This window comes from Haliotis cracherodii, unplaced genomic scaffold (genome assembly GCF_022045235.1).
Source record: "Haliotis cracherodii isolate W230 unplaced genomic scaffold, xgHalCrac1.p SCAF_8, whole genome shotgun sequence".
NCBI lineage: Eukaryota > Metazoa > Mollusca > Gastropoda > Lepetellida > Haliotidae > Haliotis > Haliotis cracherodii.
The window spans coordinates 12296998-12368085 of record NW_027266341.1 but is presented as its reverse complement, the minus strand read 5'-3'; the positions used below and the strand labels follow the sequence as shown (position 1 = coordinate 12368085).

Genomic DNA, 71088 nt, shown 5'->3' with positions numbered 1-71088 from the left:
AGAAGATATTCAATATTCAGCCATGAGAACTGGAGGCATCTGAAGTAAGGTAATGGCTTCATCACAAAGAATTGAAGAGATGGCAAATCAAACTTGATTACAAGATAGTATGGAACGTACTCGTCTGGATTTCTTTTTCAAACAAACTGTAATGCATTTCTCCGGATAAGACAATCACATTCCATGCTGGAGAAAGAAAAAACTTCATAAATATTTCTTTGTATGAATTTCAAATTTAATTCGTCAATTAAGAAAATACAGCCAACACCAATTTAGTTATTTGCTAGGCCTTCAGAAAAACACATATTGCAATACAAACTTTGCGTAGTGATATTTTTCAATAGTCACAGAAGAATTAGCATATAATTATGTAAATATTATCTACTTTCTTGAGGCATTTGGATGGACTGGGTTCCTATCTAAACCATGTAAACAGCACATGCTCCACGATGTTTACATGAACATTCGATATTCATGACATAATAGGTAGTCTCGTTTATCAATACTACCCATCCCGCAATCTGAAGTCTGGATTATTGAATGAAAGTACAATAAGAACAGCAAAAATGTATAATTATTATTTGGGCCACATTAGGTATCGCAACACGGCTCTCCCTATTGCGATATATTGCAATACAATTTATGTGACAATACTATTATTTGCTTTCTGAATTGCCTTCTGTCCCATTTTGGTAGGAAACTTCAAGCGTCTAAAACAAAGCTTGCCTTATAAATGGCTGGCACAACAGGGATGGGATTAAAATGAATTAAGATAAGGCTTTGCAGAAAAAAAGGACTAAAATAAAACGAAATAAAATAATATATTTTTCATCAGAGGAAGACGTTCTGACGCCAACTAAGATAAATAATATGAATATCTTTTAGTCTTCAAAAATAGCATTAAAAAAAATACACATAAATTTGTCGTTCTCCATATACGCTTTTGAGGAATGCGAACACGCCATGAACAAAGCACATTTTTTTCCATTTTAACCATAAAAGTACAGACTGCTGTTACATTTCGTTCTTCACTCCCGTCGGTCAGTGTGTCAGTGTAACTAAAGTATGCGCCTTGTCATTCAGTTAAAGCATGCATACACAACAACGTTGATTGGTTTTTCTTAAGGCTGATTTGAACAGTATATCAGTTACTTCATGCGTGTCAGCATGGTGTTGGAGCTCAATCTGAGACGTTTTTCACCTTGCGGCAACCCTCGGGCACGGATATGGTGCTGTCGACAAAGCTTGCTTTTTAGTAGTATAATTAACCCAAGTGGAATAATCGACAAAGTTTGACAACCCACACATACATATCCTTCGACAAAATATTTGTTTGTTTCCATTCATCAGTGTTTACGGACAAATAATTATCACGTAAGGCGAAAGTCGTTTGCCGATAGTATTTGAAATCCATGTACCCGCAGAAGGCACTGCGTCAGGCACTTCATAATGATTGTTTCTGACTTCTTGTTTGTTTAATGCTGATTTAGCAAATATAGTGTATTCAATGCAAACACAGTTTTCACACTTTCCAATTACTCGAGGCTGGGGACGGTGTTTCCACAAATGACGTCACATCCGTTTTGCTTGTTTCGAAATCATCTCCCTGTTCCACACCGGAATCTTCTAGCCCCGATATACCACTGATACCCTGCCTCCTCCGTTGTAACTTCTGTTTCATTTTGCCGGCTTTGACCGCTCTTTCCCTGGACTTCTCGCGGTAGAACAGGTATGTCAGTCCCCCAAGGAACGTCGCCGTGACGGCCACACTGACGAATATTAGGATGTAGTTGGCTGTGCCATATACAGGGGGGCGTGTTCATGATGGGGCCTGTGGATAGAGTGAAAAGAAAGCCTTTATCAAACACTGGGCGTGATAACGTGAATGGATTTAAAGCCTCTTTGATGTTTGTTTGTTTGTTGGTTGGTTGGTTGTTTAACGCCACACTCAGCAATATTCCAGCTATTTGACATCAATCTGGAAATAATCGAGTCTGGACCAAACAATCCAGTGATTGACATCATGAGCATCGATCTACGCAATTGGGATACGATGACATGCATCAACCCAGTCAGCGAGCCTGACCAACCGATCCCGTTAGTCGCCATTTACGACAAGCATTGTCGCCTCTTACGACAAGCATGGGTTGCTGAAGATCTGTTCGTTATCCGGATCTTCACGGGTCAAAGCGTCTTTGAATACTATTTCAGTTTTATCGCGATATGTCTGCTTGCTGTGAGAAAAAGCCCGATAATACAGAGATCTTAAACGTTCATCACTTTGGTGAACCCACGAGACCAGACCGTGTGCGATGTCGACAAACCATAAATCATAAGGACGAAACACTGAGTCGGAACCACGATCATAAGATCCTGGCACAACTAAGGGACATAACAATGTGAGTTGAATGAGGAAGTATAGGTTCTACATTGTATTTCAGGGTTAGTCCACGTTGTCATGGTATGACGTTATCATTCCTTCCCCCTGCCCCCCCCCCCCCCCCCCCCCCCCCCCCCCGACTTACAGTTGCAAGATTAGATATTTGTAAAAGACAATTCTATTTCAGTTGTTAAAAACACCCACAGATATCTTTAACGCTTCAGGATATTAGCGCATATCTCGACAAGTATGGATATTATAAAACACTAAAGTCAGCAACGAAAGCGTATTGAAGCGAAGAGCTTCACAGCAGCGCTTGACACATTCGTTATGTTTTAAATAGGTAACGACACACCGCTGTGCGGAGCTTGGTGGAAATCTGCGTATCAACCACAAGGATGTCACGATTGATGGTCCATGTCAACGAATGAGGCAATTTGGCCATTTTAACTCCTACACAGTTGGAACAATTGGTCAATAATACGTGACGTTATCTAGCTTGGGCTATAGCGTGCTCTTGCTAATCTGATATTTGAGATTTTTCTGGAACAGTTTATGTCCTTTCTACAAAACGATCCTAGTACGTATTTGTTAAATTATATGAACTACGACAATCGTGCTGTCATGTTAATGTAGGGGCGGTCGGGTAGCCTAGTGGTTAAAGCGTTCGCTCGTCACGCCGAAGACCCGGGTTCGATTCCCGACATGGGTACGTGTGAAGCCCATTTCTGGTAGACACCACAAAGGATGTCACGATTGCTGGAATATTGCTAAATGGCGTAAAACCATATTCACTCACTCACTCACTCATGTTGATATAAAACGTCAACGCGAGTGAAAAATCTCGATTATCCAGACACAGATTCCATTGAGCGTAAAAGGCAAAATAGCGGTGAAAATTATATGAATGGATCACTGAAATTCAGTGACGAAAGGTTTACTGTGAGAACTACGACAATCGTACGTATAGTTTCAGCTGTGAGAGAGCTCTAAGTCCATCGTACGCCCATGTTAAACTATGGGAGCTACGACAATGGTACACTGTATGTCTATGTCAAACTATAGGATCTACAACCATCGTACGCCCACGTTTAACTATGGGATCTAAGACAATCGTACGTCTATGTTACATAATGGGAACTACGGCAATCATACGTCTATGTTACACTATGGGAGCTGTGGCAATTACACGTCTAAGTTACATAATGGGAGCTACAACAAGCATACGTCTATGTTAAAAATATCCGATGTCAGAAAATTGTAGCGCCCATTTTCATCCGTAGAGCCGGGTAGGGAATAAAAATAAGTCAATTTCACAATCATGTATCCGGTTTTTTTTATATTAGATCTGACGTTCAACCATAGCAAGAGTTTTAGCGCATTATACAAAATGAAAATTTAATTACATTATTTGAATGAATACTACTATGACACAATGTGGTAATAACACATAATAGAAAAAAATATAGACATAAAAATGATAACATGTGTAGATGTTTGGCGATAAAAAAAGCCAGAATGCTGAAAATAATATGCTCAAGAAACATGACAGACTCTTGGACAATAACAAACAGTAACTAATATTTCTGTGAATGGATTTTTTTGTGTGAATCAACTAGGGATGGATGAAGAAAGACGTAGTTAAAAAACATAATTACTCAGTGTGATAAAAGGATTTGGGAGAAAAAAAATGAAATCTAACTGTTACACGGAATGTTGGAGCTATGATTCAAAATTGAAAGTAAAATGTAAATTATGAAACATAACCTCTTTATTTATCGCCACTTATATATTGCTAAATAATACCGCTCCAACGTACGCTTATCCCCTTGATGTTATCTGTTGTTTATCATAATTCGTATTTCAAGTGCAAATGAAAAATCTATTGACAGAGAAAGCCCAAAACATTATTAGCCGCAATAAGCATGAATTAATTATATATCAGTCATTTTTCACTACAGTGTTTTCGTTCGTGAAATATCAATACATTGTAATATCCGCTGTCTGACTAGCGCACAAAGAGGCAGTGGGCCGTAGTGTGACTCCACTATTATTCACAGTGATTGACGTGAACATTTCCCCAAACAGTCAGCGGCGGATACTGTACAAACCGCGGGAAAGTCTGGATAAGCGGATTATGTCGGTCACTTGTAATCAACATGCCGCCTGCAGCTACACTCCTTAATATACTGAGGGAAACAAATAAGGGAACACCATTTCATTGCAGTGTCCCTTTACTTATTCCCAGATTTTTACCCACAGTGACATCCATAGCTTGGGAACAAAACCTGGAAAACAATAAATGTGCACTTTTATTTTCATGTGTTTCCTTATTTGTTTCCCTCAGTATATAAGCACTCAAGCACATAACGCTGATTGACTTTCTATCTTCATAATACATGTTCATGAATTCGTGCAACCCATATCGCTTCTGTAACTGACACCTATGCGCAATGGTAGCTACTTATTTATTTATTCACATGATCTCATATTCCAAGATTGTTTAAACTATTTTAATATTCTTTTGGCTCTATATTGCCATTCGAACTGGCTGATAGTCAACCCAGTAGAGGCAATTAAGTCAAGGCCTTTCTTAATAGCTTGACAACCCGCTAACTGACAGCGGTCGGACTGAAAGTGTGGACCGCAATATCGGTTCCTATCGCTTCTCTGGCCCCAACACCCCCTCCCCTACCCACGCACCCCGAACACGCCCCCCTCCGGGAATTCGGGGTCTTGGGTGAAGGGTGTAGCTATAGGGTGTAGGGTCCTGAGGGTAGTGTCCTGGGTGAAGGGTGCATGCCATGGGTTTTAGTTGACGACTCTCATGGTTATGAAACATTCGGAATCGTACAGCGGAGTCCGCTTTCCTGAGATTTCTGGTAAAAATGGAAATGGTTTTGTTTCTTTTATTTACAAAGGGACAGAGGAAGGCCCCGCCATTCGTGTCGTGGATTGACTCCATGGCAGCCGTGGACCGCGTGATGTAGGGTCCATTGCTGGTCTGGATGCGGCTAACTGACGATCCACAGGGGGGAACCCCAATGAAAACCAAACGACGCCCCCCCCCCCCCCCCCCCCCAGAAAAACAAAAACAAAACAAAACAAAACAACAACAAAAAAAACAAAAAAAACAAACCAAAACAAAACAAACAAACAAAACGACAAAAACAAAACACACACACACACACACACAAACTGAGAGAGGTTTGATATTTTGGTATTTTGGACCCCTCCCTTTTTAAAATGCTGGATCCGCCCTTATTACAGGTGTGTAAATCTACTGCACTGGGCCCCGCTCATGCAGGGGTGATTAGCCGAAAGGAGACGTGTGTGGTTTATATATTCCCTCACTGCTTTAAAGCAACGTTTTACCGACACGACATATAATAATTACACTCTCTGCAATGTGACGACGAAGAACAAGCCCAATGTTACCTACTGTTGTCGACACTCCAGTACTCCAGAGCAAATCCTCTGCTGGCATCGTCCACCTGCACGTGGAACTGGATATAGATGGCCCCGGAGGTCGAGGTGACGTTTCCCTTGAAATGTGTGTCCCCGCACACCACCCTCAGACTGGGGCTCAGGGGGCTCGGACCTGTGGGGACAGATGGGATCATAACATTGTTTTGTTAACTTCAGTTTTCTCATTTTGTTTCCAACAATCAAGTTTAAGAATTAACAATACAAACAATAATTTTTCTATACGTTTATCAATGGCAAAAAAATAAAAATGAATCAAGAAACAAATATAAAATACTATGTTATATATCATTTGGACTTAAATTATTTTACATATTACTATATCCTGGCTGATTTCATTGCAATCTGTGGGTCATAGTATCTACAGATTGTTTTTCAGGCTCTCGATTTTAGAAACGATCTTAGGGCTAAGATTATCGTAAAGCTATTGTAAATCGTACACTGTCGTAGCGTGTTTTCAAGACCTCGTAACGATATCGTACGAATGGCATACATTTTAAGAAAGCTCCATACCTGTCGTAAGTTTTATTTTCTATTTTCATCCCAAATGGCGGAATGCTTTGCCATAGATATATTAATGCTGACGATGACAGATTGATATGAAAACCACGAATATTGCGATTGATAAACCGTCGATACGCTGGTCTGTCTATGGACCAATCTCTTTGATTAACTTCGTAATCCCTTGATTCAGCTGATCGTTCAAGTCCCCTCTTACCCTCTTACCCGAAACTCCAAGTAAACAACCAACGCCAGGTTTGTGCAAACAATACTTACGAGCGGATTCCTTGGCAAATTCTATGATTTGATCCTTGATCCTATGCTTTATACAACTATGTTAAAAAATCGCTTCCATATTCACATATGCTTCTCCAGCTATCACAACAAGCACCTATTGTCTGTCTCGGGTTAGCTCAGCATGTTGTAGATCTACGCAATTTACACAAACTGTGAATTTCCCTCTTCGTGTAACGTCCTTCTTTCTTGACAACTCTTACGTTTAATGAAGTGCAACCTTTAGTGTGAGGTAAGGTATCCACAACGCACACATACACTGCTCCGAGGCATGACCAGAAGCAGGCTGTCACCATGTTTGTCAACACAATTACTTTGTGCAAGTGTAATATAAGGTCCACAATGGGCTGGCCAACAATTCTATAACTTGGATCATTGGTCAAACAAATGGAGATGCTGTAATCATTTAACAGCACTCTTATGCTAGACATTTATTGATCATAATAATCGTTGGCCAGTGTGTGCTGTTCAGTTTGCAGTTCTACCCAAATATCTCCTGACATAATCTGTTGACATATTGCGGGTGGCAAGGCGTGGGCTGTGAACATTACCGAGGGTGGGAGAATTATATATACGAAAAGGTCGTTCTGCGTTCGCGTCTGTCCACAAGCCTTGTGTGGCATGTTTATATCTTCAACATGGGCAGTGGTTAAAGCGTTCGCTCGTCACGCCGAAGACCCAGGTTCGATTCCCGACATGGGTACAATGTGAGAAGCCCATTTCTGGTGTCCCCCGGCGTGATATTCCTGGAATATTGCTAACAGCAGCGTAAACCCATACTCACTCACGCACTCAACATAGACATAAACATACCAGACAGTATGTTTTATTCAATACGTCCGGAAACTAAACTCTTTGTCTTGACGTTCTAAAGGGGTCTGTATACCGTTCAAGTGAACTCTCTACTCCCCATTCATAGAACACAGATTGTACCACATTGTACTGGTACTGCATCGCAGGGGCTAAACATTATATAGAAAGGAAGAAAACATGTTCTTAAAATTGCTAGAAAAGGTTTGCTTGTTTGTTGTCCATTTCTTGTCTAACGCCACAAAGCCCCGTTCCTCAAAGTGTTTGGCTCATACCATCAGAGAAAGATAACGTATGTGTTGAAGTGCTGACAGAACTTTTTTTCTGCCCCCCCCCCCCCCCCCCCCCACACACACACACTTATTTGGTGGATAGTTAGACCACTTTCAATCATTCAATTATTCTGATATGTCTAATGTCGTGAAAAACGATGACACAAATAGTTCTCCGTACCATCTTTCACAACCATGTAATCCTTAGTACAACTGTGGGAGACGGGGCCAAACCAATCAGTGATGTGGAACCGGATGACGTCATGGGCTCTCTGCGACGATATCACCCAGGAACACCTCTGTGGAGCACTGAAGGATGATTTCAGTTGAAACGCATATATCTAGTACATAATCAATTTACATATGTATACTTCAACTACCCCAAATGTAATTATAGCAATGCTGTTGACAAATGATTTCTTTTGTCAATTATTATGGACACAATACTATTTATAAAATAAGGACGGGTTATATAGTTCTGAACAGGGCCTAATGATGTTCATTCTGCTGGTTGACCCGTGATGTCTAGACTGAAGGTGGCCGGTGATGTCTAGACTGCAGGTGGCCGGTGATGTCTAGATTGCTTGTGGCCGGTGATGTCTACATTGCTGGTGTCCTAGTGATGTCTAGACTGAAGGTGGCCGGTGATGTCTAGACTGCAGGTGGCCGGTGATGTCTAGATTGCTTGTGGCCGGTGATGTCTACATTGCTGGTGTCCTAGAGATGTCTAGACTGCAGGTGGCCGGTGATGTCTAGACTGCTGGTGGCCGGTGATGTCTAGACTGCTGGTGGCCGGTGATGTCTAGACTGCTGGTGGCCGGTGATGTCTAGATTGCTGGTGGCCGGTGATGTCTAGATTGCAGGTGGTAGGTGATGTCTAGATTGCAGTTGTCTTAGTGATGTCTAGACTACATGTAGCCTGGTGTTGTCTAGACTACAGTTGGCATATGAAGCCTGCACCGCAGGTGACCCGGTGATCCCTAGACTGCTGGTGCCCTGGTAATATCTAGACTGTAAGTGACCTAGGAATATCTACACTGCTGGTACTAAGTGTTCACTATTGTTTTTGAATGGATGTAGCAATTCTGTTTTATATTAACATGTATTCATCATCTGCGATATATTTTCTTTCAATATTACACGTTCACATTTCTTTCAGTTGGGGTTTCAGAAACTATGTAGTTCATTGTGTCAGCCAGAGAGTGTTATTACCTACCCGTTACTTAGAGAATCCATATCGGGGTACACAATGCCTTGTTTGTAGGGCTGTGCTGTGAGACTTTCCGCTTCGTTTAGACAACACTTCACTGAAAGTAGGACAAGTACATTACACAGGATCTAAACGTACTGCGGCTTCACGTAGGACATGTACATTAAACAGCATCTAAACGTACTACGGCTTCACGGAGCACACGTACATTACATAGGATCTAAACGTACTACGGCTTCACGAAGGAAACGTAGTATAGCTTCTTCCAGGACACTCACATTACACAGGAACTAAACTCACTACAGCTTCACGTAGGACACGTACATTACACAGCATCTAACCTTACAGCGGCTTCACATAGCGCACGTACATTAAACAGGATCTAAACTTACAACGGCTTCACTTAGGGCACGTACATTACACGGGATCTAAACTTACTACGGCTTCACGTAGGGCACGTACATTACACAGCATCTAAACTTACAACGGCTTCACGAATGACACGTACATTACACAGCATCTAAACTTACCACGGCTTCACGTAGGGCACGTACATTACACAGCATCTAAACTTACAACGGCCTCACGAATGACACGTACATTACACAGCATCTAAACTTACTACGGCTTCACGTAGCACACGTACATTACACAGCATCTAAACTTACAACGGCCTCACGTAGCACACGTACATTACACAGCATCTAAACTTACTACGGCTTCACGTAGGGCACGTACATTACACAGCATCTAAACTTACTACGGCTTCACGTAGGGCACGTACATTACACAGGATCTAAACTTACAACGGCCTCACGTAGGGCACGTACATTACACAGGATCTAAACTTACAACGGCCTCACGTAGGGCACGTACATTACACAGCATCTAAACTTACAACGGCTTCACGTAGGGCACATACATTACACAGGATCTAAACTTACAACGGCCTCACGTAGGGCACGTACATTACACAGGATCTAAACTTACAACGGCCTCACGTAGGGCACGTACATTACACAGCATCTAAACTTACAACGGCTTCACGTAGCACACGTACATTACACAGGATCTAAACTTACAACGGCCTCACGTAGGGCACGTACATTACACAGGATCTAAACTTACAACGGCTTCACGTAGGGCACGTACATTACACAGGATCTAAACTTACAACGGCTTCACGTAGGGCACGTACATTACACGGCATCTAAACTTACAACGGCCTCACGCAGGGCACGTACATTACACAGGATCTAAACTTACAACGGCCTCACGTAGGGCACGTACATTACACAGGATCTAAACTTACAACGGCCTCACGTAGGGCACGTACATTACACAGCATCTAAACTTACAACGGCTTCACGTAGGGCACGTACATTACACAGGATCTAAACTTACAACGGCCTCACGTAGGGCACGTACATTACACGGGATCTAAACTTATAACGGCTTCACGTAGGGCACGTACATTAAACAGGATCTAAACTTACAACGGCTTCACGAATGACACGTACATTACACAGGATCTAAACTTACAACGGCTTCACGTAGGGCACGTACATTACACAGCATCTAAACTTACAACGGCTTCACATAGGGCACGTACATTACACAGGAACTAAACTTACAACGGCTTCACGTAGGGCACGTACACTACACGGGATCTAAACTTACAACGGCCTCACGTAGGGCACGTACATTACACAGGATCTAAACTTACAACGGCTTCACGAATACACGATGCGTAGGACACGTACATTACACAGCATCTAAACTTACAACGGCCTCACGTAGGGCACGTACATTACACAGCATCTAAACTTACAACGGCCTCACGTAGGGCACGTACATTACACAGGAACTAAACTTACAACGGCCTCACGTAGGGCACGTACACTACACGGGATCTAAACTTACAACGGCCTCATGTGGGGCACGTACATTACACAGCATCTAAACTTACAACGGCCTCACGTAGGGCACGTACATTACACAGGAACTAAACTTACAACGGCTTCACGTAGGGCACGTACACTACACGGGATCTAAACTTACAACGGCTTCACGTAGGGCACGTACATTTCACGGGATCTAAACTTACTACGGCTTCACATGGGACACGTACATTACACGGGATCTAAACTTACTTACTCACACTTGGATACTCAGATGAAGCAATATCGTCCCTTTTCTCTCCTTATATGCATAATATATTTAATCGTGTCAGAACTCCAAAACTTGTAAGTGCAAGAAAGGAAAAGTGCTAGTTGTCAGCAATTTCAACATGATTGATTCAAATATTTCAACTTTAAAATCTGGCATTTCCATTGGACATAAAAGGCTCTCATACCACCTCATCCTTTCCAGCACCCGCTTGACACTTGCCTTTGTTAATATGGTACGTCAGTGTGGCAAGGGAGACAGTGAGGAAAACCCATAGCTGCAATGTCATCTCTTCATGTTGACCCTGAGGAGACAATCACTGTTGGTAACAGTCGGCTGAGGATTATGTCTGTGTGTAAACAATATCGTCAAAGCTGTAGGGGCGTTTCTTCTTGTTTGCAAGCCACTGAAATAAAGTAATAAACACATTAGAATATTTCAACGGCTGCTCTGTGTCTACGGGCAGGACCCATCGCTCTTTTCGTGTCACTGGATGACAGGAATAGTGTAGACTGTGACTGTTAGGCAACAAACGAACACTTACTTTTTGCTGAAAATTGGGTGAGTGACAGGTACTACTGACACATTGTAGGGGTGGAATAGGTCTTCAGCAACCAATGCTTGCCGTAAAATGTGACTATGCTCGTCGTAAGAGGCGACTAACTGGACCAGATGGTCAGACTCGCTGACTTGGTTGATGCGTAGGTCGATGCTCATGATGTCAATCACTGGATTGTGTGGCCCAGGCTCGATTTTTTACAGACCGCCCCAATATAGCTAGAATATTGCTGAGTGTGGCGTTAAACAACAAACAAACAAACCTTTTAACGCATTGGGTTGTCTGAAGTATTTGCTACTGGCATATATAAAAGAACTCCGTTGTGACTCTTACATCTTGTGACATGCATTCATTTGTAAATGATTATTTCTATGATCTGTATGACAGGTAGTCAACACCGCCAGTGTATTCAACATGTACACATGTTGGTGACTGTCACAAAAGAAAGAAAGAAACCTTCTTCCTCTAATTATTCCATGTTGTTTAATCTATTATGACTTTCCTATGGAGGTAAAATCAATAATTCTGTTATGAAATATTACACAGCATAGGAACAAAATCAGACACTACAGATGATGAAGGACACCATACCCAATTACATCGAACTATCAAATCATTACAATAATGTGTGAATTGAAAACGATATATGATATCCGTGGCTCACCAAACTCGATCTGGTCCTATATGTTTTGATTAACGGCCCAAGTCAAGCGTTTTATCATTAAATCTGAACATATGAAACGGAGCTAACCGTCAGAAATAAAATGGTTCCGCATTCCATGTTAATGATCAAGTATTGATCTGTATCGATCTGTAATCCCCGTTTTGTCCCCGGCCCCGATCTGTCGCAGGCATTGATCATAGCTGACCGACGGCAACGCTCTCTGAGTAGCTAAATGTCAGATCAACGTTTAAGGACCCTACAATATCATATGACAACGGTAATAAGTTGTTTGATTTCTTCTTGGTAATTTATATGAATGTACCCCGTCTGGACCTTAACCAGAAATTGAAAACCTATAGTTATATTTCCCCATTTAGTTGAAGAGGATGCCCACACTAAATAATCCAAGCATGTCACCAAAACAACCCGTTCACAACACCTTTGCAATTTGTATTTGTTTTGTTTGTGACAATTTAAAAGAACGAAATTACCTTATGGTGGAGTATTGTTTTCTCGCCATCCAAAGTAGCACCGTGTCATCCAGATGAAGGGAGAGCCTGTTGGATGTGACAAAAGACACATTATAGTTAATATACTAAAAAAGTAAATGCCACTTTTTGACATATTTAGTGCACAAACGACATTTATGCACATGCATATGGAACAATATAATAATATATTATTTGTACAAATGCTTTACTACCAATCACAGAGACCTAATATATCATCTTGTCTCTCACAAACATTTGAGACCCTCTCCGCACCCCCCGCACCCCTTATAATTTTAAATGTTCGGTCCTTGTCATTATTCTTTCTGTACATTACCTTATCTCTACATTACTCTTTCTGTACATTACTCCTATACATTACTCCTGTACATTACTCTTTCTGTACATTACTCTATCTGTGCATATTCTTTCTGTACATCATTATGTCTGTACATCACTCTTTCTATACATTACTCTATCTGTACATTGCTCTATCTATACATTACTCTATCTGTACATTACTCTATCTGTACATTACTTTATCTGTACATTACTCTCTCTGTACATTACTCTATCTATACATTACTCTATCTGTACATTACTCTATCTATAGATTACTCTATCTGTACATTACTCTATCTGTACATTACTTCTTCTGTACATCACTCTTCCTGTACTTTACTCTATCTGTACATTACTCTATCTGTACATTACCCTATCTATACATTACTCTTTCTGTACACTGCCCTTTTTGAACATTGCCCTTTCTGTACATTAGTCTTTCTGTGCATTACTCCTTCTGTACATTAGTCTTTCTGTACATTACTCCTTCTGTACATTACTCCTTCTGTACATTACTCTATCTATCTATCCATCTATCTATCTATCTGTACTTTTCTCTATCTGTACATTTCTTTCTGTACATTGTCCTATCTCTGCATTACTATGTCTGCTCTGCGTGTCAACTCTCATGAGTCTATGCCATGTCCTGTAATCCACAAGGCTATTATGGATAAACAGTATACTTGGAAAGATACACCATTACAGTTGCCCACATAAGACATCCAGGCAATAGACCCCCAACTTCGCACAAGCTCTATTTCACGCGGAACAATCAAAACATGAATATACAATCTAATTAATCCCACTAAAAGCTCCCATATACGTTCTAATGCGTACTTACGCCACAGAATAGCAAGAAAGTTGGCTAAACGATCTGTTTGGTATAATTACTTCTGTCAAAGAACTATTGAGCTATTGATCGCACACGGAGCCGGTGCTGTGTTACTTTTAATGGCTGTTCACTAATAGACATCTGCATGCACATTGCCTGCACCTAGTCGTGCGTGCCTGTCAAGCTCTCTTGTTATTAACTGGTAACACAATGCTATTTTTATTACGCAAAGTGGTGGCAAACTTGCTTTATAGGAATAGTTTGTGTGATTGTATGGAGGAAAAGGGGGAAAATCACCAAATTACAGTTTTGACCGAGTTTGTGGACATGAATCTTGGTGATTAGTCTGCCACGAGATGTAATCTCACGGACTGTAATGCCATCTTTAGATATATGATGATTTATATAGCACTAGACACAACAGCATCAAATTAACATTTACAGTTTCATTTCGAAAGAGGACAGGGCCCTCTTTCACAAAGCGATCTTAGCGCTACGACTGTCGTGAGCCTCATAGTTTACGATATGATAGACTTAAGGAAGTCGGAGAGCTAAAACTCCTTCCTGAAACGGGTCCCGGACATTTAATTCTGATATTGACTTTCATGGACTGAGTTCGTGACTAATCAAACCCGCTGTTTCCCCCGATAAGCAGATATCGAAACGAATATCTGAACATTCACAACGGTCATAGGTTTTCCCATTCGTGCCTTATATATGACATAAACTGCTGGGGAAGAGACTAATATACCCATGGTTGATGGTGGCTATGACACAAACAAGAAATTGTTATTCGATTGTGGTATATTTCACTCGGTGTCATAGCTGTGTTTTGTACCTTAACCTTGCAGCGTTTCGGCGACTGTTTTCAGCCTTGTAACTTTTTGCTAACGTATCCAGTTTTTATACCAAATTCTTTTTTTTAAGTGTATACTTTCTTTTGCCCGGCAGTTTAGTTGTTTTTTCACACAGATGGTTAATGAATAGAATAATAGATATCCACGTGTTTGTTGCTATAGTTAAAATAATACAGCTAGAGATGAAATAGAAAAAAAGCATATGTTTATAGGAATAGGAGCTCCACACCACGTTGAACATTTCCATTATAGATTTAGACGTTGTAATTGGACAGTTTGTCTCTGTGTAATGTAGTGTGAACTAGGGCATTAACTGCTGGAAATACATACTTCAAACTTGACAGCAATGTCAATTAGCCCGATCGAAGTCCCCTCTTTAACATCCTCAGATATGTATGGATCTTTACATGTGTTTCTTTGTTTGTTTTTTTGCCTTTTTGTTTAACATCGCCAGTGATCCAATAATTGGTTTCATGAACATCGTTGATCCACGACGACATTCAATCATCGAAGTCACCGCGTCTGACCACCCGATCCAGTAAGCCGGCTAATTAAGACAATTAACAATGCCTATTTGGTCTGTAGTGGAAAATACCGATAAAATTCATATTTTGTAATAAATGTCAACATTTGATTATGCGGTTTAGACGTCCACAGAAATACAAAATTTTGCTGCTTTGACACCCCTCACACCCCACTCCCCTATTGTATGAAATCTAAAGATTTTTAAGATAAAGATACTGCTGAAACGTTTCTTGATCGCGTCAGTTGTGAGTATAACATTCTTTACAAGAGTTTCAACAGTAAACATTGCGGCAAACTTGTGCGAATATTGCTAGAGAATATAAAACGTCAACGCCAGAGAAAAACCTGTCTCGATTATCACCCGAAACATATTCCACTGGGCACAAAAGAAGAAATAGGGGTTAAAATTAAATAAATGGATCACTGAAAATCAGTTATGACACCAGGTGTTGGCATAAAGGGTAAGCATGTCATGTCCTACCGATGACCTTCCACTCACACAATTTGGATGAGAAAGTAACTGTTTTGTTGTTTTGCCTAACGCACTCCTGTCATGCGACGGTGGCCTGTAGAAAAACCAGATAATCAAGTGATGGACTAGAAATCCAGCGACACAATGGCGCACTTATACTTTGTTGAAACTAAAAACGATATGTTAATTTTGAATAACGTCTGCAGAGTGCAGAGGTTCTGTTACTTATAAGAAAAGACAAAAACGTTTAGGAAATATATCCGTTTACCAACAAAACCGGGGCTGTTTTAAATGTCGCGGCCCAAACAGCCCTTTTATAGTTGACTCAGAATACCTTCTTTTCTGTGAAAGTAAGATCCAGGCTATATTTTTCTCCAGCTAACAAACGAGACCCGAGTTAGATTTATGAACGAATTACTTTTGTTTTACATATGCAACATCCCTTCTGCCCTTACCCCCAATCACAGCCATACACACTTAAACAATCAAATATAATACAACACAAATCAACTCGACGACAGATGGCATGTCCCCCAAACCACAACAGATGAATCAACATCGCAAGTTACTATAAAGCAATATAACAGCACGTAACTTTAGCTACTATATAACAGTCATTAACAACAGACGGAGCACAATGACGCTTAAAGCCACGAAGCTAAATGACAACATTTATATTACCAACCGAGATGTAGACTGTCTTATTCCAGTGTACGGTATGCTATGGATGCAGTCCCCAACTGGCTGGTGGGGCTGCACACCCACATGACATAACGTCCCAAACTAACCACTGTCCGGAGCAAAAAGCCAGTCAGTCTCATGTTTTCTGTCAATAAAAGCTATTAACGATGGCGTGACCGTGTCAAAGAATCGATATTCGAGATCCAACATGTGTTATTGGGTCCTTGGCAACAGTTGAGTGAAAGCGTTACTTCTGTGGACTCCTGACAACGGAAGCGAGACTATGCGAGTATTAACGCTAAACAAGGAGGCAGGTTTTACTGTTAATTTCCCATATCGACGCGCACGGGAACCAGCAATAGTAGCCCACCGTAGCAATGGAATTATGGCGAGAACAAACTCTAGTTATTGCCATGTTAGTACCCCTCTGGTCCTACAGATTGTTAGTTTGGTGATGTGATTATATTCATTATATCATATGGTTCGGGAGAGATTTTTGTAGCGAAAACTTTTCTACGTCGTCAGTCGGTTACTTATAATTATAAAAAAAATGAAATCATCATCATCGTCGTCGTCTTTATCGTCATCATCAACAATATAATAATTTTATAATATTAAATTTCTAAATATAATTCACGATCCAGTAGTCAAGAACATTTCTCTAAGAATATTGTCATGGATAAGTAAAGAATTATTACCTTAGTCGCGGCACTATAAGTTGAATATGACACAGAAAATCACAAAAATACATCCATCTTGCATATTAACGTTTTTACCGACAAGTGTAGTCTAGTTACAAGATTATGCGGCCCATGAAGATTTGTTTCATGCTGAATGGCTAGTTCCACAGTTAGGCCCATAACGTCATGTGGACGAGTTGTTCGAAATAATTGAAGATTGCGCCATTCATTTTTCTTTATATTAAAAACAATTAAATTAGACGTCGTTCCAGCAATCGACTAGCTTCGCTGATGTCTTCTCAACGTGAGATCAGGAAACCACGTTATATTGAAATAAAAGCGACAAAACCCTTTCCACATTCATAAGAAATATCTTCTAAAAGCAGGGTTCATTGTACGATTCCGACTATATCATGAACATGTGCTTATGAATCACTCTGATTTACTGGAGAAGGCTGTAGATGTAGCATTTGTTAATGTTGAAGAAAGTATTGGGTATATCACTGAAGCTGTTATTATTGCTGCATCAGATACGAAGAAAATGAATAAGGACTGTAAATATGATCAACAATGGTTTGATAGCGAATGCCAGCTACTTAAAAAGGAACGATGTAGACGTTTAAATAATTTTAGAAAGAAAAAGGATAGAGAATCACTAACCGACTATAATAAAGTAAGAAATCAGTACAACGATGTTTGTAGGAAAAAAAAGACAGAATATTTCGAACAAAAACAGAAACTGTTGGAATCAAGCATAGATAATTCTAAAACATTTTGGTCATCGCTAAAAGCCACTAAACCAAATAGATATTGCAAAAATGACATTGATATTCAAGCCTGGTTTGAGCATTTCCAGGAACTGTTTTCAGTTCCATTTAGCCATGACAATAACAATTTATTTGACATGGAATTCATGGAAGATAAAGTTGACAGTGTAACAGATGATATTCTTGAATGTCCAATATCTAGAGAGGAAATTATTGACAGCATATCCAACCTTAAAGATAATAAAGCATCTGGAAATGATAATGTGATAGCAGAGTTTTTTAAATATTCCTCAGACATTTTAATACCATATTTAGAACTAATTTTTAATATCCTTTTAGAGAGATCATATTTTCCAGATAATTGGATAGTTGGCATTATTGTCCCTCTTCACAAACAGGGCGCAACCAGCGATGTTAATAATTACAGAGGCATAACTCTCCTAAGTACATTCAGTAAAATATTTACTTCAATTATTAATAAGAGACTTGTTTTCTGGGCGATTCTTTGGATAAGATAAGTGAGTCACAAGCAGGTTTTAGAAAAGGATACTCCACCACTGACAATGCTTTTATCCTATATTCTATAATTCAGAGATATCTATCAGTGAAACGAGGGAAGCTATATGCTGTATTCGTAGATTTTGCAAAAGCTTTTGACTCTGTGAAAAGGGATAACTTGTGGTCACTCTTTCAAAGACATGGGCTAAGTAGCAAAATTGGAAAGTTATTATGCTCTCTATATAAAAATGTGAAGGTGTGTGTCCGGAACAATGGCGCTATATTGGATACTATTGTAAGTAGCAGGGGTGTCCGACAAGGGTGTATATTAAGTCCCTTCTTATTTTCCTTTTTCATAAATGATTTGGCATATCAAATCCAAAAAAATTGCACTGATGGAATACAACTGCACCCCGAAACTATTAAATTATTTCTGCTTCTTTTCGCTGACGATATAGTCATGTTCTCGAGCACAATACCTGGCCTGCAAAAGCAAATACATGTATTAGAGAGTTATTGTGACGAGTCAAAACTTAGTGTAAATATGGATAAAACCAAAGTTGTAGTTTTTAAAAATGGTGGTAACATATCCAGAAAAGAAAAATGGTTTTACAGAAGGAAGCCTGTAGAAGTTGTTCCATTTTATAAATACTTAGGCTTGTGTTTTACAAGTAGATTAACTTGGTCAAGGAATGCACATAACATTTCATTACAAGCCAAGAAATTTTTTGTAGGCATATTAAAAAGTCTTAGAGTTCTGGACAATGTAACATATGATGTTTATTTTAAAATATTTGATACAAAAATAAGCCCGATGCTATTGTATGGATCAGAAATTTGGGGCCTAGAACATTTGGATGTTATTGAGAAAATACATTTATATGCATGTAAACGGTTCTTCGGGGTAAAATCTAGCACAGAAAACGCAAGGGTATATGGTGAATGCGGACGGTTTCCCATGTATATCAATAGTTATTTAAAGGTTATTAAATACTGGGTCAAGCTATTAAATATGCCATCTTCAAGATACCCGAAAAAATGTTATAATATGATGCTTCTCTACGAAAGCCATGGGAAACAAAATTGGGCATCAAAAGTTAAAAACATGTTATACGAATGTGGATATGGTTATATTTGGTTACAGCAACATGTAGATATGCCACAACATTTCTTCTCCCGTTTGACACAGACTTTAAAAGATATGTACATTCAAAAATGGCATTGTTCTTTGTCCAGTTCTAGAAAAGCAAACTACTACATTACATTTAAGACTACTATTATACTAGAACCTTATCTATTAAGTGTAAATTTACATAAGTTTAGAACAGCTCTTTCTCGATTCCGTTGTGGCTCACATGATCTATTTATTGAAACAGGCAGATATGAAGGTATTGCAAGAGAACACAGACTTTGTAGGATTTGTAAAACTGATTGTACTGAAGATGAATATCACTTTTTATGTGTATGTCCAGTGTATGAAGATTTAAGAGCAAAATATCTAAATAACTATTTCTACCGCAACCCAAACGGTAACAAATTTTGTAAATTAATGACTTGTGATTGTACAGAAACTATTAGAAATCTATCAATGTTCATTTATCATGCCATGAAACTAAGAAAATGTATGAATTTGTAACACGCCCCACAGATTGTACTATAGGCCTTTGGCCTCATAAGTACCATGAATAAAGATTGATTGAATCACTCTCAGTTAGTGATGATACCAGGTGCTCGCCAAAAGGTGAGCGTATCATGTACCACCTGTGGCACCCGTCACAAACACGTGCACAGACAGGTGAATTGTTCACCTGAAAAAAACAACAACAACAAAAACACGGGAACAAGTCAAAATTGGGAATTGCATCTAACATCATTTTTGTGACTGATGTGTCAAATTTGGAAATGTCCTTTACAGGTCTAATAATAAAACTTTTTGAAAGCTTGACTGAGGCCTTGAATGTTGTAACCTTGATCAAACCTTCTGAGCCAGATTTGTGTGACGCTCTTTGAAATCTTGAAAGAAAGGGCATGCTTAATCGTACCTCAAAGGTTGTGAAATGTAGACACCAAGGGCTGGAGCTGCATGAATATTTCTCGACATAAAGAGAAGTTGACTACTGGAAAGTTGAAGTCACCCCTCTTGTCATACAGCCTTGTAGAGAGTGTTTTTGTCACTCGGAATCTTCATTCATCTAAATATGAAAAAGATGAAGCAGTCTCACTGGTCTCCTTTAATTTGTAGTTAGGTGGGTAAATCAGTGGAAGGTAATTCCACCTCTTGGACAAATTATTTTCTTTTGATTTTGCCAATCCGAGTAGAAATTCTGCATAAAGGAAAACGACTTTCGGTAATACATAGAATAACCTACTCGTCATAACGGATTTAGTTGTCCCTCTTGAATAAGGATTAAACAAGACACTGACTCTCCTCGACGCTCTGAGTGTGACAACAGTTTGTGTGCACATGGTGTTAAAAGGCATCATCCATTGGGATGCTCCCATCTCTTGCTTCCTATTGACTGTATCACTTCTCGTTTATAATGAACCTGAAACAGAAACGCAATATATTAATTCCCAGCCAATATATCTTTTAACTTCTTTGATAGGCATTTAGAAGTTGGAGTACTAAGTAAGGATAAGAATTTATGGATGAACAACTTCTTTATTACAATTAAGAGCGACGTTTCGGTGTAGGTTCTAACATACATTCTTACTGCACTCTGTAAATCACTTGCTTGATAACGGTGTTAGAACCTACACCGAAACGTCGCTCTTAATTGTTGATTTTTTTCTACTTCACATAATTAAGTACAGATATCTGGTAAACGACAGCAACTGGTGTATGTTATCAGAGACATACCGGCGTTGTCAGACGGACGTTGGAACAGCGGCTGTTTGCACAATCAATTCCTGTAATGATCGGCCATATGGCATGGCTATCAACACCTGTGCGGCGGCGGCAATAACACTCTCTCACGCGCCTTGGTATCAAACGTATTCTTCATTGTAAAAAATCATTGTGCCCTTTTTACAACTGAAGTAGACTACCATTCGCTCCAAACTTAAACTGATGTTTATCATACAACATAGCTTGGTGTTTTATTTTATATTTTGACGCGTGAATGTTTTGGGATGGTAATATCCTGTTTTCACCGTAAACATTGTATTTTAGCGAGCTTAATACATAGTGGCATTCTTAAATTTCGTCGTGGAAAAAAAAGGATTCTCATCTCTCACAAACGGTACCTGAACAGTACAAGTTTTCCTGGAATGTGCGCATTAATACTACGTCACAGGGCCAGTGATTAGTCAGACAATGACAACGGGCAATGTAGTTACAACTGAAACTTTTTTGTAGACATTGATTTTCAGCATTTCAGACTGCTATTTCGATAACGACTGCACATGGTAATATGGTAATGACGTAACACTATGCTTTAATGAGCGTTTGAAAAACATGTTTTGCTGAAATGTCTGCACGTTAGGAGTCTAACTGGTCATTAGTTCGGCGTCGACACAACAACATCAGTCACGTGTTTCCCGGTTCTTGCCTGACGCTAGTATTTGCGCGGCGATGAAGGTTTCTGCTAAGGAATGATTCACAATGGTGTTTGTTTGTAAACACTGAATGTCACTCCCTGACCGCCCTGTCTACATGAATATGCGTCAGCTGGCTGTATCCTGGTGAGGGAGCACGGGTGGTCCAGTCGTCTAAGGCGCCGCGATTCCCTGTGAAGAGTTGCGTCCCTTGGGCTCGCCAGAAACCTATGATTGTGGGTTCGTATTCCGCTTCGCCCCGATTATGTTTCTAGGTTTGTCAGCACCATACCCGTGCTCGTGGTTTACACGGAAGTGGTAAACGTTTAAGACCTGCATCACTTCAGGCTTTCCTCCCACACTAAGCTGACAGGCCGTGATATAACTGGAATACTGTTAAAAGCGGCGTTAAACACAACTCACTCACCCCAATTATCCTTGCGAGAAACCTACCATTTGTGATTACCCGATGTTAAATATAAATATAAATCAAGGTATTGAATTCTATCACCAAATGATGAACAACATGTGTACGAATGCACATGAGTCAGAACTTGCATACCCGTACGTGTAGACATGTAGAGGACATTTCTGAATTTGATCGGGACAGACATCATGGCCAATGTAATTCTGCGTTTTGATTTGTACTATATAGTCCCAATTGATTTGCCTTTGCCTGTGTTTGTGGTTTTGTCGCTTTTATGTTCACGGAAGTCCTAAACTCTTCGACCTGAATGGGTCTTTCCTCCCACGTCGAGATGACACGCTGCCATGTAACTAAAATACCCTTTAGTAGCGTTGAACCCGATCCACTCACTCACTCACAACTTGCAGCTCACCTGGATCGATCCGACATAAACACTTAACCCAAACATTATAAATTATACGGATTCGGTATTTATTTTGTCTTTCAATATTGGATAAAGTTGCGGGACGTATTTATTATGTCAATGACAAGTTCAGAAATATAAGGTTATCCGCTGTGGGTGAGTGAAATTTGTTTAACGTTTTCAGCAATATTTCAGCAACATTCCATCCAGGCGCACCAGAAACAGGCTTTGATAGCGATTCATAATCACTTGCTTATGATATTTCACAATCGTACTATCGACTCTTTTATGTATAATTATCTAAGATTATTGGACAAGAACCAATGTGTGGATTCATTTTGTTTCATATCTCGGTCTGTATTCAGCAAGTCATGAAAGTGGATATTTCCACACAACGATTAATGACTCAAAAGATGCCTTGAATTTTGCAATCTTTATTCCACTTGAGGGCAAGTTCCTTTTATGGTCACTTCTATCAATAGCGACCAAGATCAGCAAATCATTTGATCAAAGTGCCAATTTTGTCGGAGTGGTAAAGCTGCTAGAATACTCTGCGCATATGATATGTCTGTGGAAGGAAAGAGGTCAGGTGCTTCTCTACGTCTTTGCAGGCTGAGTGGTGAAAGGACGAGGTGGGATGTTAACACCCTCGAATTCTGAACGGGTATTGCTAATCGTCATAATTATCTAACCAATCCATACGTTGTATAAGAGATACGTGACGGACCAATACATTCACCTGACATTTCAGTACATGTTGCACGTTGTTGTGTCACCATCTGATGTTTCTGATATTGTTAATAGCACTGACAAGTTGCTAATATTTCTAATGACATGTCTAATTAGCAATTATACCATGTGTAACCGCTAGCAAAACGTAAATCGACAATGAGTATAGAATGTAATCATGTATATTTGTTTTCGTTTTAATACCAGTTACTACGCTGTTAATGCCGTTATGGATCATGTAAACTGTTTCTCAGTAAACCTTGCTGTAAACATATGATACATAGAGGGTCTTTGTATTTTCTTGTTGAGTAACATGTTTGTATATTCAACTGCCCTGACTATTTTTGATAGTCCCTCAATTTTATAACAGAACACAAACTACTTCATGAATATACCAGCATTGATACGTATTGTTTAATGAGATATGGGACGATGGACGATACAGTTCTGTTGTTGTATTAACGTACAACACTGATAGAAAGATATGTAGACCGAGCCCCAAACAGTTGTACAACTGGGACACTTTATAAGTGCACGTGTTTCTATGAAATGTATGGTGCTCATGTTTGAAACGTTCGTAAAATGTTTTCGGTTCGTTCACTTTTATAGGAAAGTACACAAAACCTATTTGAGTACATTCAATCTGAGAAGGTGTGTAGGACACATATTACCCAATGGTTAAACAATAGCTTGACAACATTGGCACGTAACATGTAAGTAATGTAGGATCTGTGTTGTTTATACATTTAACCTTAATACGTACACTGTCACCAGTGGTTAGAACTTTCGTCCGTCAGTCCGAAGTCTTGAGTTCGATTCCCACATGTGTACAGTGTGCGAAGCCCATTTCCGGTGTACCGGACCTTGATGTGGAATATTGCTAAATCCTGTGTAAAACCAAACTCACACGGTCAATCAAGTTATTACCATATGCGCCTTATACAATCTTAGGCTCGTATCGCTCGGAGTCCTTAGTGTTGTATTAACAGGTTCTTCTCTTGATAGAAATCGACGGAATGATGCGTCTGACTCTTGTGGATACCTCGTATTGCCATAGTGTATTCTCATCCCAAGTGTACTTTATATTCCTGTTATGTTACATTTCCCAGGTGTCGGTCAAAGCTTAACTATCAGGATCATATACATTCAGTGAAAAGATTTCTGTGACAAAGCGTGTTTACATGTCAATAATCCCCTCCACGAAGAATCTCAGGAGCAGCACTGTGTACCGCGGTAACATGAAATGGCAGTTATACGCTTCTTTTATGACTTGGACAATATATTCTGGCCCACATGCACACCGTCCACATGGTTCTTTCTAAACGTCCACGACATGCTTAATCAACCATAGCAAGTAAATATGTTGATGATCATTATCAGGTGATTTCATATGACTGTTTTCCAAACAGACCTTCAAGGCTACACACCAACATACGAGGTCCTGATCGGCTCACAATTGTACGCGTGATATGACGCGGGTAGAAGATTAAGGGCAGAGAAACGTTAATGTTGTTTCGTGTAGGAGGTATCAAGTTTTCAGATAAAATGCATACCAAGGTTGTCAATAAACGCAGGTGGCAATAACATGGCGATGTGGCCTTAGCATGGCCACTGGGGTTATACGAGTGCTGGTCAAGAAGTTCTAAACCTAACAAACAAAAACAAAAGTCGAGAGAGTGTTTTTAATTTTATTTTTTAACATATTCTCCCTCCTTTTCAATACACTACTCGTATCGATAGTTAAGTTTTTAAATTCCAGTCAGAAGAAGTTTTCTGCAGCCACCCTGAAAAACCAATTCGGCAGCTTTGATGTCATCGTTGTCGTCATAGCGCTTTCCACGAATGTGTTCTTTCAGTTAAGGAAACAGGCGGAAATCACTTGGTGCCAGGTCTGGCGAGTATGGAGAATGAAAAAGCTGTTCGAACCCACATTGTCGCACAGCAGCCTTTGCAAGTCGAGAGGTGTGAGAAGAGGCATTGTCATGAAGTACATGTAGTAGAACTCCAACAGTCAGCATTCCTCGCCCGCTTTTCCTAGATAGAATCTCTTAGGCGATCAAGCAAATCAGCATAGTAGGCACCGGTAATCGTCTTTTGACTTTCTAAGTAATCAACAAGGATCACACCCTTTGCATTCAAGAATTCAGTGGCCATAACATTCTTCACTGAACGTGAAGACTTGAATTTCTTTGGTGCCGGAGAAGTGGAATGACGCCATTCCATGGATTGACGTTTTGACTCTAGATCATAGTGGTAGATCCATGTTTCATTATCCGTGACAAATCTCTTTTTGAATTTGACGAAATTTTCATAAATGTTCTCTGGCAGTATCAGTTCTTTCTTCCTTAAAATCTGAATTTAGAAACTTAGGCACGCAAAAATATCTTATTCATCTGTAAATGTTCATGAATTATAGTTTCAAAGGATCCATGGCTTAGATTTGTGTCTTCCTCAAGTTAAGCAATGATAATACATCTACCTGACAGTATAAGTTTTTCTATCTCCTTAATTGAATCTTTATTGATGGAAGTTGAGGGACGTCCAGACCTAGGGTCAACACGAAGGCTTTTTCACCCAGCTGCCAACCGTTTAACAGTGGAATAGCTAGGGTCCTTATTCCCATACACTTGTGACATGCGATCATGAATTTCTTGGGAAGTAAATTTCTCCAAAGTGAAAAAACTTGATGACTGCTCGGTTCTCGTTCTTTTCCATTTCTGTGTCCATTTGGAACCCAATCACGTTCAAGTGGCTGTCACTAATGTACAAACGGCCCCAACAGGCCAAACACACTTACAATGAACTTCTGAAACAATATACTACATTGACTAGTTCACTTTGTTATGGCCCATAGTTAAAAAACGTTTTGACCAGCCCTACGTTATCAATCGTACTGTATCTTGAATTATCTCATTGATTGAATCTGCTGGTTAAATTGTTTTTTAAACACGGACATATTTTCAAAAGGTCGTGAAGTTTGAATATTTTTCAGTCCACAAACATAATATCATGAATATTGTATTCGTCAGGCCATGATAACTAATTAAAAACATACATTAAACAGACACTGGACTCAGTTTAATGGGTTCCGTTGGTAGAAACGTTCACCCGAAATAAAGGGATGATTATATGAAAAGCATGAAAATAAATCATTTTGATTTTGTAAAGTTCGTCATATCAGATGATTCCAATTGAATATAGCATATTTTTCAAGTGACCTGTTCCTAAATCAACTTGAAAAGAGCTTTTCAATATACAAGTAGCTATGATCCCTCTCGGTATAAATGATCCTAAATAACTCATACAGGAAGTACATAAATGTGATCTAATAAAGGCTTCCCAATCCATGGCTTGACACTGCCCGCTATACAGGTGATGGTTTAAAGGCTAAAGGTTTGAACCGAAGCAGCCCTGTGACTGGTATTGTTCACAGTGAAGTTATACACACGGTGTTAGTTGTATGAAGGTGTCACAGTGTTTGGAAGAATAGTCCTGTGAAGCTATTGATGTAATGTCATGCATAAAACATTGATTCCAATGTAGATAGCAGCATAGTCTGTATTGCTCTGTGCCCTTAGACCTGTTCTAGTGACAAGAATACTGTATATCCAACTCTGTTTTGAAAGCGGATTTTCATTACTTTTATAACAAGACGCAAACAGTAAGGAATCATTGAGGTGTCTTTGTGGATATACGCAGTAGTATTGATTATGTCAATGACAAGTTCAGAAATGTAAGCTAATCCGCTGTGAGTGATGTATGTTTTACGCCGTTTTCAGCAACATTCCAACAACATCCCATAAGGGAACACAAGAAATGGTCTTTTCATCACAGATTTGCAGTGGTCAATTCATATAACTTTCACAGCTATTTTGTCCTTTACGCCAAATGGAATCTGTTTCGCTGGATAATCTAGACTGGTTATTTATTCTCTTGCTTTTAATTTTGTTTATTTGATAGTGATTTATCAACACAAGTTTATCATGCTTTTAATAGAGATTTCTTATGACTTTGGAAATATATTTTCTGTCGCTATTATGTACACATTGTAACCATTAGGGGAATCGAACCCAGGCCTTTATCGTGACGAGCGCACGCATGAACAATCAAGCTATGCCACTGCCCGCTACCATGAGTGAGTGAGTATGTTTTTTATGACGCTTTTAGCAATATTCCAGCAATATCACGACGGGGGACACCACAAATGGGCTTCACACATTGTACCCATGTCGGGAATCGAACCCGGGTCTTCGGTGTGACGAGCAAATGCTTTAACCACTAGGCTACGTGACCGCCCCCTGTCCCCTACCAAATGACCTTGATACTATTTTAAGTTATAGTAACTTTTGAACGTTTTTCTGTGTACAATTCACTTGGAAAATGAAACTTAAATGAATGTACTGAAAGAAATCTCGGACCTAGCTCATGCTCGACTCATGGCATACGTTGAAAATATGTACCATGTTAGGTTCTCTAGGAAACATGACATTCTGCAATATCTCTTCATGCTTCAGGCCAATCTGCTAAATTTTAAATAACCACAAAAACAGGCATCAGTGGAAACACGCATATAATGGACCTTCACTCATTCATTCACCTGACATTTCAGTACATGTTGCACGTTGTTGTGTCACCATCTGATGTTTTCGATATTGGTAATAGCACTGACAAGTTGAAAATATTTCTAATTACATGTCTAATTAGCGATTATGTCGTGTGTAACCGCTAGCAAAACGTAAATCGACAATGAGTATAGAATGTAATCATGTATATGTTTTTCGTTTTAATACCAGTTATTGCGCTGTTAATGCCGTTATGGATCATGTAAACTGTTTCTCAGTAAACCTTGCTGTAAACATATGATACATAGAGGGTCTTTGTATTTTCTTGTTGAGTAACATGTTTGTATATTCAACTGCCCTGACAAAATTAATAATTTCAAGATGGCATTGTCAGGTCACAAAATGATATAAACATGTTATTTTAGAAAAAAAGGAATGTGCTATTCATTATGTATTTTCTTGCTGATTCTTAAGTCTTTCCCTGTAAACCACAGTGAAGAAGTTCCGCATTAACTGCTATTTCATTCGAGTGATATTTCGATTATATATTTTCAGATAAATACAATATTTCACCACGTCATACTAAAAGAAGGAATAAAATACTTTAATGATCCGACTATGGGCTGCAAAACATTCTGTTGACAGGTAATTGACTGTTCTTATAATGTTTTTGTAGGGTTAAAATAATATTATGTAAAGTACATTTAAATAAGATGAAATAACAATGTGTAGGCTCACCATGAAGGCAGCATACTAAAATCTGAAAATATACTATTATAATACTCCACAAGCAAGAATCCAAAACAAATACTTTACAGTTATGTTACTGTTATGTTATGTTAGGTCAGACAAAAATCATAGAGAATGGAACATCATAGAAATGCTCTCTAAACAGACCGATATTATATCAATGTTTGTGTATGCAAATATCACCATGCAACTGTTTACAAATCAATCACTATGTCAGATCTTTCTTTCAATGACGCCTGGAGATTTATGAGCTAGCCAATATACGTAAAGACATTCCTCGGCTCACGTCCTCGCGACTACAGTGTTGATCTGCGACACACCATAGCTTTTCCGAGTTCTTCTAACCGACAAATGTCCGTTGTGGTGACAAGTACTTTTAATCTTGGTCTACAACGTTTCTAAACTGCCGGGCAAAAGAAAGTATACACCCATATAAAACATCCAGATATATAGATGACCTCTCTTCGTTCAACAATACCAAGTTAAATGGGTATCTTCACCTCATTTACCTTCCAGAGTTGGAATAAACCCGATAAACCAGATTCAATGTCCCATCTGAACCTTTGTGTAGAGATTAAAGTTTCAACCTCTGTACTAAGCTGGATGCTCTGTACCTCTGTACTCAGCTGTACCAAGATGGATGGTTTAGACTTTCCAGCCGCTAATTTCCCCTAAAACGCGAGCAACATACCATCAATTCTAGCTTATGGCGTCTACACTTCTCAACTGCTTAGCATCTTTATATAATCAAGGAATCTGTTTTGGCAGATAAACCAAACATGTTATTCACTTGATAGTAGACGTTTTGTTGATATAGACAATATATTTGAGACAGAATTTCTTCTTTCATTTCCACCCATGAATATCTTGATTAAATAGGATAAAACATATTACATCCAACGATTTTCATGAACAATGATTGATACAGTAATTACAAAAAGTACGACTGCTGTCACCTCAATGATAGTACAGTCAATAACGAAAAGTAATGTTATTCACATCGCCAAGCAAATAGTCTCTGTCAGGAACAAATATATTTTCACCTTCCCAACTATTGTACACGAATCTTTCAATCTAAACATCGTGAATCACGAAGCTTATAGATAATTCAAGTACATGTATAAGAGTTTCTGTCCAGACTGACAAATGCCATTGGTGAAAGAAATCCCTACCCTTCCATTGAGTCAGCGTGGCAAAGGCGATAAAGCCACAGTCAGGAACTGTCGCCAGGCCTACGTCGTTGATATGCATGGACGCACACAGTGACTGGAATACAGCCTTGGGGATAACCTGTGTCGAACTGCTGTACAACTCTTCATGATTTTGTGACTTCAATCATGGATATTCCTCCCCTGGCTCTATGGATAATTATCGTGGTCTTGTCCATTCAAGGCTGTGGTGTGTATTTAACTTGGTACTTTATTCGTTTTCGAGCTTTTCATTATTTTTTCTATTTAATACAAGCTTTTCCTCTGTTCATGCCGTTATGGATAAGTAAACGTTGCTGTGAAAGGCAATATACAGAGGATATTTGTATTTTCTTGTTGATTAACCTGCTTGTCTCTCCAACTGACCTGACAAAGTTCATATTTTAATGATACACATTGTTGGATGAAATGAAATAAATCTGTCATCTTAGAAAAATGAATGTTTTTAATATGCTTTTGATGATGCTCACGGACTTTTCCCGAAAACTGCAGTCTGATTCCGGCAAACTGGAAGTAGTTATACGCAACATGTTGTCTCACTCGAGGGAGATGGATTTTTTATTCCTACATAAAATCTTATAAAAAACTTTAATGACATTTTAAGCGCATTGCAGTACATAGTCTGTACTAGAAATATGTGTATTCCTTATTTTAGTATTAAATAAATATTGTACTTATCTGACATTCACATTAATATAATCAAAATGTGTTCTTTGTGACGGGTGGCACGGTCGGGGCAGGATACTCTCAACTATTCGCGAACACCCAGTTTCATTTGACAGTGATGTATAAACGCATGCTCATGATATGTTCGGAATCGTATAATCGACAAAAGGTTTTGTCGCTCTGATTATGGAAATGTTTTGTCTTTTGGTTATTATTATTATTATTGTTTACTGATATAAATACGTAAATGCAACAAAGAGGGTTGGGGTGATCCTGGCACAGTCAGGCTGCTTTGGGTCATCATCAGCTCGGGGCCCTTGGCCCCTCTTACACACAGCCCACATACATACATACATACATACATACATACATACATACATACATACATACATACATACATACATACATACATACATACATACATACATACATACATACATACATACACACATACGACCACTGTCTGTTTACTAGATTGGGTACACAGAAACCCAGATACATTGGCTCCAGCTGTGATGTTGAGACTTGTAACACCCACAGATATAATATAAGTTAAGAACATTGTCCAATACTCCTTAACACTTTGTTTCCTTAACCAATAATAAACATTCGATGGAAACACTGGTAAACAAATGCTGTCTTTTTAAAGGATTTCAGTTTATCACAAGAACAAAATCGGATGGAGCCTTTTCGACACTGACAAAAGATACCATGTGTTAATTAGTTTTATTCCCACTTTTCAGATAGCCAGTGCAATTTCCCCAGTTCCATCTGGGGCACCTGGATACGAGAAAGGGATGGCAAATCGTTTACAATTTCTTCCAGTTCGTTTCAAGGGTTCAACTATTACAGCGGCACACAATTTTACAACGATTTCAGATGTCAGGAGATAAATGGAGCCACGTATGTTATTGTGTAAGTACTGACAATATCACCTACTTATTCAGACATAACAAGTATTACTACGTGCATCATAGATACCCACGTAACGTCTCTGTATTGCACGCATTTCAGTTTATTATTTACTTCAATGAGTCGCCCCAGTGTGACTTGGGTAGACTACACATCTCCCCATCTTTGGGAGCTATCTTGTCCCGACAGTTTGGTATGACCACTGAATGTTACCTCAGTATGTCTGTATAGCAATAACATACTTTTCCAATGTTGCATCTCCATGTTGCCTTCATAGACACGTGTAATTTAGCCCTCAATGTCGCCTTCATAGACAAGTGTGATTTACACATCTCCATTTTACCTTCATAGACACGTGTGATTTACATCTCCATTTTACCTTCATAGACACGTGTGATTTACATCTCCATTTTACCTTCATAGACACGTGTGATTGACATCTCCATTTTGCCTTCATAGACACGTGTGATTTACATCTCCATTTTACCTTCATAGACACGTGTGATTTACACATCTCCATGTTACCTTCATAGACACGTGTGATTTACATCTTCAAGTTGCCTTCACAGACGCGTGTGATTTACATCTCAATGTTGCCTTCATAGACTTTGTGTGATTTAACTCTCAATGTTGCCCGATTCGAGGGACGTACATATCTATCTATCTATCTATCTATCTATCTATCTATCTATCTATCTACCTATCTATCTATCTATCTATCTATCGATCTAATACATGAGATTAAGAAATTGATATGTAACATTAGTGAAACCTATTGGTATGTTTGCTAGTTCTCAACAAACCTCTGTGTGTCGCAGTGGTCTTAATTACTACATACTACACGTTCATCTACTGTGTTGGTTATTTATGATGCATGTATGCTCCCTGTCTAGCCAGGATCTCCCGAGAGCCTACACCGTGGATAACCAGTTCGTCTATCTATGCCTCACTATTGAAGTCTTCGGCGCCAATAGTTTCTTAATGACAGACCTGGCAAGTAAGTATATGCTTTTTCATAGGGAAGCAGACAATGTAATCACCTTTTTTGACTATTTTTCAAATTAAAAAGTGACTGACATTTGCATGTATTCGTGTTTTCCAAGTAAAGTGACACCTGTGTAAAACATGTTTTTAAAAGCCTCCGATGGAGCAGGATCTCCTTTTGGCGAACACCTGGTATCATCAATAGTTTATGGTGATCCATAATGTATTCATGCTTATGGTACAGTGGTATGGACTCTGCTTTTTACCGAGATTTCTTACGATTATGGAAATGACTTTGTCGCTTTGTTAAATAACAAGTGGAGTTTCGTACCTGTGGTTCTTTAGCGCAGAAATTGTGATGATGTTTCACACACGTGTTATTTTCCTTGGATGTACTTCTCATTTCCACCACACATTAACCTGTTCGTTGACATTAGATATTTCCTTTGCAGATGTCAGCTCAAAGATCTCGGTAAGCGATGTTGATCTGACACTTGTAAATGGCTTCGTGGATATCAACCCGACGCTTACATCACTTGACGTGTGTGCCTTTCAACCGTCGGAGATCAGATCGAATATCATGTACAGAAGCGGTGGGTAGACACAATTAAGATCGCTAGTTAACTGGTTTTGTTCTGTACAGACGTTTTGCTGTGTCAGCATCACCTTTACCTCCTTTGAAGGACAGCATCCCATCATGGCATCATGACCTATAACACACTCACCCTTACAGGCGTATTGACTTGTAAACATGCTGATATAATGCAAGAGATAGCTCTGTATATGTTAAGGCTGAGGTCAGGTCATGTAAACCGCCGGACAAAAGAAAGTGTACACTTGAAAATTGAATTTGACCAAAATTACAAACATTATCAAAACGTTACTTGGCTGAAAAAAGTAACCGAAAAAATGCAATCGTAAGATCCAAAACAACACTGTGATACCCGCATCCAACACATCACCATCGAATAACCAATCATTTTAACCACCATGCAATATGTATGTTACCATCTTAGGTAAGTCTGACAGATGGACACCAACGAATAACCAATCATTTTAACCACCATGCAATATGTATGTTACCATCTTAGGTAAGTCTGACAGATGGACACCATCGAATAACCAATCATTTTAACCACCATGCAATATGTATGTTACCTTCTTAGGTAAGTCTGACAGATATACACCATCGAATAACCAATCATTTTAACCACCATGCAATATGTATGTTACCATCTTAGGTAAGTCTGAATGATAGACACCATCGAATAACCAATCATTTTAACCACCATGCAATATGTATGTTACCATCTTAGGTAAGTCTGACAGATGGACACCATCGAATAACCAATCATTTTAACCACCATGCAATATGTATGTTACCATCTTAGGTAAGTCTGACAGATGGACACCATCGAATAACCAATCATTTTAACCACCATGCAATATGTATGTTACCTTCTTAGGTAAGTCTGACAGATATACACCATCGAATAACCAATCATTTTAACCACCATGCAATATGTATGTTACCATCTTAGGTAAGTCTGAATGATAGACACCATCGAATAACCAATCATTTTAACCACCATGCAATATGTATGTTACCATCTTAGGTAAGTCTGACAGATGGATACCATCGAATAACCAATCATTTTAACCACCATGCAATATGTATGTTACCATCTTAGGTAAGTCTGACAGATGGACACCATCGAATAACCAATCATTTTAACCACCATGCAATATGGGTGTATACTTTCTTGTGCCTGTCAGTTTATAATGAAGAAGTCGCTGACCATTTGGTATTTTGAAGAAAAATATATTTTTTCCCCAATATAAACTGAGGAGAGAAAGAAATGCAACCTCTATGGTGATTTTATCTTAAATTGTTTGATTTAATATCAATTGAAACATTTTAAATTAGAGATACTAAATCTATAAAAATTAACTATGCGGGCGCTTAGTCAGCACTCAAGGAATATGGCGTTTTTAAATAATATAATTTGACTTAAAACGTTTAAAACTTTAAAAGATTCATCACACAATGGGTGATGGGTATCTTACTAAACATCTTATCGTTGACAAAGAAAATTGCCTTTTTCGGAAAACTTTTACAACATTATAAAGAGGCTGGAAGCGAAAACAAAATAGTGATCAAAATAATATCAATGGATCACAGAAAATCAATTATGACACCAGGTGTAGGTGGCGAAGTAAAACGATCTCTTAGTTCTGAAAAAATTATGACAAGTGAGCCCAAAACATGTTTAACTCATCCTTTCAGAGAAAAGAAAACTATCGTTAGCTTCGCTGTCTACAATCAGTTGAATGACTTACTAGTATACATCTGTACTTGATTACATTATTAAGCATCATGACTAGATTTTTATACTCAACATGTCATTATCAAAGTTCTTATCTGACATCCTTGGACAGGCAAAGGCGACACCGCGGGGGAGATGACCGTGGCGTGCCCAAGTATCATCCACGGCAACTACAACTACACCTTCGATGGGACGAAGTGTACGGGCAACTCTAGTTTCGCTGTCTGTCCGGGGCGAACCAACATCGCCATTGACTACGTCCAATGTGCGGATCAGGTGGCATATTCGAGTAAGTGTGACGGATGCACAAACTAAGTGTTAGGTAAATCTGACAGATGGACAAACTAAGTGTTAGGTAAGTCTGACAGATGAACAAACTAAATGTTTCGTAAGTCTGACAGATAGGCCAACTGTGTGTCAAGTAAGTCTGACAGATGGACAAACTAAATGTTTGGTAAGTCTGACAGATAGGCCAACTGTGTGTCAAGTAAGTCTGAGTGAGTGAGTGAGTGAGTATGGTTTTACGCCGCTTTTAGCAATATTCCAGCAATATCACGGCGGGGGACACCAGACATGGGCTTCACACATTGTACCCATGTCGGGAATCGAACCCGGGTCTTCGGCGTGACGAGCGAACGCTTTAACCACTAGGCTATCCGACCGCCCAAAGTAAGTCTGACAGATGGACAAACTAAATGTTAGGTAAGTCTGACAGATAGGCCAACTGTGTGTCAAGTAAGTCTGACAGATGGACAAACTAAATGTTTGGTAAGTCTGACAGATGGACAAACTAAATGTTAGGTAAGTCTGACAGAAAGGGCCAACTGTGTGTCAAGTAAGTCTGACAGATGGACAAACTAAATGTTAGGTAAGTCTGACAGAAAGGGCCAACTGTGTGTCAAGTAAGTCTGACAGATGGACAATCTAAATGTTAGGTAAGTCTGACAGATGGACAAACTAAATATTAGGTAAGTCTGACAGATGGACAAACTTAATGTTTGGTAAGTCTGACAGATGGGCGAACAATATGTCAAGTAAGTGTATGAAATGGACAAACGAAGTGCCAAGAGAGTCTGGCAGATGGACCAACAATGTATCAAGTAAGGCCGACACATGGACAATCGAAATGTCAAGCAAGTCTGACATATGGATAACGCAAACCATGTTGTGCAAACTACATGCAGAGTATAACCTACGTGGAATTACACATTAAATATTCGTCGATACATGAACGAAAGCGTACATGTACGTGTCCAAGACCCTGGTCCATATTATGTAAGGCAGCTAAATGTCCCTTCTGTAACCGCATGCAACATGCCGAGACTGAACGTTCCCTTTCGGATTTCATGTTTGGGTGACACAATCATTTAGAATAGTGCTTTTCATTTTGACGAGTGACATATCCGCACAGTGCTAACGATGTAATATTTCGGATTTGGACTCAAAGAAAAAGTGTGAAACCCTGGACCCCCCATAAAACAAACTGAAGCATGCTACATTGTTCTACTTCAGCCAGCGGAAACCTGGAGTGTATGGGCGCTGTGACACGAGGAGCAAATACCTACCTGTGGACCTGGATCGGAACAGGAACCTTCTCCTCCACCACCATCAGGACAGTGTGTTTTGTATGTAGAACTTCGTGTGACAAACCCATTCTTCCACAGTCAATGTTGTATTTGTGGGATCTGACAAAAACTGAGGTGTAAAAGAAGGAATTTTGTGTAATTGAATATTGAAAGAACTATTGTTAAATTCTATTGTGCCTATTTATCCAACATTCATTCCTGCAACCATTTGTGGCTGGGGTTTAATGAAGACTGGGGTAAGAAATGAATTTGCAACCACATGATCCCCTTCCCACACTTGAAAACTCATGTTGTAAATTTGTGCCGAATTTAAAGAAAAATATATTTTCAAAGATAAGATGACCAAGATAATTACAACTGGTGTTCTGTATGGGATGAAACACACCATATTGCTGACACAAATGTTATACCTCATGAAATGTAAGTGATCGTTGTGTGAATGACAACTCATTGAAGGTCTTCTGGTGTGATCTGTTGTGCCAGTTGGCCGTTGTAGCTGGTGAGTTCATTGTGATGTCATTTCAACAGTATTTCCATCATATGTCGGCTTGGCAGCCTGATGAGGGAGGAAGTCCACAGTTAAACAGGTCGTTAACGTTTACCAATTTAGTGAAATCCATAAACTAGATATGGTCCCGACAGACCAAGACTCACCATATGAAGAAGCAATAACTATTTTCTGTATGTAGGCACTTGAAGACAACGGGGGTACGGTGTCAGCCTCGTACACTCCTCAGGACTGTTTCGCTAATCAAGTCGCATCAAGTGTCTCTCCGGGCGGTTTGCTTTCAATGGTACCTTTAGGTATGTTATACGTTTCTTTAGTTTGATTTATAATGAATATTTAACATTAAAATACCAGCTTCTGATTTGGTAAGGAACGGGCATATATCTATGCAAATCAAGTCATTGTATTCATGCCAGTTCACACAATAATTGTCGTGTACGATGTGTATATTTACAATGTATCTGTGGGGATGCCGAATAAAGATCCCCAGCAACCTATGCTTGCCGTGGAAGACGACGACGTAGATCGGGTGGTCAGTCTTGGTGTCTTGGTTGATTGCGTGTCATCGTACATAGACGTCGTGGGTTATGCTCATAATACAAATCATCTTTGTGACTGGTAAAGACTCTCATATTTACAGTTCGTTCGATAGTGATGGAATTACTCTTGTGATTACACTATATGGTCCGAAGGCCGCCGTGACATAACTGGAATATTGCTGACTCCGGTGTTAAACAACAAACGACATTGTCATCGCGATCGTATCTTTTCTCATGTTTTCAATCACATTATTTGCAGACCGTCGTCATATATAGATGAGTGCGGATGATAAATTGTAATATTAATTACACATTGATAACAATTTAGAGATTAAAGAATATTGTCATGTATGTGCCCCCCACCCTCACCTATCCCTGAGTGTGACTTGAGTATAAGGTTACAAAAGATGATACTAGAACACAACATTACACATATTATCGTGCAGATATAATTTTTCCACAGTGAAAGTATCCATGTATCTGCATTGTTTTACAACGCTTTGTGATTTGTAAATAGAAAACAATCTGTTGTGTATAAACATGTTTCAGAAATCGATCGTGGAATCCATATTAACAAATTTTTCCTTATCTATTTCAGAACTGTGTCGTAAGTACTACTTAATAAATCTAAGTTAACTCAGGCATGCATGGACATAAAACAGCATGTAACCTAAAATGCGTTCGTTATCATAACATTAACATTTATTGCTTTGTGCTAATATTGTTGAATTATATAATTATTTAACTTTAATATGTACGACATTTGTTGTTAAGATTACTTTCAAAGATGATGTTATTCTATTCCTTGTGAGCTTGTTTACTTATGTCTTCTTCACAATCGATTGTTGCCAGCGATAACTTCAGATGCAGAGGATGATGGCATCGGGGCCATCGCAGGTGGAGCGGCTGTTGGTATCCTCATCCTGATAGCCATTGCCGTTGTTGTCATTGTTTTTTTAATGAAGAAGCGCAACAAGAAATTGAATACAGTTCAAGACGGTATGTCTTTTCAAATGCTAAACTGCATGCTGGCCGTTATGTTCGCTGCTTGATAAATATCGTATTGATAGTGTAATATACATATAGTATAAAAACAATTGGTTTGAGTGATAAGTGCGTGAATTTGGTTTAATGCCATTTGTGACAGTACTTCAGTTACATCACGGCGTAAACGTCTGAGACCTGCATCACTTCGGGCTTTCCTCCCACATTAATCTTACACGCCGTGATATAACTGGAAAACTATTAAAAGCGGTGTTAAACCCGACTCACTCACTACATCACGACGTGTCAGCCGAAATGATGAAGAATTTATAAGTTTTGTATCTTTGGTGAAACCCTCGAGCACGGATACCATACTGACAAACCTAGAAACACTCATCATGGTGAATCTGGGATTTGAACCAACCGTCATAGGTTTCTGCCACGCGCAATAGACTCTGCACTGCGAATAGCTAGGCCTTAGACACCCGCGCAACCCATGTCCCTTCCAGTTGCCTCTGATCGTGGGCATCGGACTAATACTCTATCATATTCACCTTCACCTCTCAGGTGCGCTGATTTCGGGGCTCTCTGTGAGTGAGTGAGTGAGTGAATGTCAGTGTGGGGATTTACGCCCTCCTGAACAGTATCAGTATCATTTTCGTGAAACACAATGCGTCTAGGTTCAGGGAACGTGTAAGAGAGTTAAAGAAGGTAGCTTTGTATGCAGCTGCCATTTTGTTTTGAATAGATATCAATATGTATCTTAATAAGAATTGCATACAACGTTGGTTATAAGTAATTTTAGGATTTATTTTGATAAAAATAACGAAACCGTGATCGTCGACGACGGTCCCCATGATTTATCTGCATCACGTAATAGGACCATGGAGAATCTCACTGCGTCGTTGTTGAAATTTGAGCTTTCGTTACACCCCTACTGTCAGTTTTAGGAGCGAGAAGTGTGTAACGCTTGCATATTTTAAGTTCTAAATGAAATTTACATTACTTGTGTACATAGACAATCAAAAGTTTACATTCATTTTTCAGATGGGAAGAAATCCACACATCCTTCCAAAACCTCAACTGCCAACGGTAAAACACCGACGAATGGCCATGTTAAAAATGTCACGATTGTAGCACCAGCAGTGGTTACAACTGTCAACGAATCATCCACGGCGGCAAAGAAGGGACAGAAAAGTTCCGACAAGTCACCAGAAAAGCCAAAGGAGTCACCCAGTAAAGTCCAGGATAACCCTAAACCTGAGAGTAAACCAAGTGAACCCACATCACGCCCACCGCCTGATGCAATCCCAGCAGCCGCAGCTGCAACTTCCACAACCACAGTTGCAGCGACAGCTAAACCTGCTTCTACGACACCAGTGACTGCCTCAAGCACCCCGATAGCTGCTTCTTCAAGTACACCATCGGCTTCCGCTACTACTACAACTGCTGCAGCTGCTCCTCCTACCGCTCCCCCGACTGCTGCTACTACTCCTGCTCCTACTACACCTGCGTCTACACCTGCTACTACTGCTACCCCTACACCTGCATCTACAGTTGCTACCCCTACACCTGCGCCCACAGCTGCTACTACTCCTGCTCCCCCTACACCTGCACCAACAGCTGCTACCACCGCCGCTCCAAAAGCTGAACCTACAGCTGTAACTACTGCTGCTGTTACTACCAATGCAGGGGCATCATCAGGAAGTCTCGTTAAAGCTGAACAGGCTGGTGCAATGAAACAAGGAACCACGGAGAGCTCAGTCAAACCAAGCCCGGAAGACACTTCTAAAGCACCACAAGAGGAAAACGTAGAGAAATCGAAGAAGAAGAAAAAGAAGAAGAAGAAAGACAAGAAGAAGTCAGAGTAGAAGGACTAGGACATTAACATGCTTAACATTGGACAGGACGAAATTAGTGGATTAACAATGTGTTACTCCATCAGATTCAGGTCACTCTGTATTGTGTCACCATGTATTTGGGGGCGGTCGGGTAGCCTAGTGGTTAAAGCGTTCGCTCGTCACGCCGAAGACCCGGGTTCGATTCCCGACATGGGTACAATGTGTGAAGCCCATTTGTGGTGTCCCCCGCCGTGATATTGCTGGAATATTGCTAAAAGCGGCGTAAAACCATACCCACTCACTCACTCACCATGTATTAGAGCATATCAACATGTGTGGGATAACTCATATGAAATGGATTGTTATGGGGATAACACTACTTCAAATTGTATTTGATGGCTTAGATACAATCTTGATTATTATTGAACGTTAGGATATTATGTAAATATATATGAAACAATAATGGTTGTAAAGATCACACAAATAGCATATTAATTCCTTCAAAATATATTTGATGGCGTAGATACAACGTTGTTTATTATTAAATGTGATGAATTATTGTACAAAGTCATATGTATCAAACAACGATCGTTTATGATTCGTAATTATACCTTGTGTGTGTTGTACATTGTTCGAAAAATGTAATGGTTTATGTGGAAAGAGTAGACTTTCGTTAACTTAGCTGTTTATTGACTGCGATATGCAATACGCTACCACTGATGTATTTGTTTATTTATGTGTGTGTGTGTGTTTGTTTTGAAAATTAAAATAAGTGTCTGAAGTTAATTTTGATTTGTCCGGAAAACAGAAACGTCAAAATCAGTTTTTAGTTCAAATGATAAATGATACCCAATGGAAAAAACGTCAATATTCATATTTCAGTCAAATAAAGAACAGTCAAGCAGGAAGCAAAATTAAATTCACGAATATAATTTCAATGGTGGCATCAGATGTTTCTGGAACGGGCGAGCATGTTGTACCCTACCGATAGCACCCACTGGGAGCGGAGGTCAAGGTCACAATACAGGTGCCCCAAACGTACGACTTCCAAGAAAAGCCAGAGTTCTCTGTCAAGAAAAAAAACGATGCCGACATTGTAAAAGTTCGGCAGATCATAATGGTTAATTGTATACGTGTACATGATATGATAAAAAGTAGGAACCAAAAATGTTCCCATGCTGGTTAATAGTGAGTGAGTGAGTGAGTGAGTTGGGTTTAACGCCGCTTTTAACAATATTCCCACGAGCATGGGTATGGTGCTGACAAACTTAAAAACATAATCGGGGCGAACCTGGATTCGAAACCACAATCATAGGTTTCTGGCGTGCCTAAGGGACGCAACTCTGCTCAGCGAATCGCGGCGCCTTAGATGACTGGGCCACCCGTGCCCCCTTCTCGTTATTAAATCATGGAAATACAATGCGAACACGTGATGTCATGACCGAGTTTCAGCGATCCATTCACGTGATGTCATCACTGTTTTTCCTTTTTTTATGCCCATCGGAGTCCATTTTGGGGGATAATCGAAAGTGATAATTGTCTTGCGGCGACATTTTGAATTTAACAATCAGTGGATTAATCCAATCATATGCCATGCAGTCAAATGAATGGGAATACAATAACGAGCTGAATGAAGCGTATGGTGGTTCACAGTGTTAAATACCGAATCTGGTTACCCCTAGTCCCCATATAACTAAAACATTGTATATTTGCAATGTAAACTGCCTGGCAAAAGAACGTACACATCAAGGTTTGATGGTGGTTTAAATTGAAAAACAAAAGAAAGGGTTATTCGATGGTGATGCATTTGATGCAGGTGTAATAACTGTGTTTTGTATCTAAACGTTGCTGTGTTTCGGCGACTGTTTTCAGACGGTAACGGTTTAAGTAAGGATAACATATATCATAGAACAACTCCTTTATTACAATTAGGAACGACGTTTCTGTGTAGATTCTAACACCTTAATCAAACAAGTGATGTCTTGATCACTTGCTTTATAGCGGTGTTGCAACCTACACCGAAACGTCGCTCCAAATTGTAACAAAGTTGTTCATCCATATATCTTATCCTCACTTTGTACTCCCAACTTCTAAATGCCTCTCAAAGTAGTTCGTAACGGTTTGATAACGTTTGTACTGTATACTTTCTATTGCCAGCAGTCTACATTTTAGTGAAAATATCTCCCACTGTCATGGAAAAGCATTGCAGAACCTTTTCAAGTGAATTTTCCATTATTTATTTCTCATTTTAAACGATAAACCAAACAGATTCGCCTTCAGCACCTTCCATCTTACAAAGAAACTGAACAGGATCATTCATTCATCACTTTGTGAACATGCAGAATATTATATCTCCATTCTATTTACATAACACCTTGGGCCCACATGCTACTATAACTTTCTATTGACCCTAAACTAGCCGTCTCATCCAACAACACTAACGTGCGGGACACATCCTGTGAGAAGTCACTGTTAAGGGAGATGGAGAAGGTCATTACCCAAACCTAACAATGGTTAACCAATGGGTAGAGGGTATTTTTAAAAATAATTGTTCGTGAGGTGTATAAATGTTGAAACACGATGACAGCATCAGGAAGTTTACATCTAACACAGGCAATTCATACTACACCTGACAAACTTTACTCAGGAGAACCTAGAAGAGAATATAAATGCTTCACACTCACACACTGACCTCTTCAAACGAGACTTTCATTATCAATCAATACTCATCCCTCCCCACAGCAAGGGATATGGGTGAGTGAGTATGGATTAATGATGCTCTAAAAATAATCAAGCAATGTCATAGCACCGGACGTCAGAACTGGATCAATTAATCCATTTAAGAAATCGAACGTGGTCTTCGGCGTAACGAGATAACGCTTTAACCACTAAGCTACACTGTCGCTACTGAAGATGTATGATGACGTTGATGAAATACGAAACACTGAAAAGTTTCAAGACAATGTTTAATGCTCCAAAGAAGTTAAAGAACACCCGATTCTTTCATTTTACTATAGTTAATCTGTCATTCCATGACATATGAACTCTGGTAAAGTGAAAGAATCGTTAAGTTCTTTTGATTAGTATTTCTTTGTCCTCCTTGATCCTACTAACGCTTTTTGAAAGGACAGATAGAATGACGGACGGACCGTACGTTATTATGTTTTCCTAATACTAAATGTAACCCGCAGCCGAGGATAGTTTCTATGTTAATCATTCAATCCTCCTTTCAGTGGTGCACGTTGCGCACATCAATGGCGCCCAAGAGTGACAATAATACTGTAGGTACTCCACGTCAACACAGTGATCCATAGCGTCTCCAACTATAATCCCTATATAAAAATATAGTTATGTCGTCAGGTTTCTCATGAAGGCAAGTATAATGGAATGTTCATAACATGTGATCCTGGTGCACGAACTCAAAGGAGGAAGTGATGAGGTCGACCTGCCGTCGAGCGATGTATATAGTGCCTTCTCACATTGTACAAGTGAATGATCGTCTTTTTCTATAGAATCGCACATTCACAGTTCGTTTTCATGCTTCATGAGCATGCATTGTATAAACTGCCCAGCAAAAGACATATATACCCATGTTTGATGGTGGCTGAAGTTGAAACAAATATGAAATGGTTATTCTATGGTCATGTATTTGATACGTGTATGCTAGTTGTGTTTGGGGCCGTTTGCAATGTTCTGGTCAAATCCAATTTTCAAGTGTATACTTTATTATATACCTATGTTGTTTAGCACTATCCATCACTTGCTTGATAAAGGTGTTAGGATCTACACCGAAACGTCGCACTAATTGTAATAAAGTTGTTCATCCATAGAACTCGTCTTACTTCATCACACCAACTTCTAAATGCCACTCAAAGAAGTTATACTTTATTTTGTCTGACAGTTTACATTTTGCAATGGTATAATCTCCGCACCCACGCTACCGTGTATTCTTTTCCAATGGTTACAGTTGTTAGGACCGACCGTGTTTATTATGTTTTCAGTCAGCGCTACCAAACATACAATTCTGTGAGGAGCCCACAATGCAAACCCACACACCTGATTCAAAACAGTCGGTATGTCCATTGATCTATTTATATATCTGCTTCAGAACCGGAGGACATATTATATATCCGTCGTTGTCGGAAACAGAGTATTATTTTCAGAAAGAAATCCCAGATTCATGTTTAGTAATATGTCCTAATATACTTCTTTGTTATATCTGGACTTCTTGCCTGCTTGCCTGCTTGGTTGCGTGCTTGATTCGTCGATTGCAACATAGTGATCTTAAAGGCGGAGTTTACTCGGGCAAATTGATTGTCCTTGCAAGTTTTATTCAGAGTTCTCTTATGCCATTATTTGCATCCGCTAAGTCACATTCTGTTATCCTAACCAATATAACAGTTACTTACTTGCCTGGTTGCACATACACAGTGTCTTAGTTCACACTATATAGGGCGATTCACACCTGGACTGGAAATGTGAGTAGACAGTGGAGCATACTTCTTTAAGGTAACAAATGAACGCTCCAATGCTATTTTTAAGTCTCACGAACTTTTCCATACACAAGTGCCAACTAGTAGTTACAACACTGGTGTCGTGTGCAGAAAAAGGATTCCGTTGTGACGTTTATAGGTCACATGTTAGTTTTGGTCCTCCAGCCTTTGGGTATCGCTCGACAACGTCCTTCAACGTTACGATTAATCTGATAGTTGTGAAAGAATGGGAGTTATTATTATGACAGTCGTTGCTCTACGACCACCTTATTGAACGCCACCCTGTGTCACACATTGTTACATCACGCCCCGAACTCCGGGGATTGAGTTCTTACCTCTAGGATCGTGTGCTTACCCTTGGGATAGAGTGCCTATCCCGGGGACTGACGTTTTACCCGGGATCGAGTTCTAAATTGGTCTGTTACACTTAGAGTAGGTACAATGGCTACATAAGTCCACAGTAACTAGGCTTCAACACATGATAAAATAATCTTTAAACAATTAGAAACAAACCTTAACTTGTATTTGGTTATCAAAGCTACATGTACATTTGTGATTCAATTACATTAAATAACAAGTTTGGTTCAATAATAACTGTCACACACTCATAAACCAATACTGGAGGGGTTTAGATCGTCCATTTTGGAATACGACACAAGTGTTACTAATTTAGTTCAAAGACAAAATGAACAACCGAGAAAAGATGCAGGAATGCATGTTTGTATATGTCTCCATCCAATGTGGAGGTTAATCACAGCACATACGTATAGTCCCTTGTACATATGTACATATATAATACACACAATCTTGCGAACATTCCGGCTCATGCAGCATGCTGATCCACCAACACTTAATCAATCAGAGACAACTGTCACGGGTACATCCAAGTGGAAGTTTCAATATCAGCATACTGTTTTATGCCTTGCAATTGTAGGTCTCTGTGTCTCCGTGTCGTCCTTAATGAAAGCCGATTTGGATCGTTCGAGTTTAAACCCTAGAGAAGTGACGGATGGGCGAGGAGGGAGTGGACCTTTTTCCTCCCAGTACAGCGCCATCTGCAGCAAGTAGTCCCGCCCTTGTGCGGCCAGATGCTTCACTTTCTCTTCATCGTTAGATTCTGAAAATGAATGTTGATATATTTCATTTTAGATCAACAGCAATGTTGTTTGCTGTTTTATGCCGAAGTTAGCAATATTCCAGTTATATCGCGGCGGCCTGTAAATCTTGGATTCAGACTTAAATGGAACGAGCGTATATACTGCCAAAGGTGGCTTCACAAAGGCAGTTTGATCAATCTCATAGTCGTATTTAATTCTTCGTTTTGGCCAGTCCAATCAATTGTGCATATTGTGACAATCATGCGACACCGTCTGTGTTCGAGGACAGAAATCAACCAAATCACCAAGTTTGACAACCCGAGCCAATTTAGTTAGACCTTACGATAAGCCGAAAAGTAACTTTATTAACCTGGCTCCCATAGGGCGACACGCTTGGAATAGTTCCTGGAATGGTATAGGCTGACAATGTTATTTACAATGACAATTACTCGGTGAAGATCAGGGTCTACAGCAACCTATGCTTGTCGTAAGAGGTGACTAACGGGATTTCGTGGTCAGGTTCACTGCATGTCATCGTATCCTATTTGTGTAGATCGATGCTCATACTGTCAGTCAATGGATTGGTGTATTGCTGGGGTGGCGTTAAACAACACACAAGCAAACGAACTCAAGGGCAATGCGTGAAAACTCGACTGGATAAGTAAATTTAAGGTGTTACCTTCTGCATCTATGATGGTGTCCATGTACTTCTTGTCCCTGTACAGCTCCTCCAGCAGACGGCGTAGTCTGGCGTCGTCCATTGTCATCCCCTTGGGCGCCCGTATTCCCCTACAGTAGCTGGCGTCTCTGTCGGTCAGGTGCCCTGGTTTGTCCGAGGAGCCGTGTCCACGAAGGAAGTTTAGGTAAGAGTGAAACTTTGGTGCGGACACTGTGTACGGTACCGTTGGTTTGCCGTTATTATCATCCGTCGTACTCTGTAATGAGGGCGTGGAATACTGACTGCAGCATGGTAAACAGCAGATATTACCGTTACAGTTGCGTTACGAAAATCGTCGCTTCGTAAAAAAGGGAGCTGTTTTATATTTTCTGTGCAACAGTATTAATTATTTGGTTACCCAGTCAAAAAACAATGATGAAGGTATCAGAAGGACTCTTTTTGGCCTACTAGATCTGCATAATTTAAGAAATAAGCAAATTTAAACCTTAGGAAATGTTATGAATGTTATCAGTGGTATTCATATATGAATGCGATTTAGGCTTCAAACACATGCAGGTTTTGGAAGAATATCAGTAAAGACTAACATGTGCCGAAAAATCATATTCAAGAGTGTTTCAGAAATATTTCTTCTGGTACTTGAACATGAGGAGCAAGCATTATTTTTAAAAATATTTTCGAAAAATGTTAACCCGTTTTAATTGTATTTAAGTAACTTTTTATGCCATAAGTCCAAAACTTGCAAATGTACGAAAGAAAATAAACACTAGCCGTCAGCCTTTCGAACATGTCTGATACGTTTTGTACCAATAGGTTACTCGCAGATTCAAAATTTAACATTTTCAGAGGGCCAAAAAAAGGACACAAATTTTCATTTAACTGATAAATGGGCAGTCGTAAAATAGATAATCATTGATGTTTCTGGGCGTATATATCTCTATCCATAGTGCTTTGTTTATCATACAATATGAGGTTAACGACATACCGAGCCACCATGACCCCAGGCTTCGCGGGCGTGGCCTGTGGAAATAAACACGAACATTTGCAAGCACAATATATTCAAAGTATTTCTAAAGCCTTGATACTCAATGATAAGTGTCATTCATTTTCAAAACCCGGCAATGGCATGACAATCGTCACACACCTGTTGTCTATGTTATCATACATGGTGAACATTAAACACATCCTACATCGTATTTCGCGAAACATTTTCAACACCTCTGTATGTGGCTCTGTAAAGTTGATAAATACCTTGGACTCTTGGAAAATGACCAATCTGTTGACCACGGCCTTTCCTACGATTCAGTGGTGATAATCGGGAATGACCTTCGTCAAGGTCACTATCTCCAGCCTAGGCGAATTGGAAAATGTAGAATCAAATGTCAGAATTCATTTTCCTCAAAAAGGTTCTCTTGAAAACAAATGAATAAAATGTCAGAGCCTCTTTTGGTTAATAATTCTGTTGCTGTCTGCATCTAATACTAGTACTGTTTCCGATCGTATGTAATATTAATGGTTGTTCATTGGCGCTGACTGCTGTTGAACACCGATCCGATGTGTCCATCATCTGACTTTTAACAATGGGAACAGAGAAAGATCGCATTTTTAAAGTTTACCATGGCATACCAGAAAAAAAGTTCGGTCAAATCAATATATAATATAATATAAAACAATGACTACTTGGGTCACTTATGAACAAAAACTCGTTGAAGAACTCGAGCCCCTAAGTTTTCATTATTGCTCAACATGTGGGGTTATAAAGGGGTTCGTGTTGTAGACAGTACCAGCCTATATACACGGGAAAACATTTGTCGTGGCAATAAAGGTGATAAACATAATGATATTACTTCATGATTAAAAGACCAGCACACATCAACAATATTCTCACAAATTATAGGAAAAGAAATAGACCAAAAAAAGTCAAAATGTTCAAATTTAAATAAAAAATTTACAATATTATTAGTAATTTCGTTTTCATGAAATCTGGAAAATGTTTCTGACCTACCTCATTGTCACTCTCTAGCTCCCTTGAATCTTCAGCTGCAATGTAGAAGAAGAAAGTGTTTTGGCTGAAATAGTCAACAAGACAAGTCGAAATCGTGCGATTACTATTTTTCTGCAGTTTTCCAAATGACCTGAGGTAAATGAATAAGCTCCTACTCCCGGCTGACAGCAGTGTTTCAGCTATGGAGACACTGTAGTAGCTTCACCATGACACCGATGGGGGAAATCTAACCCAGATTGGCGCTGTATTGAGGGTACGATTTTAAACACTGGTCTACACCAACTATCTTTTAAATGTAACTAAGGATTTTCACATAACTTCAGGGAACGCTGACAAATCCAAGCACCATACCTGTCAATGCATCCACAATGTGTTTATCCTTAGCTAGTCCTTCTCTGTAAATCGCTGCTTGCTCGGGGTCCATTATGATTGGTCGTCTCTGACCCGGAAGTGACCCTTTACCTACAACCTTCTTGATTGGTGCTAATGCTCCCGGTCTGTTTGGTTGAGTTCCCGGGGCTTGCCTTTGCTTCATTTCCTCAACAAAAATGACCCGACCCTTCTGCAAGAAATCACGACAAAGATACCACTCAGTTCCAGCACTCTCCAAAAGACAGATGTAAACTGTGTTGATTCAACTTCCGATATACAACATACGGATGTACATTAAATGTACATGGTTCCAATGTAATCCTTGGGCTGTGAAACCTCCCCAAAACAATTTACTGAATCAATAGAATTTTGCGTAAGCAAATTACCCGTGGTCAATCATATGATTACGTAAGCCTCGTCAGCACACCTAACTTTATATGGAATATGTCCGATGCGACTTTTTTAAAACTTCCAACTTATTATTATCACAAACACAGGCATATGCAACACATGCATTTGCACATGTTCACCATCAGCCACACCACCCCCACCTACCCCTCAACCCCCCCCCCCCCTCCCCCCCCCCCCCACACACACACACACACAGACCAATCGTTGCTGATGATATTTATATGGTTCAAATGTGATAACTTACACGCAACAACACACCGACTGCGGTGTAAAGATCCATGCAGTCATTACTTTCCATTCAGTTTCAAAGCACATGTTTTTTAATAGTAACAATTCAAAAGTGTTATTTGGAGTAAATAAACGTATAAAAGCTTTTATTATCAGATAAGAAATCACTGATAGAAGCAACTTGATTCCGACTTTATCATGAGCATGTCTTCATGAATGCCTAAAATAGAATGGAAACTAGGTATTCGCGTAAAGGTGAATGTGTCCGGCCCACACCGGTGCCACTCGTCACAAACACATGCAAAGGCAAGTCAATTGTTCACCTAAAAGACGGGTAACATATGGTACAAGTCACAATAATGAAATCAATTGTTCCCATTTGAATGTTGTAGCCCTGAACAAACAACCTTTGAGCAAGAGTCGTATGACGTTCTTTGTAAAGTGTTTGTAGAATACGGGTATTACCTTTCTAGACTCGCTCAGTTTCAGGGCTGATTTCATGTCTTGTGTTTGATCCTCCCCGAACAGTCTCTGAGTGAGGAGTTGACTCACCCGGGCTGTAACCTGCTTCCTGGTCTGGATAAAACGGAACAGATATGACAGGGTGAATACTAGAAACGCAAAAAAAACAACCGGAAACAGATTCTGACCAGAGAGGCAGAAGCATATCTATTGAAATGGAAGCATATTTCATATGAGAAAAGGAGTAATGCAACTGAGGGGGTTATATGAACACATTACACATAACATAAATATCATTACCGTACAGGAGTAATGCAACTGAGGGGGATATATGAACACATTACACGTAACATAAACATCATTACCGTACAGGAGTAATGCAACTGAGGGGGTTATATGAACACATTACACATAACATAAACATCATTACCGTACAGGAGTAATGCAACTGAGGGGGTTATATGAACACATTACACATAACATAAACATCATTACCGTACAGGAGTAATGCAACTGAGGGGGTTATATGAACACGTTACACATAACATAAACATCATTACCGTACAGGAGTAATGCAACTGAGGGGGTTATATGAACACATTACACATAACATAAGCATCATTGCCGTACCGGAGTAATGCAACTGAGGGGGTTATATGAACACGTTGCAGAAAACACAACATCGAACAACGTCGATGTAAACGGGTACATTGCAATCGTTGGTTTGTATGAATGAGAACAGGAATGCAATTAAAATTTACACTCATAGAGTCCTTTATCTACTATGAAGATGTGTCAGTTAGAACTATCAAATTATTGGATTCACGCAAAATTGGAGGTATTACCTATGCAACGAATCACTCGATTACTCTCCCGTTTGGGTTACTACTTGACCACTAAACTCAATGGTTAAATAATAATGTGATCCTAAAATATTGACTGTACTATTTCGCGTTATCTTTTTATGCACGTGCTTGGTACCCCGCGGATGGTTGCTGATGATTTCAACCATATTGCTGATGAAAGCCGTGCATACACGTGTGTAATGCCGACTTCATACTGCAGACCCACAGAGATACCATTCAGAAGTAACATGAATACTCCACTCAGACACAGTATACTGACTCCGAGACGACCAGTTCTTATTTTAGCCCCTTAGTGTAGGTGTCCAGACAGTGTAATAACAAGTACCATCTTTAACGTCGGAGCTCTACCACTAGACCACGCAGGCCGTCCATGATTATTTGAGGACTTAGTACATGTACATTACCTTGTCATCATCGTGCTGTTTGTCGTACTCTGATTTAGATATCCCGTCGTCGTCCTTAAACTTCACCGATGCTTCATCCTTGCCCTAATGACAAACAAAGACACAGTGTATGAATAATCCTCAATAGACATGAGTATCCCAGGTCATTTTATAGTACTGTAACCTCCCTGTGCAATGGCATTACTTTTATGAGCTACATTGTTTCTAACATGTACCTTCTGACGGACCTTGTCTTTGAGCCGGTTTATGGAATTCTTTTTCTCTGTTTCATCTTCAACAGTCACTTCCTGGGTTGATGTTTCCATAGCTGATGACTGCTGTAATAAGTGGATAGTGTCGACACACCGAACATGTTTACAGTGTTAAAGATACATGTTAAACAATCCCCTGTTTTAGGCATATGCGCTAAATGCTTAATGGTAAAATGCATGTTTACCCTTTTGTGAGAATGCTTGGGCCATCCCTGAACACCCGTGTTCCATTCATACTATTTTTACCACTACTTTATTACTCGTGCTCAATGGAATCTGCTTTGGGGGACAATCGAGGGGTTATTCTTCAGCTTTTGGTTTCATATTTACGAACAGCATACTGCCTCTGCCTGTCACCTCTTTATCATGATCTAGTATTGTTTTTCAGGATGAAGATGTATTTGTGTGAACATGTCGACATACCTGTTCATCGCCGGCAGTCTCACTAACAAACTCAATGTCCGGGTATGCTGTTTTGCCGTCTATTTCGGCATCAAGTCGTTCGAATTCCTTTAAAGAGACACGGAGAGGTCATCATTCAAGCATTGTAATTTGGAAATGTATATATACAATCAACTGTCTGTAGACATCAAGGAATGCAATCATAATATTAAGCATATAATTTTTTATCTCTTGATCCCTTAAAAGTCTTCCCCCGTGTGGATGCCGATTTATAATAGCTCTTCAGAAAACTATGGTCTCAGAGGAGACGTATAAAATGAACAGGGGGTGAGGCTCGGCGACCTGGTGTGCCATCGTACCCCAATGGCATGAATCATAGCTCATAATATAATCCCTTTGATTGTTTGGACCATATACGATCATGTATTGGATATTAGTACTGAATTACCATATTATACTGGATATTATACTGAAATATTCCTATGCGCGGCGTTCGTAAAGGCGCAAAAAATATTGTTACAAGACACACAGCATTATACTAACAACAAGTCAACTAAATCAAACTTACAAATATTTCTCTAGCTGTCTGTTTCGCCCTCTCCTCGTCCCAGAATCCCTCGTCCTCTAGCACGCCCTCTAGCCGCTTCTTCTTCATGTACTGCGCCATGAACTGATCCCTCTCCGGGCCGTCCACATCTTTTCCCTCCTCCCCCTCCTCCTCTTCCGTAGGCTCCTGCACCTTCTTCTGCTTGAGTCGGGCCAGTCTCTTGAAGTTGCCAGGTTTCTTGCTGCCCCGATGTTCATCTCTTCCCGTCTTCTTTTCATACATGAGTCTGGTGACCATAGGGCCTTGGCGGGGTTGTGCCAGTTCAAGCTGCAGCGAAAGTCAGCAGAGCGATACATATAGTTGTAAAAGGACTTTTGGTCAAAGGATAAAAACTTATTGCGGGTCTCAGTCGTTTAAGGAGCTGTAATTAGCAAATCCTGACGTCTCAGAAACCTTTCGTCGTGGTTTGAATACCAGATTCGCCCTGATTATATGTCCAGGTTAGTCAGCAACATAGCTGCGTTCGTGGTTTCAAAGTGGTAAACGTTCAAGACATAAATCACCTCGGGCTTACTTAAACGGATCTGTAACCACTCACGAAAACATAATTGTACTATGGGACCGAGGCCTTTGAGTATGGAATAAAATTCATCCTTATTCAATCTCCGAGAACGATACTGTTAGTTATACCGACCATCATGTCATCCCTCTCCTTCTTCCGACGAAGCCTCGCGAGATGAATCTCTGCTCTGACCGGATCGACCTCCCATGATTCAATGCTCTCTTCAGAGCATGTGGACCAATAGTCACTCTCAACCAACTCCTTCACCTGGCCATAGAGAGGCATACAAATAGAATTAAGATGAAAATAATATTATGATAATACATATGTTATAAACATGTTAATATAACCACTTACAGGTCTGCACAAGCTTTATTAAAGTATAACTTTAATAAATATTTTCATCCCCTCTTGTAGTGGTGGTGTACCTTCTTTCCATTTGGAAGCTTCCTCTCTTTGATGTACTTCCTCGTCTTCTTCCCTCGTCTCTTCTTCACCTGTCGGCCGTCCTCAGTTACTGTGTAAATCTGGAAAAGGCATGTATATAGAACATTAACTGTTGGCGAGGAAACATTCTTTCTATTTAAAGGTGTAGCAAATATAACTGATCATCTCATTTTGTCAAATAGAGGCACAACTCAACACGACCCGTGAAGATCCGAGTTACAAATGGTCTTCAGCAAGTCATGCTTGTCATAGGAGGCGATAACCTTGTCCGGGTGGTCAGGCTTGCTGATGTGGTTTATGCATGTCGTCGTATCTCATTTACCTAGATGGACGCTCATGATGTCAATCACTAACTTATCTGGTCCAGACTCGATTATTTACTTACCGCATTCGTATAGCTGGAATATGACTGAATGCGGCTTCCACACACAACCGCATCTCATTTAAAACCTAAAACAAATACCTGCGTTTACGTACCGTTTCGTCACCAGAATCATCTGAGTCCAGAGGTATCTCTTCCTGAAAGATGCAATGAAAGCACACCTTACCACAATGTCCTACGTCCACATGTGTACAGCTGTGTGTGGCTGCTTGTACCAGCCGATTTATAGTGCTAGCTCACTGAGATACCATGCCGCAGTTTAACATGATACCCCACTCAGACACAGTCCTTGTTATAGCCCCTTAATGCCAAGCGCCAGACAGGGTAACAACAAGTACCATCTTTTAACGTCTTTTGGTATGACGCGGCCGGTAATCGAATTCCAGACCTTCAGCTCTCCGGGCGGACGCTCTACCACAAGACCACGGAGGCGGTCTTATTGTTTTCAGGAGATCCAGCATTGCCAACAACTATATTTTGGGATTAAACCTGAGGTAAATTGTTTACCAGTACATCCTCGTACTTAAAATATCAAATGATCAACCCCTAAGCTAACGATCCAATGGATTTCACTGAGCAGATCAGGTCCCACATGGTTGCGTCTAAAGTAAACAGAAATGGCGATCCTGTCAAGATGTGCTGCCTAATTGTATGTCATCGAACCATGATGTTGTTCATGCTACGAAGCACTGGTTTGTCTGGTCCAGACTTGATTCTCCAATGCCATTATATAAACCTGATATGTCTGACCGAGTTGTGACACTACCCTCCCTTCCTCGTCTGCGCTTAAATGAAACTCAACATGTGAGCAGTGTTACATTGGGTTGTACCTCTCGAATAAGGTTGCCCTTTTCGTCGTAGATCTTCCTGAATTTCTTTCCTAATTTCTTGGGTGTGGAGGGTCTCATCTTCCTCTTGAAGATGGGATTGTCATCTGTTTCCTCCAAGGTGGTGTTGGACTGTGTGCTGTAGCAGGAGTCCGAGTCGCTGTCCAGGTCGCTGACAGGGAGGCCTCCTGTAACACCACATGTGTCTCGGGCAATACAATCAGTGAAGGCTTGCCGTCACTCAACGAAGAAGTTTCATACATTATCAGACCATAAACTCAAGCCTATAACAAATGTACATTTTACAATATATTTTCACGTCAATACTTGGAAACAGAACAAAATACTATTATCCCTTTAGATTATTATATGAATCTGGACAGAGTAGACAAATAATTGTTGTGAATATGTGAGAATCTAGAGAGTAGTGACATATTTGTAGTTCTTAGGTGAGAATATTGACACAGTACATTACTTGTGCTGGTTAGATGATTTGTTTATTTGATTCTTTGTTTGTTTAACACCGCAATATTCCTTCTATATGACGTCGGTATGTAAATGATCCGATCACAATACACTGAATGACATCATGAGCATCCATCTACGCAATTTCGATACGATGACATGCTGGACCAAGTCTGACCACCCGATCCTGTAAGGCGCTTCATACGACAAGCATGGGTTGCTGAAGATCAATTCTAACCCGGAATTTCACGGGAGGTGAGAATCTAGAGTGTGACGACATATACGTTTTTGGTCATGTGGGAACATAGACACAATAGACCTTGTATTGGCAATCTAGACAGAGTAAACATCTCATTGTGTTGGTTCGGTGAGAACCTACACAGTGTACCAGACACATACTTCGTATTCTATCCTGTCTCTCAAGTCTCCGTCTTCTTCTCTCTTCTCTCCTCATAGCTCGTCTCTCCAATCTTTTCTTCTCTTCTTCCTTCTTCTTTCTCCTCTTGCAGATGATGAATATGACGATGGCAGTGATGATGATAATGATGATCATAATGGCCACAACAGCCCCGATGATGGATAAAGCTGTGGCACTAAGTGTGCCATCACCAGGCACTGGAGCTGCAACATAACACAATATGCTATAACAGTGCTACATTATTACTTAATTACACATGTCACATATTTTAGTTTGACATTAACGCTTATACTCTGAATATTTTTGACGAAGCGTTCAAATGTTTACGAGTTAGAGTTGAGACAAATGGATTTAGAACACATTGAGATATCACTCACCTGAGACATATGGTGCTTAATAAATGAAAACGTCTCAACAAATCCTTACCTTAAAATATACGTTACATCTACCTCTAAAAAAGCCACAGAGATAACACCTGATCTATATGGGCAGTAATGGTGATACCATCAAGACTGCAAGCGTGGTTGTCATGATCGACGTGAGTCTACTTACGACAGGTTTCTGAAAAGGAAACAATACGGTGATAAGACAGTATAACATTTATATGTATAATAAAATATATAAAAATAGACTTGACTGGGTACTCGTATCTACAACATTTCGTAGCCCGTAACACTGTCGAAGTGCAGATGTTAATACCACCAAGCCATCACTGTTTTTCTCAGGTAAGCCTGTCTGATGTGTATTCATTTGATGAAAAAATTACTACAACCGAGATGCGGGGGGCACGGGTGGCCCAGTCGTCTTAGGCGCCGCGATTCGCCGTGCAGTGTTGCGTCCCTTGGGCAGGCCAGAAACCTATGATTGTGGGTTCGAATCCCGGTTCGCCCCGATTGTGTTTCTAGGTTTGCAGGCACCATACCCGTGCTCGTGGGTTTCACCGAAGTGGTAAACGTCTGAGACCTGCATCACTTCGGTCTTTCCTCCCACATTAAGCTGACACGCCGTGATATAACTAGGATTACTGTAAAAAGCGGCGTTAAACCCAAATCACTCACTCACTCAACCGAGCTGCACATACAGTAAGTGTGTGAGTTGGGTTTACACCACTGTGAACAGTATTTCAGTTATATCGCGGCGTGTCATCTTAATGTGGGAGGAAAACCCTAACTGATGCAGGTATCAGGCGTCTTCCACTTTGGTGAAATGCCCAAGCACGGGTATGGTGCTGACAAACCTAGAAACATGAACGGGGCGATCCGGGATTCGATCCTACGATCATAGGTTTCTGGAAACGCAAGGCAAATTGCGGCTTTAGGTGATTGGGCCACCCGGGCCCCCATGTATATAAAGTTGTGAAATCAAAAATATATAATGTTTAAAAAATACCATGTTGTTATATATCCTTTGTGAAACGTGTCGGCATTCGTCTGGCTAGTTATTTAAGGTCATGACACTAATACTTCACCTTTTCCAAATGTGAAAGCTTCACCCCCTGTTGCAGTGGTGGAGGATTGACTCTCGTCGCATTGCAGAGGTCGTTGTGAGAAGCTGACGGTCGATACAGATGTAGATTCCTTCACAACCTGAAAATATACAATTTGCATTAATGGGTTGTTATCAACAAATACAGGTTTAATCCTCATATTAACGGATATAAAACCTAAAAACACCAAACTTTAATATTTTGCATTGAACTATAGTAACGCGGAGAGTAGTTTTTGTCGTCATCCGTCCAAAACAGTCCATGGGAGTTACGTCCCTTGGTTTTTAAAAAAGTCATAAAATGGCGGCTTCGTCAATGTCATTCATTTGAAATAGAAGTTGCACCCAGAAAAGCTAGAATTGGAAAGAATTCCAGACCCGGTTGATACTGAAAATGTATTAATATAAATGTTGTGTGTACTTTGGGTGCGTGTTTGAGTCATACTAAGGCTAGATCAGCTGCTGAAGACGGGGAGTACAGCTTGAGGCGGTGCGGTTTGAATTCCCGATACATGTTGGCCTACAAGACGCTGTGGAGCTGAATGATTTCTTTTGGCAGGTAGAGCAGTCTCAAGATTAGTTGTGGCTGATTTCGGTGATCAGACATATAATGATCTGTCTGCCTTCAAAGTCTGCATCATTCATAGCCTGAATCGTATGGTGATACCGTCCCTATTTGACGTTATTTGTCGACACTGAGGAATTTCTCTAAAGAAGTTCTGTATGTCTCCGCTCGATCGACAACGTAAAACAATCACGCGACATACTGACGTTCATCGGGAAGACGAATCGGATGTATTAATTCTCAAATTCGTCCTCATTCAACATTATATTGTCACTGTGAGTGAGTGAGTTTTGTTTAAAGCCGTTTCAAGCCGGTGAGCTTGATGTTGGAAAAACCCCGAGATGATGCAAATTTGAGATAAAATAATCATAAATAGGGAAAACCGGGATTCGAACCTTCGAACACAGGTTTCTGTCAGTTGTAAGAGACGCAACCCAGCAGTGGCATCCTAGACGAATGTTTCACCGTTACCCTTTCAGCGGGGTCTCAGATTTGAATTTATTACATCAGCGAATCGTCATTCATTCTCAACAAGCATGGTTTAGTGATTACGTAATGTGCAATGTGAATGAAGCGGTTTGCTATATCTGTTTCAATTGTACGTGATGTGCACAAAGGTTTGGTATAACGTGGCACTTACAATACAAATAAAGCGCTGTGTTAAGTCCGGGTTGATGAGCGTGACGTAGGATCGGCTGTTGGTTGTATCTGTTCTGTTCATCAAACATCTCACCGGGTTTGTTGCTGGGACAAAAATGAAACGTTAAGCTTATTCGCATGAAGCAATTCTCTAATGTATTGATTTAACAAACAACCTGGCAGCTGAATAACTTTAACACTGTTAACTTCACGTGGACAAATAACGCGCACCAAAATGGTACCAATCAAGTACACCTAACTTAGTCCAGTATATATATATATATATATATACAATATACATGTGGCTTAAGATTATGCCTTGGCACAATGATAGTTTATTATGTGAGCAATGTCTTCAGTGGTGGAGCCACTTTATTTTCTTTTTCCGTCGGCCATGGCGGCCATTTTCCAATATTTCTGTCCTTTACAGTCAAAGGTATCCTTGATATACTAGTATCTCAACAACTATATCTATACCTACCATAGTATAACGGTGCAGAGCAACCGGTGCAGCTACATGTGGTGCTGTCGCCCTTCTGCAAAGACGTGGAGCTACTGCAGCCGGTCAGTGACGCTGGACATGCATTGGTCGGGCTTGTGACCGTCAGGAGACCCTGCAGCTCCCCCGGGCAGGCCACGCCCACGCTGCCGAGAGCAGCTGTAGATGGGAATCAAGTTAGGGAACGCAGCGTGTTTGTGTACCATCGTTACACTAATAATAAATAGTACCTGCCCTTGTACAGATACTGAAAATGTGAGACACTCTACTGTAAAACCTGACATTGTACCAACACTGATATATTAAGGTGTTATTTTGTTCTTTTCTTACAACGTTTCTATTGGAGGAAATGCGAAAAAGATCAATCCACGTTCCGTTGAGTTTCGATTCACATACAGTAAACTACGGCTACAACGAACAGGCTTATAACGAACTGACGGATATAACGAACTGTATATTCTGGTCCCGCCCATTTGTTGTATATGCGTTGTATATACGCTTATAACGAACTACGGTTATTACGAACTAAGAAAAGGGGTCCCTTTGAGTTCGTTATAACCGTAGTTTACTGTAACTGTAACAGCTATTTTGCCTTCTATACCAATGGAATCTGTTTCTGTGGCTTATTGAGACTTATTATTCTCTGGCGTTGACGTGTTTTGTATTGCTAATGAAAATCACTTTTCGAAATTGAGAAATATTTTCAAGTATCTCAAGCTACAAATTTTATGTAGATAGATTCGATGAAGTCCAATACTTCTTTCCCTCATACAGTTTATTTAGAAGAGTTTATCCTTCTGAATACTTGTCTGTCTAACGGGTTATCTTTTAAAAGGAAGGAGGTTCCGGCAAATTTGTAGTCCTCGGAAATGTGAATCTAGTCCTCAAACATGACCGTGTGTGCCTGCTGGTTTAACACCTATGATGTGTATCAGTTTAACGATAACCGAATGATAACCGAAATTAGACACAATGTCTTAATTCGATTCGGCCATTAATTACAAACACAAGACCAAGGCAAAAATGGACACCAGACCTCAGAGCAAAATCCTTCATCATGTAAATAGCCATGCAACGTTTGAAACAATAGGAATAATCGACAGCTACCTTCTCTGACGAAGACGTGGTATCTGTGTACAGGGTAGGGCGTGGCGAGGTCACACACGTTGGTGAGGTAATCAGCACTTAAAGCCGTCGCGGTGATGTACTTCATCAGGAATGGAGCTGTCGCCGGGCCTTGAAGAAATCATTGAATAGTTCATATTTGTTTGTTGTTTATCATCCAAAACGGAGACATCGCTTGGATGAGATCAATCAATTTCTACAGTGTAGATATCGCTGCAATGAAAAGTCATCACAATGCTTTGCAGACCATTGTGACGTCATCGGTTACCATGACGTCACAATCAAACACTCGTTGATAAAAGTGGAAAAAACTCCTCGGCAATCCTCAGAGTTTTTTCACTTTTATCAACTCGTGTTGATATATTTGATATCAAAAGACACTCGGGTGAGATTTTCTATTTAACGGTAAACTCAACAAGATTCCACCTATATATGACGATAACCTCTAAATACCCGTGCATGTAGCAGACAAATCGGAAATATTTTGAGCAACGAACCACCGGGGCTATATGACGATAGCCTTTAAGTGAGCTAAACCAGAAATATAATGAGCATCGCTCCCCATCGATACGTAGAATAGGGTACGTACTTGCTATAGGGGGTAACCTAGGCACTGAGTAATGCATAGCTGGTTGTGAAGACTAGAGTGGGCAAACTGCCTTACACTAAATGTGTATGTATCACCAATTTACACCTCTTAGAATCATCTGCGGATGTCTGAATAATGTGAGTGACAGAGAGTAACTTCGATACATTCCATCATACTATAAATTCGTTGAGAAAAAAAATATTGGTGAATATTTATAAATATCTTCAAATCATTTCTGGTAGGAACAGAAATTGTTATTGTGACACAAACTAATCCTTATGCTGAAATATTGTTTTTGTATGTGATAAAAGATATACAAAGTCATGTATTTTACACATATTGATTATAGTGCTCATGGTTAATAGATACGTATTTCATTTCATATTACCTTTGCATGCAAACATGTCATACTTTTGAACAGATGTCATGAGTATTACCTGTGACTGTGGCTTGAACGAATGTGGCGATGTTTCCTGTTGTTTCCCCGGAAATGAAGTGAAGGCAGGTGAAGGCGTGTTGGACACCGCCAGCCTCTGCCGAGCCTTGGCTGCTCCTGTTTTAGACACAAACCGCACATACTGACTGGATTTCATTACTTTAAACATGGTAAGACATACGTGATGATGCTTGCTTGGATGATCATTATCTTTTACCAATTATTTCCTGATGTGATAATGAAGAAGTAGCATATGCGCGAAGTGAGTTAGGAAATCAGGTTTTATACCACTGCCAGCAGTGTCATAGCTTTGTCACACCTTACGTTAAGTCCTGTCTAGTGGTTGGTGACAAGAGTAAGTGAGTGAAGGAGTTGGGTTTAACGCATCTTAGAATAGTATTCCAGGCATATCATGGCGAGTCAGCTTAATGTTGGAGGAATGCCCGAAGTGATGCAGGTCTCAAAAACCCTATGGGGGTATGGTCCTGACAAATCTAGGAACATAATAGCTGCGAACTGGAATTCAAACCAATAATCATAGGCTTCTGATTTCAGGCTTCCCAAGGGACGCAACTCTTCAAAGCGAATTGCGGCGCCTTAAACGACTAAAACAACAGCGCACATGTTGATAACAATCAATGCGATATAATAGCAGACATTATTTATTCCACAAGATCTCAGACTGGGGATGTGACTGTAGTGTAGCAGTCAACGTCACCATCTGCATGGGAGTAAATTAGATATCGTGATTATTCGGAATAGAATTGGCCTTCAGCAACCCATGCTTGCCGCAAAAGGCGACTATGCTTGTCGTAAGCGGCGACTAACGGGATCGTGTAGTCAGGGTCGCTGAGTTGGTTGATACATGTCATCGTATCCCAATTGCGTTGATCGATGCTCATGATGTCGATCATTGGATTGTCTGGTCCAGACTCGATTATTTACAGACTGCCGTCATATAGCTGGAATATTGCTGTGTGTGGCGTTAAACAACAAACAAACAAAACATAGATATCAACAACAGGAGGTAGCAAGGCAGTAGTGCTTACTGTATAACATATCTGTTGCCGTCGGTAGCAATGCAGTTGTAACTTGTTGTCAGGACGATCTGAAGTAGAGGACCTCCTTCAAATGTAAAACCTAGGACACTTGAGCCTTGAAAACTCAGCTTCTCGTTACTTCTGGACATGTACCAGTTACCTTGTATAGGGAAGTCACACTGACAATCTGTAAAAAGAGGCATCAACTATGTCAATTTCCAGGATCGTGCAAGTTACATGGCTGCTTCGAAATACTAGTAAAAATGAATTAGTGAGTGAGTTTGGCTCAACAGTTTTGAGCAGTATGTAATGTCACGGTGTGTTAATGTGAAAGGAAAACGCAAACTGTAGACGTCTACCAGTTGTTGAAGCCAACGAGCACTGGTATGTTGCTGACAAGCCAGAATGCAGATGTCTTGATGAAAACATTCATGAATTGAAACATCACATCCTAGGACAGTCTCTTCAAAATCTATTTGCGGTTGCAATATAATGTTTCCTAGGATGGATATATTTGCATCTTTGTTTATCAAGAAATTGAGTGTAAATAGTGTGATATATATTTCAATATGCTCGTCTGAAAGGGTTAAAGATTGGAGTCATATTTTTGTCCAGAAAATGATTATATAACGCTTTGAATGTCTTTGTGACAGTTTATAAATCAGAGAAAACAATTCTTCTCGGTTTTTGTTGAGAATGTAGACTCTACGGCTCCCTCCCCCGAGGAAGTCCAACCGAAAAATACACATGAAACACAAATACCAGACATCTTGTGCCAAGAAAAGTGTTGACATCACCTACCTGATTCCAGAACAAAGAGGAGAATGCTCCACAAGACTCCAAGACACGTTTGCATCTTCATCTTCAGTATCCTGTCATGTTCAGAAGAACATGTTAATGGCCCTCCAGGATCAGCCACAATTAAGAGGCTACACACCTACGACAAACTTCCCTTCTAGGTTAAAAGTCACAACACCCCTCTATCACATAATGTATCTCCGACAACGACCTATAACATTGTACTAACCCCACGTTTAACGTTGTGTATGACTGTGAACTGTGTATCACCAATAGAGAGACATATGCATGCGAGGTGTTTGTGAAGAAGACCTTGTGTGTCAAAAGAGAGCCTCACGGGCAGATATGTAAGGAGGCTTAACTGCTATTGACGACCCTATTTCAAATTAATGTTGGTGGTTTATTGTGTGAATGAAAGCATTAGTATTTAGGGTCCGGCATGCTCGTATTGCATAGTGGAAGCAACTCTTGAACCGACATAGAAGGTCATAATGCATTGAGATCTTTTGGTCTTGTTGAAAACATGGTAATATAATCTTTCAACTGGGAAGTACAAACTGATCCACACACGTGTTTAAAGATATTGACTGCAACACGTTTAGTAATATTTCACACTTTTGTTTTGTGAAAAGGTTTATATGTTAATAAGAAAACACGCCTCGCGATTTTGGTTAATATTAGGGAGAGGGAGCCTTTAAATCCTGAGGATCTACATTCTCAACCCAAAGGGAAGAATTATTTTCTTTGGCTTATAAACCGTCACAAAGAAAGTTTAGCTCTTAATTGCAAACTCAAAACACGGCAATTTGGCCGCCACGTTTAACTTAAGCTTCAGGTATACGGATGATCTGGTGTAATTTAATAATGGTCAAATAGCCAGTAAATAAAGGAGACCAGTAAAACCGTCATATCTTTGTCATATGTAGATCTACCCGTTATCTATCCGGGTTAGAGTTGGCCTTCAGCAAGCCATGTTTGCTTTAAGAGGCGGCAAACGGGATCGGGTGGTCAGGCTCGCTGACTTGGTTGATGCATGTCATCCTATCCCAATTGCGTAGATCGATGTTCATGATGTCAATAACTGGATTGTCTGGTCCAGATTCGATTATTTACAGTCCACCGTCGTATAGTGTGTTTCAATGGTTTTAATGTTTCAAGGTTTGTCAGCATCATACCCGTGCTCGTGGGTTTCGCCAAACTGGTAGACGTCTGAGTCCTGCATCACTCCGGGCTTTCCTCTCTCATGAAGCTGACACGCCGTGACATAACCGGAATACTGCTCAAAGCGGCGTTAAACCCAACTCACTCACTTTCACTCTGACAGTAGGAGGCGTACAATAGTTTTTTTTATACCCACAACATAATTATTTGTAGAACATCCAGCATGTTCAGCGAAGGATTATATTTATTAATATCTGAGGATATGTTTGTCCCCCGTTTGCTTTGTTACTTCCAGTCCATAACCTCCCTCATCTACCGACCCGTGAAGACTCCGGGGGAAAATAGGTCTTCAGCAACCCATGCTTGCCGTAAAAGGCGACTAACGGGATCCGGTGGTCAGGCTCGCTGACTTGGTTGATGCATGTCATCGATCCCAATTGCGTGGCTCGATGCTCATGATACGTCGGCCCATCGACATCATAGACAGTGACGACGTGCCCATTGAAGCAACACACAAGCAGCAGTTAGTGATGTAGATGACTTTCTGCTGAACGTATATGTTACAATACTTCGACTGAGTGAGAATGATTTTACGCTGCTTTTAGCAATATACCAGCAAAATCACGGTAGAAATGGCATTGACACATTGTACCCATGTTGGGAATCGAACCTAATGAATACTTTAACCACTATGCTGTCCTACCGCCCTACTATACTTCGAAAAAGGGATGTATGTGCGCTTTGTGTCTAGAATATAATCTGAAATGTTTTCTTTAAACACGCACACATACAAATGAATTAGGTTAGTGAATGTATAAATGAATAAGACGATAGACGTGTTTAAATACGCATTCTCGAATAAACGTTGCTCTAGAATACATTACTTATGCACTGAACGCGTAGTTTATCTGAGTCAACAGTGCGACCAACATGTCTCTAACATATGTCAGTGGCAGGAGTGAGTCAGTTGTCTCAGGCGCCACAGTTTGCTTTGCGGAGTTACATCCCTTGTATATCGACTGTCAGGATCGGCCAGTCTCACAATTGTGATCTTTGATCAGTCAGCAACGTACAAGTTCTGTTGGGTCTACTTCAAGATGGACATGCTTCAAGATGGATATATGGCACAATTTGACAACGAAAACACACATGCGGTATGTCGCCAAAATGTCACTGAAATGGTTAAGTAACATTAAAACAATTACTTACTGTAATAACGTATTATAGTAGGTATAACAGAGTTATAGACTTTACAGATTGAACGTGGCATCTAACAAAGAAATCAGGTATGATGAAGTGAGTGAGTGACTTTGGTTTAACGCCGCTATGAATAGTACATTAGTTTCATCAGTCCTTGTCAGTTTGATGTGGAAGGAAAGCTCAAATAGGTACCCGTCCTTTATCACTTTGGTGAACGAGCTTTGGTTTGGTGGTATCAAACCTAGAATTATAGTCAGGGCGAATCTGGGATTCGACGCACGTTCATAGGTTTATTGGTACGCGTAAGGGAAGAAACTCTGCACAATGAATTACGACGTCCTAGACGTCTGGGCCACCAGTGCCGTCTTTTATAGTTACGAGATAACGGTGATACCAGTTTTTTAATGCATCATCGGGTAGTGCCTAGCATACTAATATATAAATACCGAATATATACCGGATTCTTAAGAATAGGACTTCAAACAATTTGAACAATTATAATTAGCAGCATGAAACCATGCAATGTGAAAAAGCGACAAAACCCTTTCCGTATTCATACTAAATCTCAACTAAAAGCAGAGTCGATCATCCGATTTCGACTATATCATCAACGTGTGTCAATCGTTCATCTGAAAAGACAGCCACGGCACAAGTCCAAATAGGGAATTGCATCGGAGATTTTTTTTGGTCACTGATGCGCCAAATTTGGAAATGTCCTCCATATGTTTACCAAAAAGCTTTTTGAAAGCCTTACTGAGACCGTGCATGTTGTAACCCTGATCAAGCGCCTTCTGAGCAAGAGTCGTATGAATCTGTTTGAAATCTTGGAAGAAAGGGCATGCTCGATTGTACCACAAAAGTTGTCACATGCAGATAACAAAGACTGAAGCTGCTAGAAAAGGGAAAGTATACTACTGGAAAATCTTGTGGAGAGTGTTTTGTCACTCTGAGTTTTCATGCATAGATCTAAATGTGAAACAGATTGGGCGGTCTATCTGGTCTCCTTTATTTCTAGTTCAGGTGGGTAAATCAGTGGACGGGAATTGGCTATTTGATGGTTAGTGAACGAAATCAGATCATCCATATCCCTCAAGCTGAAGTTGAACTTCTTGGCAACAAAATACCTTGTTTTGAGCAGAAATTCCAATATGCATAAAAACAGATCAACAAGAAGGGGGGCACAATTGGTGCCCACGGGGATGCCTTCTTGCCTAAATGTCCTACCCCACAACTTTACATGGATGTTATCAATGAGGAGGTCCAGCATTTCACATATTGTTTTCTCAGTAAACTTCAGATATCATTTTGCTTTCACTTTTAACAAATTGACCAGAGCCTCTGAAGAAGGATGTGTAACTATGTATGTGGTCACCACATTTTGTAAGAAATTCCCGAAAGAATGAAGTTTTCCCCAAAGTTTGTCATGTGAGAAAGTGGTGTGCAAAGTTGGAAAAGTAAATGTTTTCACAGGATTGAACGTGGTTCTTTTTTGAGATTATAAAAAGTCAAGCAAATCCTTTGAAAGTTTGAGAATCCACATGGTAATAATCCCAGTTGTCTCAAAATCTTTTTGAATATAACGAAACTCCTTCTTTGATTGTATGAGGAAATGGTTAATCGTTGAGACCGGGATTTGAAGGTGCATTGGTGGACAGCAATATATCTCTCATTGTACGGATTGTTATGGAGCTTTGGAATTCAGCACGAAAGAGGAATGAAGATGTCCTCAGGTTTTAGAGTCAATTGATTGAACTGATGCAGGTTGTGGCAGATTTCTTTCTTAGTTATAATTATCGCATTATTTTATATGTCACTTATACCAAGTTATTTGATAAAATAATTAATGTAGCGATGCATACATATTATGGTTATGTTCTAAGGCCTTGTTAGTGGCAACAACTAGAGACTTTTCATGAAGGATAGCCAGACTTTGGATGACAGCTTGGTGGGACAGAATGGGTTTGTTCCATTTCTGTTTCCTCTTCTTCAGTTTGTGCATTCTTCCAATGACAACATCCCGCACAGATTTAACCTACACTATACCATGATGAACAATTTCCTGTGATTGAACAATCTGGATGAATGGTGTTCATATAGGAAATTAAATTGTTGGTGGTTCCTGAAATTTGAAATATTGTGCCACATTTAGGGAAAATGAAAATGGAAATGTCTGCAATTGTTACTGTAACTATTCAGAATGTTACTGTCGGAGAAGAGTAAATGTAAGGCATCAATTCCAATACGTCCTTGGGATAATTTATATGTATTAGTTATTATCGTTTTAATACAAATCGATAATCCATGATTATCTAAAATTAAAAGCAGAAAGGAAAAATATGCGCATTATTATTTGATCGACTGTTACTGTTCTTTCAAAGGTATTTTTAAGTACATGTGAGTTCACTTTGTATTCGAATTTTATTGTCTCAAAGCACATGTTAGTATCACAGCAGACTGTTCCTAATTCATGAAGTAAAAAAAGAACAAAATATACACTCTTGCACGTATATAAAATGCCGGGCAAAAGAAAGCTTACACTTGAAAATTGGATTTGACCAAACATAACAAACGTTACAAAGGTGTTATGAGGCTGACCTGTTGGGAGATAAACATTGATGTGATGCATGTAATATCGCCGAGGATACCCGTATCAAATACATCGAATAACCATTTCTCATTTGTTTCATTTTTTAGTCACCACTAAACATGGGTGTATATTTTCAGCAGTGATATAAATACATCACAAAAGTTACCACGAGCAAACACATGCTTTTGTCACTTTTTATTACAGTTTTTGTGACAGTAAATGTCAACTGTGTACATGTAATTAACAGATACAGATAACGCCGATGGTGAATACCTTTTGTCACACTGATCATGAGTGAGTGAGGGAGTGAGTTGGGTTTAACGCCGCTTTTAACAATATTCCAGTTATATCGCGGCGTGTCAGCTTAATGTGGAGGAAAGACCGAAGTGATGCAGGTCTCAGAAGTTTACCACTTCGGTGAAACCCACGAGCACGGGTATGGTGCTGACAAACCTAGAAACAATCGGGGCGAACCGGGATTCGAACCCACAATCATAGGTTTCTGGCGTGCCCAAGGGACGCAACACTGCACAGCGAATCGCGGGGCCTTAGACGACTGGGCCACCCGTGCCCCCTTTTCTCACACTGATGTCAGAGGATACTCACATGAAGGAAACCCTTTTTACGTGTTTCTTGTTCCTGAATTATGGATATGAATAAACATTATACCTCACATGTTTACATATACCTCGGTTATGGACGTTTGGTGTTGTACTGTACTGATATGTACATGACTATATATGATACATGTGTTGCTGTTAGATAGCTGATGTACCGTTAAACAATAATCACCTACACTGTTGTAACATTGTACGGCTTGGCCATGGAGTTATCCAAATTGCGTGGATCGATGCTCATAATGTCGATCGCTGGATTGTCTGGTCCAGACTCGATTATATACAGACCGCCCTCATATAGCTGGAATATTGCTGAATGTGGCGTTAAACAACAAATCAACCAACGAACATCAACCAATTTCAACCTTTTAATTTCTTTATGCATATATGCAACAACACCTCAGTAACGGAGAAAGCAGACGATTGTGACGCGAATTATTCTATTCATCAGATACATGTAGGTTGAAACTATTATGGCCACATGTACAAACGTGATAATTCACTTTTCACAGGATATACCGTCATGCATGTTTTCAGCACCAGACATTATATCCTTACAGTATGAAATAATGATGATAAACGATAGTACCCGTTTGAAAAAAAATACATGTACGCTTAATTATCTAAGCACTTTTACAGTTGAATCAAAATTGAATGTGCTTACTAATTAGCTTCAAACATTCATACAACCCCAACATGAATGTATTTATCAAGATAAACATCACGGCAACATGCGTTAGGCAATATTCTTTAATACACACACATATAAAATCGACGTAGGTTCCGAAGAAGCAACCGATATTTATGTGTACATATATGCCAGATCACAACAGGATTACTCCCAACACCGAGAAGGGGACACTCCATATACAAATGCTCAATGGCGACAGTCACACACTGACTTATTGTTACCTCCAGAGATCTCTACTTCTATCGCCATTGCTCCATGAAAGACGTATTCATTCGTGGCTTAACATTCACCACAAAGCTTTCTCTGATGGCCAAGGCGTCAATCTCTGGTTGTATACAGCTATGCCACCTTCACCGTGTAAGTGAGACACCATAAAGGCGAGAAGTTCTTCTTTTTCATGACTATGAGGTCGCAAGGTGACGGTATATGACACTTAAACATTCGCTGAAAGGAGTCATCTTTTAATCGCTACAGGTGTATGACTACAATGGCGGAGAACTGAATGTTAATTATGAAGATTGACGTTAGTTGGAGTTTACTCCTAATTCTGCTCGAAGTTGCAGGTGAGTAGTCAGTTATGTTAGGGAATAACAGAATTTACCTGAAAAGAATATGAAATAAGAAACATTTGCTTGTGAGTAATGAGATGCACGTAACATCCAGCTGAGACGAGTTCTCTCGAAAGATTTCTTTTTGTTTTGTGAGAAACATATCGATGAGATTATGCTGGTCTCAGTTTACATATGAAATAAGAATAGCACCTTATTTACACGTATCATACGTGACTACACTTGAATGTTATGAAACTGTAAGCCCCAAATGTCTGTACCAATATGTTACAAGTATATAAACTGCCGGAAAGACACGTATGCACGTAAAAACTGGATTTGACAAGAAAACTACAAAAGCTATCAAAACGTTGATTTGCTGAAAGTGTCGTCGAAACACTGCAAACTTAAGGTCCAAAACATAACTATAATATCTATATCACATACATCACAATTGAATGACCATTTCTTGTTTTATTTTTACCACCCATCAAACATGGGTGTATACTTTCGTTTGCCCGGCAGTATATTTTTACGATGCCTGATTAGCGGACGGGAGGGTTTCACATAAGCCTTATAATAGCGAGTAAATGCAACATCATTTCGTTATAAAGTACAAAACAGTACCAGTATGTATCTAACATAAGTACATGCTAAGCGTTACTGTCCTCCAGGAACACAAAGCCTTTGTGAGTTTCCGAGTACTTTCCAAGGATCCTACATGCTGTCCAAATACAACTCCGTTGTTAACGTGAACGTGTCGCACATCGACGGACTGGGTCTTATCGACGCACCACTGCTGGAGGGAGATATTGGCAAACAATATGACTGCTTAGCAAATAATGGATCTAAATATGTCATCCGGTAAGGACAATAAACAAAAATATATTTAATGAAATTTTTGGTTTATTTGGACAATTGTCGGAACACAAAGAACAAATAACGTTATTGCGAAGATGATGATGGCCATCAGTACGCTGTACTATTTCATGCATAACATCGTCTACGTCCCCGATAGCAGGTTTTATGAACATTATTGGAACGTCGAAAACAGATTTATTTGTCTCAAAATCGCACTTGGTGAAATTAAGTCTGTGCAATCTTTCAATAATTCATGTTGATTATCTTACCTTTGGTTTTAAGTGGTTCAAAATGCAGCGTCTACATGTTTCGTGCAACCAAACTTCAGTGTGAATTACTTTTCCAGGTCATGGTTTTATTCATAATTGAGAGTGTATTAAGAAATGAATTCTGAAAAGCATAATCATAAACCGCTTTTCCCGACAACATCGTGAGAGTGACGTCTCAATGTTAAATTGTCTGTTGACATGGCTAGATTCGTG

General features: G+C 39.8%; 2 protein-coding genes and 1 pseudogene across 2 annotated transcripts; 1 reads left to right on the top strand and 2 right to left on the bottom strand.

The window, feature by feature from the left end:
* Nucleotides 1-1335: 1335 nt before the first annotated feature.
* Nucleotides 1336-11411, bottom strand: LOC139450713 (uncharacterized; annotated as a pseudogene).
* Nucleotides 11412-30232: 18821 nt separating this feature from the next.
* On the top strand, nt 30233-40480 carry LOC139449475 (anti-sigma-I factor RsgI2-like). The gene is made up of 10 exons (XM_071230890.1): nt 30233-30293; nt 31513-31684; nt 32575-32678; nt 33118-33258; nt 35105-35281; nt 36505-36617; nt 37268-37382; nt 38224-38232; nt 38478-38624; nt 39657-40480. The coding sequence occupies exons 1-10, from the start codon at nt 30233-30235 to the stop codon at nt 40478-40480; spliced, it is 1863 nt and encodes a 620-aa protein (XP_071086991.1).
* Nucleotides 40481-45845: 5365 nt separating this feature from the next.
* On the bottom strand, nt 45846-67301 carry LOC139450805 (uncharacterized). The gene is made up of 25 exons (XM_071232643.1): nt 67162-67301; nt 62945-63015; nt 62153-62330; nt 61105-61220; nt 60061-60189; nt 58936-59112; nt 58456-58559; nt 57234-57351; nt 56318-56326; nt 55747-55968; nt 54886-55070; nt 54151-54192; nt 53655-53753; nt 53359-53493; nt 52686-52991; nt 52139-52225; nt 51680-51781; nt 51465-51548; nt 50198-50308; nt 49073-49283; nt 48722-48756; nt 47968-48067; nt 47702-47736; nt 46720-46975; nt 45846-46060 (listed from the first exon to the last, which is right to left on the bottom strand). Exons 1-25 carry the CDS (start codon nt 67299-67301, stop codon nt 45846-45848), a joined length of 3267 nt encoding a protein of 1088 aa, XP_071088744.1.
* Nucleotides 67302-71088: the final 3787 nt, after the last annotated feature.

What these genes read in the sequence shown, in the direction of transcription:
- LOC139449475 (XM_071230890.1), top strand. Translation starts at nt 30,233, where the DNA reads ATGGATATTCCTCCCCTGGCTCTATGGATAATTATCGTGGTCTTGTCC. An exon ending in GAATATCATGTACAGAAGCG is followed by an intron (nt 33,259 to 35,104) that starts GTGGGTAGACAC and finishes ATCCTTGGACAG; the next exon opens with GCAAAGGCGACACCGCGGGG. An exon ending in GGATCAGGTGGCATATTCGA is followed by an intron (nt 35,282 to 36,504) that starts GTAAGTGTGACG and finishes GTTCTACTTCAG; the next exon opens with CCAGCGGAAACCTGGAGTGT.
- LOC139450805 (XM_071232643.1), bottom strand. Translation starts at nt 67,301, where the DNA reads ATGCACAAACTGAAGAAGAGGAAACAGAAATGGAACAAACCCATTCTG. An exon ending in CCACGTCTTCGTCAGAGAAG is followed by an intron (nt 59,113 to 60,060) that starts GTAGCTGTCGAT and finishes TCCCATCTACAG; the next exon opens with CTGCTCTCGGCAGCGTGGGC. An exon ending in CATTGTGGATGCATTGACAG is followed by an intron (nt 48,757 to 49,072) that starts GTATGGTGCTTG and finishes TCTACATTGCAG; the next exon opens with CTGAAGATTCAAGGGAGCTA.